This window comes from Lactuca saligna, chromosome 5, assembly GCF_052625555.1.
Source record: "Lactuca saligna cultivar CGN05327 chromosome 5, ASM5262555v1, whole genome shotgun sequence".
Classification (NCBI taxonomy): domain Eukaryota; kingdom Viridiplantae; phylum Streptophyta; class Magnoliopsida; order Asterales; family Asteraceae; genus Lactuca; species Lactuca saligna.
Window position 1 is genome coordinate 282,595,692 of NC_136421.1, and position 72,089 is coordinate 282,667,780.

At 34.3% G+C, this 72,089-nt stretch overlaps 1 protein-coding gene, 1 long non-coding RNA gene and 1 pseudogene across 4 annotated transcripts; 2 read left to right on the forward strand and 1 right to left on the reverse strand.

Moving 5' to 3' along the window:
* Positions 1 to 17,525: 17,525 nt before the first annotated feature.
* On the forward strand, positions 17,526 to 17,939 carry LOC145046785 (uncharacterized). The gene has a single exon (XM_078995049.1). The coding sequence runs from the start codon at positions 17,526 to 17,528 to the stop codon at positions 17,937 to 17,939; it is 414 nt and encodes a 137-aa protein (XP_078851175.1).
* A 13,114-nt stretch (positions 17,940 to 31,053) lies between these two features.
* Positions 31,054 to 32,634, forward strand: LOC145048028 (uncharacterized). Of its 2 annotated transcripts, XR_013682687.1 has the most exons (3): positions 31,072 to 31,244; positions 32,037 to 32,232; positions 32,314 to 32,634. It is a non-coding gene; the product is annotated as an uncharacterized LOC145048028 (long non-coding RNA). The 2 variants fall into 2 exon arrangements; XR_013682688.1 differs by lacking the exon at positions 32,037 to 32,232 and having other exon boundaries at positions 31,054 to 31,244.
* A 971-nt stretch (positions 32,635 to 33,605) lies between these two features.
* Positions 33,606 to 36,066, reverse strand: LOC145046786 (protein FAR1-RELATED SEQUENCE 5-like; annotated as a pseudogene). The gene is made up of 2 exons (XR_013682065.1): positions 33,802 to 36,066; positions 33,606 to 33,717 (listed from the first exon to the last, which is right to left on the reverse strand). The product of XR_013682065.1 is annotated as a protein FAR1-RELATED SEQUENCE 5-like (transcript).
* Between the last annotated feature and the right edge of the window lie 36,023 nt (positions 36,067 to 72,089).

Sequence of the window (72,089 nt, forward strand, 5' to 3'; positions counted from 1 at the left end):
AATAGTTAAATATATCATAACTTACTTATTTGAAACATGCATTGCTGTATGAGCTCGACCCCCTTTGTTTACAACTTGTTGTTTTGCACATACTTCTTTATTTGATGCCGAATGCCTTAAAAATTTGGGCGTTTGAAATGTTCGATTGCCTTCGCCCAATTTTCAAGTGACATACCCTTGGGGGGGTTGTTTAATGCCATTGGGATATCTGAAGACCCTCCGTTTTCCTAAAAATAAGAATGAGCTTTACTTTTTCGGCCTCTATAAACTTTTGCAAGACTCAAATCAATGCTCTACAACAATTGTGCATGCTCTGGATCCAAGTTAACCTTATCCAAATCAAACTTATTCTACAAATACAGAAAAGTTAGTTAATTAAATAACAATCACAACTAAACTTAAAATATTATCCAAGTTAACTTTAGATGCACGACTGTTGCATTCCTTAAAGCGGGGAAAACATTGTCTCAACCATATACGCTGAAAGGGATGTTGTTCCACAAATACCTCCCAATTTCATGTGTAAACCAATTAGCAAGCTTCCCGACATGGGAACATGTGATCTCCCTTTCGAAATCCAAATCCATGAGTTTCCCTTGTTTGCCCGTAGCCACTTTCCTAACTCGATGTTTTTTGATAAGCCCCTTCTTTTTTTGGACGCTCGGCTGAAAAAATACAATTAAAAATATTAGTCACGATAACTTATAATAAATTAATAAAAATAGCTAATAAATATATCATAGTAAAACTTACAATCCTGTTCGTGCTGATCGCGACCAAAGCCTACTAGAGGTGGTGGATCCCCGACTCCATCACCTCCATGTCCAAGGCCCATAACATAGGCCATCATGAAAAAGAGTATCACCCAAGTAAAGCTCATTTGTAGCCCTTAAATTACAAGATATACAATATGGAAATAAAATATGAATAAAAGTTAGTTACCCTGCAAAATTATAAGATATACAATATAGACAAACAACATAAATAAAAGTTATAAAAATAATAATAAAAGTTAGCCTTCAAATAATGTTTCTATTACAAAAAAAAAACATTTGATTTTTTTAATCAGAATCTGCATCATATACTTCAATGTCTTCTTCATTAGTCTCATAATCAGAATCGTCATCATCATAATCAGTTTCTTCCTTAGAAACATTATCGACTCTACCAGTTGGCAAAGGTACTTCAGTATCATCCTTATCATCATAATCAACATCGTTTTGAAAGTATTGTGAAAAGTCGATAAAAAGTCTAGCTCCAGATGAAGAGTTGTTTTGAACTACATGAACATTTTCGGCCTCCACATTGTTGACATTTTGGGCAGAGGCACTGTAAGCATTTTGGAACAAGCATTGTCGGATGATAGATCCCAAATACTTCGATGATTAACATGCTCGACGACACAAAGAGCGTTGTTATTTTGGTTTCTTCGATGATTAACAGGCTTGCGAATGTACAACACTTGTTTAGCTTGCAAACCATATATGATTTGATCATCTTGGTACACTTCTTTTTCTGTGTTGATACTGATGAAATTATCATCAGGAATATCTCCTGTATCAAACCACTTGCACCGAAATATTACAGTCGAATAATCATATGGATATTGCACCTCCATAATTTCTTCTAACTGGCCATAGTATTTCTCTCCATTCTCACCCACCACTAGAACCCTAGAGTTTTGCTTTTTGTGTTGTGCATCACGACTAAGTACCATAAACCTAACACATTTGACTATGCATGTGGTGTAAGTATAAACATCCATTTGTGAACCCATTAAAAAAAAAAAAACTCTTTGTGGAATTTTGGAGAGTTTTCTTTTTCCATCTGAAAAACCTATTGACCATATGTTGATGTGTTATGTATTCTTGATTCGTTATATTGATAAAACATATTTTTTGTTAATTATTATTACCTTTTTAGGAAATCAGTTAGGAAATTTGGTCTTTTCGTCACTTTCAGAATAAAAGACAAATAAAAAACAAATTTATAAAAGACAAGTTTCTTTTCCATGTTGGATTAGTGCCTAAGTCCATAACTATAATTGGTATGTACTTGACCCGATTTGGCATGGTCCATTTGGGTTGCACTTTACCGGAACAATTTATATGGATATTCTTTTGAGAATATTATGTTTATGATTTATCGAAATATATTATAAGTTCTAATATATTAATATGGAATCATATAATTTAATTAGTATTGACCAAGAATTAATTTAGAAATAAATTTGTGATCAAAAGGAACTAATTAAATATGGACTCTTATATATAGTATGGGCCAAGTTCATTTAGGTTGGGCTAAGCTTGCATGGATAGTCCATGGAGTTTTTAACCTATGGATCCTATGGAAATGAAAGGTCATGGGTATTAGGGTTTACATGGATGAAAACCTAATCCTCCATACTATATAAAGAGGTCTTTGGCACATAAAATGACACTAGTGTGAGAAAAACATGAGTGAGCCAATTTCTAATGTGCTTACTATTCTCTCAAGCTTTCCATTGTGTTTTTGGTGTTTTGTGATTCCACTTGAGGCTTCCACACTATTGGGGCTAAGCTCTTAAAGTTCAAGACTTCAAGCTTCAACAAAGGTATGTCATCTAACTAACCTTTTGTAGTATAGTTGCTTAATATTATGCTAGTTAAGATTAAACCTTGGAATATCAAATATTTGCATGTACAATAGAGAAAACATAGATCCAAGGTTTATAGGGTTGTATGTACACTATAGGAGTGTTAGAATGCTCAAAACCCATCAGTGGTATCAGAGCCTAGGCTTGTTTTCAATTATACTTGATGCTAGTTGCAAGAAAAATCGTTTTTTTGGAATCTGCCAGTTTACCACGAGGTGATGACTGTTTAGTGAAAAAAAAATAGTTTTTAGCCTGTTTTGGATTAGAATCATTACCACAAAGTGTTTTTGTTCATAAAACTTGATTTTGATGTTATGGTAATGTTTATTCTCATCCAAATAAATGATAAATGTCAAAGTTTCAAGACTTGTTTTAGTTTATGTGATTAGCTAAGTTTGATCGTGTTCATAGAAAAATTACTTGATTATTGTGTTAGTTGGTAATTTGATCATAATGGTTTTTATGAACTCCATAATTTATACTCAAGTTATGGAAAATGAAGAGTTTTTTTTAAAGTGTCATTAAAAGTCATAGGTTATGAAAATGGAAGAGTCTCTAATTTTAATGTCATCATAAAATGTTTTTTATGTCTTCCATAACTTGTCATCAGGTTATGGAACTTGAAAAGTTTTTCATAAAAAACCATATTAAACTCATAAAATATGAAAATCCAAAAGTTTTTGAATAGTTCAAAACTCGCCCTCAAGTTTTGGAATTTGTAAAGTCTCACACACACTTTAATTCCAAATCCTAGAGTTTTAAAAGTTAAAATTCAACCCTTATACTTTATAGTATTATAAGTTAATAATATATATATATATATATATATATATATATATACACACACACACACACACACACACACACACACACATACACATATATATATATATATGAATAAAATCAAGTCAGTCTTACCGTTAGTAGGCCTCATTCGCGAAGCCGGTCTATAAAGGGGGTATAAGGTTACTGCCAATAAAATGGCAGTTTAATGGGTATCCACTCTCACTCATCGCTTCCTTGACTGGTGGAGGGTCGTTAGCCGAACGAGTAGGACAAGGACTATAATCTTCGTGATAAGTATAATGATAAATATAAAGTAACTAAATCTTTTATAAATTCCCAATCTTAGTTACTTTAGTAAAATGTGAATTTGGTGCTAACCCATGAAATTACACTTTGCACTTTGCTTAAATCGTTAGTGGAGCGTGTGTGGTTAACCGACACACTAACCTGGATTTAACAACGTAGGTAAAGGGTAACTTAATGTTTATCATAGGATCAGTGGAGCGCGTGTGGTTAACTGACACATCGGTTAAGTGATAAATATTAAGGGTACCAAGTATATTTGCATGGTTATTCACACCTTGTTTTGTGATCCTCGGCATCCCAGTCACAAAAATTGAGAAGGCACAATCGAGATTGAAACATGCCATTGAAAAGTTCAATGAATCTCAAAAGATATAGTAATTTCAAATCCAATTAAAACCTAATAAATTATTTCGCTTTTCATGGTGGAAATAGGTGAATCGTCATTCTCCTACCTTCAAATATTCTATAGCTTGAACTACGGCATCCCTCTTCCAAGTTATAAAATATTGTGTTGGGTCCTAGCCTTAATATTTCATATTGGGTGTTATATTAAGGACTTTAAATCAACTAACTTGAATTTCTCCCATTATAGATGTTGGATTTAGACAACTATAATCTTCCCAAATCTCATGGAAATCATACCTCTTTTCCTCCACCTCCTCCAATTATTCTCCCTAACCCACAAGTTCTTGAATAGTTCAAGGTCACTCAAGCCATATTGGAAAGCAAGGTCTATGTGTGCTCACATCTTGGAGATGAAGACACATATTGACAAGCCGGGAGAGTTGGGTGTCAAATTCTTCAGTAAGTTGGATGTTGACTAATCATTTCCTAAGTCACATAGTGAGTTCTTTAAAGACTACTATGTAACAGACTATGACATGACCCTTAATGATCTTATCTATTTGTTTGGTGTTGCTGAATCAACAATGATTTGGAGCACTAGTAAAGAAAATTTGATTAGAATATCAACTTCCCAAAATACCATGGACATTGACAATGGTAACATTGGATATCCAGAAAAGCTTTCTCTTCCCAATGGAAAGGGATCGGCCATAGTAAAATCGGTTGACCAAATGGTAAAGAGAAAGGCTAAGTCTGAGATAGTCCCATGTACCATTACCAAAGGGTCCATATATTTCTAGTGCCAAAGGAAGGGGAATTAGTTGCAAAGCTGCCCTGGCTACCTGAAAGATCTGAGAGAAAGGTCATGTCAAAAAGTTTGAATGTGCTTCAATTAAGTCCAGTATCTAACTTTGTTAAGTTCCTTATTGGTGATTCTTAATACAAAATGTGACTCGGTTACATTTTGATGTTTGGCAGAATCAAGCAAAGGGAAGGAAGCTTAAAGGAAGAGTATGTTGAATCTGATCGCGAAGATGGATTTCGATCGCATGGTTCGAAGATCGGAATCTTGAACTTCTACTTAGGAGTTATGATAGATTGCTAGGAAATATGTAATAACATAGTTTACATTTAAAGTTTCATTGTAAGGAAAAGTTTTCCACATTTTATAAATAAATATAATTATGTTTTACTTTATTCTATATCTCCTTGCAATGACATTTATGGAAAATTGATGTTTGTATGTTTTTAGCAATATTGGAAATATGAATTTGATTCTTTCATTTGTGGTAATGTCTAAATTTACCAAATAAGGAAAGATTCTCATCACCCAAGCTTTCAATTAGATCGAAACTTGGAATCATGCAATTTGTATAGTATGATGAATGAGAATTTTCATCTTTGGAAAATTAAGACTAATTCCTTGTTCACATGTATTTGTGAGTCAAGTGAAGGACTAAGGGATCAAGTACACATTCGTGTGCATTGGTCAAGTCCAATACAAAAGATCGATAAGACTATTCGTCATGATTTACAAAAGTTTAGTAAATATGGTTATACCTAATAGTTTAAGTATAATTCCGAAACATTGGAAAAGTTTCGATGTATGGTAGAACGAATTAGTAGAATCAAATTAGGTAGAAAGATAAAAGTTTTTCAAATCTAAAAAGATGGGAGAGTACTTTAGTACCATGTTTTGTGATCATCTTAATGATTAAGAAACCATATCACAATTGGTTCTCTAAGGACAACTTAGTGCATTCCTATGGCTAAGAAGAGGAATCATGAATTTTTGAAATGGTTAAATCAACAAGATGAGTCATACTTCGCTCCAAAAACAAGTTTTAGAGTCATGCTCCAAGATTGTAATTTGAGTGACACATCTTAAAGAAAGTTTATTAACACTTGTCAAATGTAAAGTAAAATGTGTCCTACTCTTGTACATTTGAAATTGGTAATTAAGTTGTGATGTTTTGGATAAAATAGAGACCAACTTGGGCCAATTGTGTGAAGTGTTTGTCTTAATAGGAATCCACACTATCTCTTAAATATTTGTTTGTCAAAGAATGGGTCTTGGCAAGAGAGTCTTATAATCAAGAGGACAGTGGGAGTCTAAAAGAACCTAAAAGAATTTCAAGATCTAATCAAGAATAAAACCTATAGTTTCTCACTAGCTCAGGACTTGAGGTTTATAACCTATCATGTTGACATATTCCTATTTCTATGCCCATTCCAGTTAAATTTGGCTTTGCATATGAGTTCTGAGATTTCTCAATTGGTTGCATAACAACTTGGAAGCACTGGTAGACTTTTGTGCTGCTAGGTGGCAAGAAGTTAAGACTGCATAAGTTCAATCCATATGAGTTTGGATTTGTGACTAACCTTGTCTTGTGATTATGGTTTTGACAAATTCACATGGATAGGAACACATAGTCCATAAAATCTAAGTGTCATAAGGTTTGTCTCCGATTCATGAAAATGATGGTGAGGAAGCGCTTTCTCTAAGTGATTTTAGGTAGATAGGAATTGTGATATTTGCATTCTCAAAGTCGTTAGTGGAGCGTGTGTGGTTAACCGACACACTAACATGAACTTGTGAGGAATAGCAAAGGTCTAAACAATTGAAACTATGATTATGGCATTCCTTTTCATAGTTCTGAAATTGTTTAGACACATGTGTGTGTTATCTAAGGAAAGGTGTATGATTTTGATAAAGTTTTATCAAAGCATCTCGTATCAGAAGTCTGAACTTTGGTAAGAAAGTCAATAAAGTATTGATTTCTAGAAGTCCAGCTGATTTTTGAGTACATGTCAAAGCTAGTGCGAGCATAAGTGTTATGATAATAATCTCATGTTAGTGGGAGCATGATAATTATGATAAGTGTTGCAAGTTACCAATGTTAATTATAGAAAACAAAAAGTTTCAATTGGGAAAAGTTGTTTTGCTATAATTAAGGGAGAGGAAATTATACTTCATTTCAATTCTAAAAGCTTAGATTGAGATTTTAATCATCTTTAGTCAAGGATATATATGAATTTTATGCTGGAATGGATCAACTTAAGGAAATTCTATATATATTGCGTTCTCAAAATTTGATTATGATTACGGCATCCCTCTTCATAGTCGAATTATGAAAACATGGCAAATAAAAATATTGTAGCAAAATACTGGTCTAGAATCATGTCTTTATGTGAGACATCATGAATCGTATCCTATATGCTTCGGGTTTATGATCGATTGCATGTGCTATAATTTTTATCCTTTCTAAATTTTTCTAAATGCCTAGTGGCATTAAGTGGGGAAAAGGTCTAGAATTGGATATGACTAAAATGATTAAGCAATTGTCAAGGACAATCTAAGGTTTACCAAAGATTGGTTGCTCAGGGAGAGTTGGAAGTATAGTGTTAATTTTGGAAGGACCATATTGATATATTCTGAAAGGAGGCAACTCTTGTTCAGAAGTGATAATCAAAATGGGAATGTGGAAATGTTGCCATAGGTGGATGTTATTCATTAGATTTCCGTAAGATTAGAAAACTTAATGCAAGAAGGATGTTCAAAGCCATGTAATTTGAATTTGAGACTTCGTTTCCAAGGAGTTGATCTCCATTGGAATACTCTATAATATCTGTTTACAAGTCTTTGTGACTTTGTGCATAATCATTACAGAGGATCAATGCATATAAGTTTAAAATCTAACAGATTTCGGTAAATGGCAAAAATTTGGAATTCTTGCATTTGCAGTAAGGATTTGGGATTGTGAAGTGAGAATCACTGGAATTATGTTTAATTGATCTATTTCACAAAGTAAAGATCATAGACAAACTTAGTGTGCATACTTGGTGTATGGCATAACTAATGTTTGGACAAACATAATATGAATACTTGGTGTATGGCATGACTATTGTTTGGATACACATAGTGTGCATGCTTAGAGCATGGCATGGCTAGTGTTTTGATTCAAGTATAAAGTTGATTAGTTGAAACATTATACAATGAATAATGTGTAATCAATATAGTGATAAATAAAAGGTGTTCTGTTTATACTCATAAGTTCTGAGACCATATTGGATTCGATTATTCTTGTGTTTCACTTTGCATGTTTTGACTTCCAGAAAAACTAGGTCATTCTTCCCGAATGACTAAGTTATTCAAACCATCCACAGTCAGTCATATGTTGGAAGTAGATATGAATCAAGACTTTCATGAAGTTGGCTTGTAGATGTCTAAGATGTTGGACATAGCAAGAGTTGCTACAACACTCATGAGTGCTCATAGGTTTTGAGTATTGGATTCAACCCACGCTCATTTGAATCACTTCATGGATTTTATCACGAGTGATCATGAGACGATAATATCTTATATTCTTCAAACCTAGAGATATGAGTTGTTGACTATGAGTTGGTCATACATTGATTGCACGAAAACACATTGGTAACTTGATGTTATAAAATGTGCCTTTGTGTATGATTCAACAAGTAGTAGAACAAGCATGTGAGTCGAACTTTATCTATTCCTTTTACCCTTGAAGGGATAGAAGCAATATCTGTGGGCCCTCAATGATTTATTGATGACACCCTGAAGTGCTTGGCCAAGCCTGGACTAATGTGATTTGTTCAATTAGTCGGTCGTCATAAATCAGAAATTGGGAAACAACAAATGGACAAAGAGAATGATTATAATCCATGTCTCAGTCCATATGATATCTAGAATAAAGGAATATATGATCCCTTATCTAATGGACAAGTCATTGACTAAGGTCAGAGTTCGACAACGGTTTAAGAGCTACGATTGCTAGTCGGGTTTTGGAGTCATACGCAATAATAGTTTTAGATTTATCCAAGTGGGATATTGTTGGATTAGTGTCTAAGTCCATAACTATAATTGGTATGTACTTGACCCAATTTGGCATGGTCCATTTAGGTTGCACTTCATCGGAACAATTTATATGGATAGTCTTTTGAGAATAGTATGTTTATGATTTATAGTAATATATTATAAGTTCTAATATATTAATATGGAATCATGTTATTTAATTAGTATTAATCAAGAATTAATTTATAATTAAATTTGTGATAAAAAGGAACTAATTAAATATGGACTCTTATTTATAGTATGTGCCAAGTTAATTTAGATTGGGCTAAGATTGCATGGATAGCTACTAGGAAAACAGACTTTTACAACACTCATTGCGCATCGTAAAAGGCTCAGACGACGCGCAAATGCGCGTCAAGGAAGACCCTGTCATAAAGAGAGACGACGCGCAATGCGTGTCAAGGAAGGCCCTATCATAAAGGAAGACGACACGCATTCGTGTGTCGTAACCTTATGACACGCGTGTTAATGACACGCAATGCGTATCAAGAAAGCCCCTGTCAAGAAAGGTCATGTCATAAATGAAGATGACACACATTTTTGCGTATCATAATTTTAAATGTTTAAAAAAAATATTATTTATAGATTTACTAATTTTCAAATTAAATAATACATTAAAAATCTCATAATATAAAATAAAATACCATAAATAACAAAGATAATTCATTTGACTAATATGTCAAATACAAATAATTATTCCAAAAGTGAGTAAATGTTATAAAAAAAATGAACTCATTTATATACAATTGCATCATCTAGCTTACTATGTACCAACAACTCTCTGTGTGTTTACTTTTGCTTGAGTCTCGTTTCCTCCAAAGCTTCTATCCATGCCAAAATATGATATATTGAGTCTCGTTTCAAGAATCAAAATCACCTTCAATCACCCAATTAAACTCTAATGTTGGTAGACTGAGACTTCTAGAATAAAGTTTACACCCATCACCTTCAATCACCCAATTAAAACTATAGATCTTCTGTTGTTTGAAAGAAATTGGTGTTTGTAATCTATGAACAAAAAACGAAAAGACCAAGGTTAATATTTGCTATATAGAAAGCACAACTGGACATATGAATATATAATACGCAACATAAACATTTTCATGAAAATGATATAGACAAATAAGTAAGAGTGATGATATTGATACCTTAATTACATCATTGGTGAACGAAATTTTAATTAGTTGATAGCAATACTTGACCTCTAAAAACAAATAAACAAAGGATCGCATCATAATTAGCTCAATGAAGTAATTCTTATACATTGTCTCTACCAAAAGATTCATCATGGAAACATTTTTGTTGGAAATAACTAAACAAAAACCTAAATACTAAGCAAAAAATTATAGTAATCATCATTTAGAGTAGGATGAGGAGTCTGATCAGGCCATATGAGACCATTTAAGCAGAAATTTAAGTCATTTGGTGTATCTCCAAAGTCACCTCAATATGCCCAGTATTTTCTACCATTTGCATTTTCCTTGAGTAACCCCTAAAACCAAATGCAAATATTTAGAACTACCCTTGCACCACATTTACAGTTTTATAAAATTTAAGAGATGAGTTTCAAACCTGGTCAACCTAATCCCAAATAAACCCTCTTTGCAGACCAAATGTGCTATCGATTGCTTCCCAATATACATAGTGTACAACTCTTGATGGATCATTCCCACGAATCCACCTTGAAATACATTAAATTATAAAGTGAAAGATAACTTTGATGTAAATTATAAAGTGAAAGATAAAGTTGATGCAACACAATTCGAATCGTATATATACCAGCAAGAGCAGCATGATTTGGTCCATATCTTGCTTTATTTCCTAAAGACCAAGAAATTATGCATACATGGTTTTTGTCTCTTTACGCCTCTTATTACAACTGGATGCTCATTAACAAGCAACTGTTTTGGAGCTTTTGAAATTTGTTGTATGCCTACTTGACATGATTCACTGTCGATAATGTTGTTTGATGCATCTTTCAGGGTGACAACTAATGTATACGGGTTTGGCTGCATGCAACATAATCCAATGTTATTAGATGAAGAGGTGAAAAGAAAAGTAATTTGTTTGATTAAAACTATAACTTTAAGTGATAAAGACATTTGAGTGATTATAATAAAGTTTGTTATTTATGTTCATCTTTGTGAAGATTGTGAAGAATATACAAAGAAGCAGATGACAAGAATATACAAATGGAGTAGCTTAACCAGTCCAAACTAGTTGAAATTGTCACCATTTTGCTCTTCTCAAACATCTTTACTAGAAGAATCATAACAATTACATGACCAACTTTTGTCTTCAATTCATCAAGCAAACTTATCTTCATCCATTTAGGTCGCTCCTTCAATCCAATTAAATTATATTAATTAATTATCTATCCCACATCTTTTACACAAATAAACTATTTAGGCTGTGTTTGTTACATCCGACATGACAACCTTTTGGTACATCTTTTTGTCCCATTGGCATTGGAATCAGTGTCAAACACAGTACCATGTTCTGTCTTGTCCTATTCATTAAGGTCGCAGTCGAACGTGCACCAAACACAGTAAACACAATACACTCTATTCTATCACATGGTGTCCCACTTTTTGATGAAAAAAATATTGCAATTTTTGTCTTACTGTAATCAGTTATGGTCCCATTGCAAGTCCAATACAGGTCAAACACTGTACAAAAGCATGCTATAATGTAAAGTAAAAAGTGCTAAAAAAGGATTTAGTCTCAAAGCAAACATCCCAAAATAGGGAAGAACCCTTTATAGCACGATCATCCTCTGGTGCTATACTTAGGGTTGTAAACGAACCAAACGAACACGAACAAGGTCTTGTTCATGTTCGTTCGTTTAAGTTAGCCGAACAACAAACGAACACGAACGGATAAACGAACGAGATTTTCTTGTTCATGTTCGTTCGTTTAACAAATTACTTTGTTCATGTTCGTTCATTTATGTTCGTGAACATGCTAAACGAACATAAACGAACAAACATAAATGAACAATGATAAAAAAACACAATTGAACATATATGAACATAAATGAACATATAATATAGCAATATAATAAAAAATAATTGAATATAGATGAATATAAATAAACTTAAACGAACGAACATAAACGAACGTAAATGAACATCATAAACGAACGTTCACGAACATAAATGAACGAACGAGATCATTGTTCATGTTCGTTCATTTAACTAAACGAACGATTATTTTTGTTCATGTTCGTTCATTTATTAAATAAATGAACATAAACGAACTTCCCGCCGAACAGTTCACGAACGGTTCGCCGAACGTTCAGTTCGTTTACAGCCCTAGCTATACTATCTGGTGCATTACTGATGAATAATCCGTACAAACCCACTGCAAATATCAGCATAACTATCTCAGCAAGATACACATCTGCATTCAGATTTTAAAAATTTAAGCAAAATTTTAAATACCTTTACTTGAAAATAATACAAATTAAACTTCAATAGTTACTGTTTTTTGGTATTCACATTTCTATTGGGGGGGGGGGGGGGGCAAAATCTAGAAGCTAGTAGACTCACCTATTGCTTCAACCAAACGCATCACCATTTTCCCTGAAAGAGATCCTTTCAAGCAGCTTGTCCAGTAGATTTTATATGCATCAGCAACATAAACACAACCCTAGGAACATCCAATAAAGTCAAGATCACTTTGATTCATCCAAACATAACAATAGAAACACAGAAAACAGAATTACAAATAAATTTACTAAAATAAATTAGTGTATAGAGAATTATTACATCAAGAAAGCATAGCAAGGAGCCAGCTAATGAGCCTGCAACAGCTAGAAGTGCACAAAACCGGAAGTCAAATATCACATGTTCAGTAGCAGACATGGAAAAAAATGGATGTATTACAAGACTGCAAGAGAATCCATGGTCATTGATTATAGATAATTACATTATGATTGATACTAATTTCATGGACTACCTCGTTCTGGAGGAATTTGGTGAAGAACCTCTTAGCTTCAATACTGTCACCATAGTTTTAACAGTTTCACCACTTTTTTTTCTATCTTTGGCATTTCTACAAACACGTTATGTGCATATTTCTTAAGCATGTTCTGAACCTCTACAACCCAATTGTTAGCATCATTCCAGTCAATTCCTTTCTTAGCAACCTCTCTGACTTCCTCCCTTGGGGGATCCAACATTCCAACCTTAAAGTAAAAAAAACAGGAACCCAACATTTTTTGCTTTCTGATACAAACCTGCATTGTTCCTCAAACATTAGTTTATGAACAACTGTTACAATCATACATCATACAGACTAAGCTTTTTCCAAGCAGGTCTGAACAATCATAATATAATCACAAAATATGTAAATAAAGAAACAAAGATATACAAATAGAAAAATAAAGATTATGGTACTTGTTCAGCCTTAATTACATGTCAATCGGAGTTGAGGGCTTTGAGAACTGGAATCGGGCCATATTGGAGCTGGTTAACCATATTTCTTCTGACATTTGTGTGCATAATACTCGAAATTTAGAAACCTTAGATGTATAAACCACGCTTTGTGAACCCCATAGGAAAAGATAAGGAACTCATAATTCATGTGTGTTTGCGAAGGAAGGGGGGGGAACGAAAAAGTGTTAGAATCGAAGTCTGTTTTGATAAAATACAAAGATGATGATGGCGATTTGTTGACTATAACATGTACCTATGATCTCAGATTAGTTGAATCGATTGCAGATCGCCTTGTGCTTCCAAATAAAGAACCCTATACCTAAAAAACCAACTTATTTGGGGTTTTTAAATTGCATATTGCCGAGGTTACCCCTGAGCAGGAACCACCATTGTTAGAAGAAGTAGAAGAAGACGAAGTGGAAGAAGAAAAGTCGATTGAGATCGATAGTATTGAAGTAGAAAAGAACGGGTCCCATTCCAATTTCGAAAGTGAACAAAATCGGAAAAGGAATATGAAAAAATACCCGATGATCCAGAGTTGAAATGGAAGATTGATTGTTTGGATTCGCTCAGTTATTCTGAACCCTCCCACGTACTGGGTTGAGAGAAAACGAGAGAAGCGGAAGCTTGAAAGAAAATAAAACCCTAGCACGTGCTAGAGAGAAGGGAGGTGGCGATGGCTTAGGGTTTACAGAGAGACGAGAGGTAGAGAATGAAGGGAGATCTAGAGGAGAGAGTATCAGAGAGGGGATAGTGGATTGCAAGGATGAAAGATAGATAGAAGATAGAAAAAACGAGGTGGTTTTCAAAAAATTTGGGATTTCGTGCCCTCCGTGTTTTTTTGGGATTTCGTGCCCTCCGTGTTTTTTGGGATTTCATTAAAATTATAAAGCGATGGGTACAGACGACGCGCGTTTAAGATAAAGTGCCCTCCGTGTTTTTTTTTTCTCTTGAGACACTAAATTAAGGGCACGCAATAATGCGTGACGCAAATCCTTAAATTTGTTGGAGAGATAACACTATTTTAAGGGCACATCCTTTTGCGTATCATTGATCAGTGCGTGTCGTAAAAAGCGCGTCATTAAAGGTATGTTTTCTAGTAATGGATAGTCCATGGAGTTTTTAACCCATGGATCCTATGAAAATGAAAGGTTATGGGTATTAGGGTTTACATGGATGAAACCCTAATCCTTCATACTATATAAAGAGGTCTTTGGCACATGAAATGACACTAGTGTGTGAGAAAAACAAGAGTGGGCCAATTTCTAGTGTGCTTACTATTCTCTCAAGTTTCCAAGGTGTTTTTGGTGATTTGTGATTCCACTTGAGGCTTCCATACTATTGGGGCTAATCTCTTAAAGTTCAAGACTTCAAGCTTCATCAAAAGGTATGTCATCTAACTAGGCTTTTGTAGTATAGTTGCTTCATATTATGCTAGTTAGGATTAAACCTTGGAATATCAAATATTTGCATGTATAATAGAGAAAACATAGATCCAAGGTTTATAGGGTTGCATGTATATCATAAGAGTGTTAGCATGCTCAAAACCCATCATTCCAATCTACAGATTTACCCATGTGTAAAAAATGAAAATGATCAGGGCATGCCAGCTTTGGAACAATTGTAGAAACACTAGAAATAGCATCTTATTTTTCATTTTTTATTCGAAATAGCATTATACTTAGCAAGGTACTATTACCTTTAATAAAAGGACCAACTACCATTTTTCAAGATTTCCCTTGTTCAAAATTATAGTTTAAAAAAGACGAAAGAAACTTTTCTTTTCTGTTCGTGTAAGTAGTCTAAAAGAACCAATTTAGGTGCAAAGTGAAAGTGTTAAAGCAATTAATTAATTATATGAAGTAAAAATTAAACAAATAACAATGTTTCATAATGAAATGACCAAAATGCCCTTTTCCTAGATTTCCCCTGTTCAAAATTATAATTGGCTTCCATTATGGGTTAAAAATGCTTTTTAAACATATAAGTATCAAATCGACACAATTTTAGCAACCTAATTTTCTTTATTTTAATACTTGTTTTAAAACATATAAGTAAAATGTTATAAGTGTCATAAATCTAAAAAAGTAGAAATAAATAAACAACAAATTCATAAAATACAAATAAGTTTCTTTTTTTCAAATTACCGTTGTGTAAAAAATAAAAATGTATATAGTATATATTGAAAGCATGACAAAGTATATAATGTCAACTCATAATGTATACGTGGAGTTGGATAAATGGTAGATCCCATAGTTGGGTAACAATAATTAAACAACGATTAAACTACATCTATAATCATCCTAAGAGTTATATAGTTTGATCCCATACTTAAAAAAGAATGGTTTAGTTTTGTTTCATTTTGTTTTTTTTAACACCTAAAATTTCATTTAGACCTACATAGAAAAAAAAAAAAATACAAAAATGGGTTTTGCAGCCAATGAATCTAAGTTGTGACTACCTCATTATTTCTATTAATGAACCAATTAATCGAATAATCAACAATCGTATCTTTTCTTTGCTTTTCATTTCCAAACACCATCAATTTTCTGAATTGCCAAAGCACCCATTAGATAGTCATCATAATTTCTTCCAACACCATCTTTTTCCCATGAGTCATATTGAGATTATGAATCCAATCTCACATCAAAATTCGAATTCCATAAAAAAATGTCGTGAATTCAAAATTGTACTTTATATTCAGGCTAAAAAGAAATCACAAAGAATTCAAAAAAGGCCATTAGTGATTGATGTGGAATCTGGTATATACTACTACTAACATTAACATAAACAAATACATAACATTTTCTTAATTTGATATATATTATATGACAGGCGCATGAAACAAAAAACAGATACATGAAATCAGATTTTTTTTTCAATATTTCAGATGGCTTGAGGATATCGAAAATGAACCAAAAAGCAAAGCTATATTTCAAGTCCAAATAAAGCAAATCGACAACAACCACATTTCCATCCAATCCCTTCTTCTTCCACATATCACTTCAAAATAATTCAATTTTGATAGAAAGGGTAAAATCGTAAAAAAAAAAATTGATTCGGAATATGACTAGTTTTGGGGTAAAAGAATCAATCTTATAGAACCGTTATGGTTTGTATGAAAATCAGATTAGAAAAAGCCATTTAGAAAAACTTATACATGCACCATTTTTTTGCATTTTGACAAACTTGATGTAACATGTTTGTTTAAGGGCAGGGGCAGATTTGTCATGTATTTATGCTACAATACTATTAGAAAGTTAAAATTGTCTCTAACAGGGACCAAGCAACCCAAATATAATGAAATTAAAAATTTTAAATGTAAAAGAAAATGTATTTCTTTGACACATTTAATCGAACACCATATATGCATTCCAACATCAGCAAGGATTTGAATATAATAATTACATGAGAAGTCAACCAATGAAGAAAAAATATAAGATAAATAAAAAATATGAGCACATAAACAATAATCAGATAATTTGCGAAAGAAGTTCATCATTAGATCAAAATAATTTGCTAACCTTATGTAGATGGTGGTGTATTCGACTATGATGATGCAAATTAAAGGTTTGTAGATGTTAGTCTATATTATTAGCTTGTTTGTTTATGAGCCCTTTTTTTTTATCTTTTGCCCATTAGGGTTTCTGTCTAGCTAGTATTTATATCCGCTTTATTCCTTGTAGTCTTTATGCTTTTCTCTGAGAACCCATGTAATTTCTCTTTGATATAATCATATGACAATGTTATCATGGTATCAAAGCTGTGACACGTTGTTAGAAGTCTTTGTAGCAGTCAGTTGTGGAGTGGATCGAACTCCGCGGTGAGTTCGCTTGCGGGTTACGAGGGGCAGCGCGCCACCATCGGGGGTTACTATAGCATGTCGTTTCCATTCATTATCACTGGTATTCGTCTTTTTTGATATGTTAATTCATTGCTACTATTAATTTATTGTTGTTGTCGGTTTGTTGCTACTGTCCGTTCGTTGTGACTGTTGGTTCGTTGCTGTTGTTGGTTCATAATTGCTTCGATTGCTTCAGCTGGTTTGTTACTCCTTTCATTCTCAGATTATTATATTGTTATTGTGGTTATTCTCAGATTATTATATTGTCATTGTGGTTATTCATTCACTATCAACATGAGTGGAAAGGATAATTCCCTTCGGTCAATCAGTACTCGTTTGGATGGAAAGAATTATACGTATTGGAGTTACGTTATGAAGAACTTCCTTCGTGGGAAGAATATGTGGGGCTATGTCACTGGGACTAAAGTCAAACTCTCAGTGCCTCAAACTGAGAATTTTGATATGTTGCTTGATGCTTGGGAGACTGATAACTCCAAGGTCATTACTTGGATCAATAACTCTGTTACTCAATCCATTAGTATGCAGTTGGCTAAGTATAATACAGTAAAGGAAGCTTGGAATCACTTGGAGAGACTGTATACTCAGTCCAATTTTGCTAAACAATACCAATTAGAATATGATATTCGTGCCCTTCAACAGAATGACCAAAGCATTCAAGATTTCTATGCTGCTATATCTGATCTCTAGGATCAATTGGCTCTTACTGAATCTAAAGAGTTAAAAGATTTCCAGCCTTACATTGCTAGGAGGATTACAACACTTGGTTCAGTTCTTGATGGCCTTGCGTTCTGATTTTGAAGGTCTTCGTGGCATAATTCTTCATCGCTCTCCTCTTCCTTCAGTTGATTCAGTTGTCCATGAGTTAATTGCAAAAGAGAATCGTATCAAGTCCCATGCAGATAAAGGGTTTAAAGCAACCTCTACTCCTACTCTCACTCCTACTGTGCTTGTTGTCTCCTCCAGTCAATCTCGACAACCTTAAAGAGTCGCTTATGATGAGTGTGCATTCTGCAAAAAGAAGAATCATTAGAAAGCTCAGTGTCCATTGTTAGTCAACAAGGGTAAATATGGTCAATATCATTCATGGAAACAAAATAGGTCTGATCAACAGAAGCATTAGTCACGTTCCTCTGGTACTTCTCCATAGACCCCTCGTCCTCCACAGTTTGTTGTTGCTGCTGTTCCACCAGTTGACAAAGAATCTGTTGGACATATGCCACCATCTGCATTGGATCCCAAGGTGTTTGAGAGCTTTAGACAGTATTTGCTTCTAATCCCACTACCATGCCTGCATCTATGTCTCACTCTGGTCCTTCTTCATCTGACACTTCAGGTATTCCCTCATCTTTGTGGATTTTAGATTCTGATGCAACCCATCATATGACTCCTCATTTGTCATCATTTACTTCTTTGTCGCAAGTGGTATCCATTTCTGTTAAGTATGCTAGTGATACATTTATGCTAGTTGAGGGTGTTGGGTCTGTCTCTGTTTCTCATATAACTCTTCATGATGTTTATTACATTCCCAAACTTACTTTGAACCTTGCCTCAGTCAGTTAGTTATGCAAATTTGGTAACTGGTTGTTCTTTTCTGATTCTGTCTGTGTTATACAGGATCAACACACCGAGAAGGTGATTGGGATCGACCGTAGGGTGGGGGAACTATATGTCTTGGAGGTCCTCAAAGTATCTGTTGTTGCTGCTTCCAACATTGATTTATCTTCTTTTCGTTTGAGTCCTTTTTCGTCTGAGTTTTATCTTTGGTATTCTCGTTTGGGACATGTGTCTGTATCACGGTTGAATTTCTTAGCATCTAGTGGTGCTTTGGGTCATTTAAGCTCTTGTGATATTTCTGATTGTAGTGGTTGCAAACTAGCAAAATTGTATGCTTTACCCTTCAATAAAAGTATGCCTTGTTCTACTCCTCCTTTTGATATTATTAATTCTGATGTGTGGGGTCCTACATCAGTATCCACAAAGGGTGGGTCAACCTATTATGTGTCTTTTATAGATGATTATACTCGATATACATGGGTTTATCTTATGAAACACAGATCTGGTTTCTTTGGTATTTACAGCAATTTTAGAGCTCTTATTAAAACTCAACATTCGGCTGTGATTAAGTGCTTCATGTGTGACTTAGAGGGAGAATATACCTCTAATGATTTCACTCAGTTACTTGCTTCTGATGGTACCATACACCAGTCTTCGTGTACTGACACACCTTAGCAAAACGGTGTGGCAGAACGAAAACAACATCATATTGTTGAGACTGCCCGCTCTTTGCTCCTGTCTGCGCAGGTCCCTAGTGCCTTTTGGGGAGAAGCAGTCCTAACTGTTGTGTATGTGATTAATCGTATCCCTACTTCATTGAATTCAGGAATATCTCCTTTTGAGAAGTTATATGGTCATCGACCAGACTATTCTTCCTTACGAGTTTTTGGATGTACTTGTTTTGTTCTTCGTCCTCATGTTGAAAGGAACAAGTTGGGGCCGAAAATATGCTATTTGTGTATTTTTGGGGTATGGGATTGGTCAGAAAGGATACCGTTGCTATGATCCTGTGAGTCAGAAGTTATATGTTTCTCGATACATTACATTTTTGGAACACATTCCTTTCTACTCAATTCCTGCTACAGCCCACAATGTAACAAAGTCTGATCTTCTACGTATTGATCCTTTTAATGAAGATATAGAGGCTCAAGACTCATCTATACCACATGATTCCTCCGCACATGACAAACCCACTTCTTCAAAGGGTGCCTCGACTCCACCTGTTCCTGAGCCTGATCCTCCGATTATTGAAATTGAGGATCCTCCTCCACCACCACCCCTCAGGAGATCTTCTCGTCATGTCAAGTCCACCAAGCTACCAGATTTTTCTTAATCTACATATTCTAGACCGTTTGCTTCATTTATATCAAGCATCCATCATCTGTCTGAACCTGAATCATATAGAGAAGCCGTTTCAGATCCTCTTTGGCAGAATGCTATGGCTAAAGAACTCATTGCTCTTCATCAGACTCATACATGGGATTTGGTTTCTCTTCCTCCTGGGAAACATACGATAGGTTGTCGTTGGGTGTACAAGATAAAAACAAAATATGATGGCTCTGTTGAACGATATAAGGCTAGACTTGTAGCAAAAGGGTATTCCTAACAGTATGGTTTTGACTACAATGATACATTTGCCCCAGTTGCAAAGATGACGACAGTTCGTACTATGATTGCAGTTGCATCCGTTCGACAGTGGAAGATCTTTCAAATGGATGTCAAGAATGCCTTTTTGAATGGTGACCTTCATGAAGAGGTTTATATGACCCCTCCTCCAGGAATTTAGCATCGACCAGGCGAGGTTTGTCAGCTTCGCAAAGCTTTGTATGGGCTCAAGCAAGCCCCTCGTGCTTGGTTTGAGAAATTCTCCACAATGATTACCTCTCTTGGATTTATCCATAGTAATCACGATTCTGCTCTGTTTGTTAGATGCTCGAGTGCAGGACGGATTCTTCTGTCCTTATATGTGGATAACATGATTATTACAGGTGATGACCATGGTGGTATTGAGTCTAGAAGCATTATCTAGCTCGTTGATTCGCTATGAAGGATTTGGGCTTGCTGCGTTATTTCTTGGGTATTGAGGTCGCTCAGTCTAAGAAATGGTACCTTCTTTCCTAGACTAAATATATATATCTGACTTGTTTACACGGGCAGGACTTTCTGACAATCAGACTATTGATACCCCTCTTGAAACCAATGCCCGATACTCTCCTACTGATGGTGTTCCTTTGTCTGATCCGAATCTTTATCGTACTGTGGTGGGAAATTTGGTTTATCTCACAATCACTCGTCCAGATATTGCTCATGTTGTTCATATTGTCAGTCAGTTTGTTACTGCACCTACTTTTGTTCATTGGGGACCTGTTATTCGTATTCTGAGATATCTTCATGGCACTCAGTTTCAGACTCTCTTGTTTTCCTCGACATCTTCTCTTGAGTTACGTGCCTATAGTGATGCTGATTGGGATGGTGATCGTCATGATCGTAAGTCTACCACTGGATTTTGTGTATTTCTTGGAGAGTCTCTTATTTCATGGAAGAGCAAGAAACAGGATGTTGTCTCTAGATCTTCCACAGAGGCTGAATATCGTGCTATGGCTGTAACTACATGCGAGATTATTTGGTTACGATGGCTACTTGCGAATACGGGAGTTTACATTTCTTCACCTACTCCCTTGAATTGTGATAATAAAAGTGCGATACAAATTGCGAAGAATTATGTTTTTCATGAGCGGACGAAGCACATTGAGATTGATTGTCATTTTACACGTCATCATCTGCAACTTGGGACCATTTCGCTTCCATTTGTTTCATCAACTTTGCAGCTTGCGGATATTTTTACGAAGGCTTTATCGGCTTCTCAGTTTCGGTTCTTATGTGACAAACTCTCAATACCAAAATTGTAACACCACAAAGTTTGGAAAGCCAAGAAAAGAAAGAAAAACCTCAAGTTTAAGGGGAGACTCGGCGAGTCCATGGAGGGACTCGGCGAGTCCGAGCGGGATCCGGGTTGTGGTGTAAGCGACCGACACGGCGAGTCGGCCAAGGAGACTCGACGAGTTGGGTCTGAGCGAGGAAAAACCCTAAATCCGAGATTTGGAGCCTATTTAAGCGTCTCATTCTCTTTACTAGGGTTCCTTTACTGCCTCTCTACCCCAGAACACCAAACTCTAGCCGCCATATCCGTTTTTGAGCTAGATCTTGCCTTGTAGAGTGCACTAAAGCTTGGAGAAGGAAGAAAAGCCTTGGAGGTGCAAGAAGGGACTGTAGATCCGAGATTGAGAAGACATTTCAGACGAGTTGGAGGTAATAAGCGGTTGCTTGGACTCCCTTTGCACCTAGATCTATTCTTATATGTGAGTTTTGGTCATTGTTGGTTTGATATGTAACCAATCCGAGTTGGAGGTTCAGATCTGAGGTTGCTACCTCATATCCATGTTTGTTTTGGTCTTGAATCCCCTAAAGTATCAGCCCTTGGTATGTTGAAGAAGTATGTTTGCCATAAACCCTAGTTTAGGGTGTTTTGAGCCTAGATCTCTTAATCTACACGTAAAGTTTGCCACTTTACGTGGGGGGTAGTCCCTAGAAGTATGGATCTATGAGTTGGAAACTCTGTTTGGCTCGAAAAGCCACTGCATGGATTAAGGACTGGATAGACTCGGCGAGTCCTTCGAGTGGACTCGGCGAGTAGCTTGAAGATGAGGAGGAACTCGACGAGTGGGATGAACAACTCGTCGAGTCGGATGAAGTTAGGCATGAACTCGGCGAGTTGGATGAGCAACTCGACGAGTTGGTTGAAGATTGTCTAGGACTCGGCGAGTCTGTTCTTGGACTCGGCGAGTCAGATCGCGAAACCCTAAACCCTTCGAGTTGGGACTCGAATCAGTGAGTCGGGTGGTGACTCAGCGAGTTGGACAGGACAGGACTTGGAACTTGTTGGACTCGGCGAGTCATGGGCTGACTCGGCGAGTCGAGTCGCGAATAAGAAAGACCCAGAACATATGAACTCGGCGAGTCAGTAGGTAGACTCGGCGAGTAGGGTTGACCCGGAAGGTTGACTTTGACCAGGATTTTGACCTAGTGACCTTTGGAGGTCAGTTGGACTAAGTGTTATATTGATATTGGTAGCTCGAGGAGCTAGTGGAGTAGCAGTCGAAGTCAGAGGTCAGGTAGCAGTCAAAAGGATTAGCAGCAGCAGTTCAGCAGCATCAGGTGAGTTTCCTTCCAGTAGGGACGGGTCTAAGGCCACAATGCCGGCCCGTTCAGTTAGCAGTAGTTTCCGGACTTCGATTCGATGCAGTAGTTAGTATGTTGATGCCTTCGTGGCTCAGACAGGATTTATGTGTTATGTGTTAAGTGTTATGTGTTCCGGGCTACGGCCTGATGTAGTATGCAGTATATGTGTTCATGGTAGTTGATATGTTATGCTTTGCTATGTTCAGTCAGCTTCCGGACTTCGGTCCGATGTAGGGGGCAAGGCCCCAGTTAGTCCGGACTTCGGTCCGATGCAGGGGACAAGGTCCCAGTCAGTTTCCGGACTTCGGTCCGATGTAGGGGGCAAGGCCCTAGTTAGTCCGGACTTCGGTCCGATGCAGGGGACAAGGTCCCAGTCAGTTTCCGGACTTCGGTCCGATGCAGGGGGCAAGGCCCCAGTTAGTCCGGACTTCGGTCCGATGCAGGGGACAAGGTCCTAGTCAGTTTCTGGACTTCGGTCCGATGTAGGGGGCAAGGCCCCAGTTAGTCCGGACATCCGTCCGATGCAGTGGGCAAGGCCCAGTATGTGCTTTATATGTTATTGCATGGTATGTGTTAGATTGGGGGAGCTCACTAAGCTTCGTGCTTACGGTTTTCAGTTTTGGTTTCAGGTACTCAGTTTTCAAAAGAAAAAAAAGGGAGTTCGGGAAGATTGCAGTGCACACACCATAGTCAGATAGCCTGGGAATGTTTGACTCTGATAATGATATTATGTTTGAATTAATACTCGAGAATTTATGTTATGACTTATGATACAGTTTTTCTAAATATGATTTTAGTAATGTTTTTTAAAGAAATTTTTGGGTTGTATTTTTGGGTCGTTTCAAGTTGGTATCAGAGCCTTGGTTTGAGGGATTTGGACATGCTCTCGAGCGTGTCTGGACTCAAACTGAGGGATTGGTATAAAGATTTTCAAAAAAAATGAAAAGCCGGTTTTGTAAAAAGAGAGTTTTGAGAAAGAAAACGGTTTTAGAAAAGTAAAAAGAATTCAGAAAGAAGGAACTTTGAAAAGAAAAAAAGGTGTGGTGCATGCAATCAGTAGAGCTCAAGTAAGTACTCCCAATTTACCCATACAAGTTATGTTATGATTATCATTATCAGCTTCAGTTTCAGTTCAGTTTCAGTTTCAGTTTCAGCTTCAGTAGAACAACATGCTAGAATAGGACTAAGGATCTAGGATGATGCCTTATGTGCCTGTTTTATGTGTTTCAGCTTGATAAGAATTGCATGCTAGTATTGAGTAGACAGTAGTAGGATAGCCTGTGTAGGTTATGCCTGATAGCATGAGCTTAGCATTGTATGCTAGTGCAGTTTCTTGTTATGAGAATTGTTTTGCCTGAGTATGTTTCCTTTATCCGAATGCTACTTGCTTTGTGCTTTGTGGGACTCTGAGTGATGGGAGTTAGCCATTAGGTGAATACGTCACATCACATGTGATTAGGCTTGGATAATCTCAGAGTGCTGGATTTGGCCCTACTGCGCAGCTCTCGTCTGAGTCCAACCGTTGTAGGGGCGAGACTTTTACTCGAAGGATTATCCGAGCCTCATTACATGTGATGGTATTCAGGTGGTGGCTAATTGGCATTACAAGGAGGCCTTCAGTAGCTGAGGACTGTTTGGGTAAAGTCAGAGGTTCCCTAGGGTAAACCTAGGATGAGAGTAGCAGAGATCAGTAGAAGAGTAAATGGGACTTGGTGGAGTTAAGGTAACTCTTGAGGAAAGTACGGGTAGATGTGGAAGGTAGTAGGGGCCCATACTACTGAAAGCAGAGGATCCGTACTCGATTCAAGAGGGGCCGAGGCAAAACCAAGGAACTAGTAGAGTGTGTGGAAGATCCCTCAGCGGTAGTGTGTAAATTGATCAGGAATTGTTATATTTTCAGCATGGTGACGTTGCGCGAGATATCAGTTGGCGGTTCAGGTGCAGGGGAGGGGTCTGGCTCGGGCTTTAGAGTCGGGCAGCTTGATGATCAGATGAGGGATTTCATTTCCGCATAATCACATCATTGATCAGACTCCAGTGATCTTCGGTTCAGTTAGAGAGGCCATTGTGGAGCTCATGGACAGTCATCTTGAGGCCTTTAAGGCCGGGATGGTTTCAGGACAGATTGGGGCTCGTCTAGGTCCCAAATCTTATGGAGTTCAGGGATCCATCAGGGAGGGAGATCCCATTTCTAGTTCCTGCCATCAGGGGGCAGGGGTGAGTGGGGCATTCTGTCTCCAAGAGAGACCTTTGCATGATCGGATAGTTGAGGAAGTTTCGCGAGCCATTCGTGAGGATCTGCCCGACATGGTTACGAGGACCACTGAAAGATTGATAGCGAGGCTCCAGGATCAGACATCTGCTGTTCAGTCGGCAGGCGTTGCTGTTGGGGTAACGCAGGAGCGAGAGTCGGGCAGGGGGTCGGAAAGGAAGAGGAAAATGGATGAGACTCAGGTAGCCACAGGTTCAGGTAAGAGGCCCAAGGTTTCGGATTTGAGGATGAGGAACTACCAGAGTCGCAGTCGATGCGGGAAGTGCGGAAGGACGCACATGGGTGTGTGCAGGAGTAGGAGTGGTGGCGATGCCGGATGTTTCAAGTGCGGCCAGATTGGCCATTTTAGCAGGGATTGCATTATTACCATCGCCTAGGGACTTGATCCGATATGTTTCCATTGCAGTCAGAGGGGCCACAAGAAGGCCCACTGTCCGAGTTTGTATTCAGCAGGGCAGGCGCCAGCTCCTGCCCTTGAGACTTCAAGTATCGTCAGTGGTTGTCGAGGCCGGTCAAGGGTGCCTACGGCTCGGAGCCGAGTTTCTCCGGTAGATTTCAGTAGGGATTCGAGCAACACTGAGTAATGGAGGTATGTAACTTTGTTTTTTTTTCTGTCAGCTTATGTTATGATTATATTGTTATGGTTCTGCATCAATTGTGGTATAAGTGTTGTGTTATGGAGTGGCTTGCTTGTGATTATGTTATATGCCATTTACATACCTCGGATAATTGGTTGGTAGTTAGGGGATGTGCTCTTATGGAGAAGGTTTCGGAGGATGCAGTAACTGTAGCATGGTTGGGAGAGATTTGGTTTGTTTCGCTAGTTCAGAGTGGTTAGTGTTTGGGATGGATTGGTTAAATTCCTACCTGGCGGGCTTGGGTTCCCCAGTAGAAGTTTTGGAATGGTAAGCAAGATTGAAGTGGGGGAGAACCCTCCGGGTATACATGGATAAGAGTCACGTAGACCCAGAATGAGTGTGCGGCCTCTGAGAAGAAGTGGTAGTAGCACAGTGATGGATGGATGGAGAAGTTCAGAATTGGGAGTTCGAGAACTTTTCCCAGCAGTTAGTTCATGTAATGAAGATGGTTAGAAGCTGGTTGGGAATCCAGGATTTGAGGACCACCTGTAAAGGCTCAAGTGAGTTGGAATGAGGATCCGGAGAAACGGTTAGCAGAAGATGTCTTCGTATTAGTAGCCAGTGGCAGAGCCAGCATGTAGGATTATGTGGATTAAGGAGTTGGGAATTTGGAAACTTCCCAACAATAGCTTCTTATATCTGGATTAGTAGGCGGTTGGTTCGGGAACCAAGCCGAAGAGTTCCTCGATGAAGCGCTGAGCATTCAAGGATTTAGGATGTTGAGGATGATGCAGTAATTCAAGGACTGAGAGCTGGTTTTGAGAAATCAGGATAAGGATTCACGAGCGGGACTAGGGATAGTCAGGATGTCCTCGGTATAGTAGTAGTAGTGTTGTAAGTCTGCGGGGGTAGCCGTAGCATTCACTAGCAGTCAGATAGTAGTAGTAGTGTTGTAAGTCTGCGGGGGTAGCCGTAGCGTTCATTAGTAGCCAGGTAGTATTTGAGAGTTGTGAGTCCGCGAGTGTAGCCATGGCTTTTATCATATTGGTAGCAGCATGAGCGCGTTGTTGAACGTGGGAACGTAGTAATTCCCACCCGTTTGGGTGCAGCAGTGGGAATATGGGAATCCACGGGTTAGATTCGGATTTCCCAAATGGTTCAGTTATGACTAAGCCAACAAATTTTGGCTATAGATCGTCACATCAGTTATGAGATCAGAGTAGCAGTGGACCGTTGGGGTTCGGGTATGTTAAGGGCTACCGTCAGTCTGGGAACCATCATGTTGTTAGCCATGGAATGGATGATGTCAGGATGTGATGTGTGGACCTGATCGGTTGGATCGGAAGGTTGTTAGAGCCACAGCGACAGGATAACTAGTGGAAACTAGTTCCAGAGAAAGATTTCGTTAAGAAGTCGTGGAAGCGACTAAGTGAGGAGTCCTTAATTCCGCGTTTGAGTCAGAATTTAGTGTTTCAGTCAGTTCAGTGTCTCAGGCAGTTTAGAGTTTCAGGCATGATCAGTATTAGTATAATGCAAGTGCTGGCGGTATATTTGGTTGATTTGGAAATGGCAAGTCTCTCTCAGCAGGATCAGTTGAGCCTTCGGCCAAGTATAAGTGATATGTAAGGATAACTAGGTAGGTAGCTTTTCTTCAGGATGAAAGGTTCGAGTTAGTAGGAGTTGAGTAATCAGGGAGAGATAAGCAAGCTGGTTCCAGCAGCATCGATTCAGTATGGATGGCAGAATGGATAGAACAGTTATAGACAGTCGAGGTATCTTCCGAAGTCGCTGGGAGCGGCTAGGAGATTGCGATGGAGTGTAGTGACCGGTGGGAGTTCGGTAACTCAGATATTGGCAGAATAGTTGAACAAGGGTAGTCTCAGTGCATCCAGCAGGCAGATGAGAGGCAACAGGATTTTCAGTCGGAGGAAGTAACGTTGAGGAAATTATGGAAAAGAAAAGGATTTAGTATGTACCAACGGTAGTGGTCGGCATTGTGAATGACTGGAGTGAAGGACAAAAATGGTGTTAGATTTCCCAGACAAAGAGTTGGAGGTGGTTTGCAGGCAGTTGGTCATAGCAAACTTCGAGGACGAAGTTTAGTTTAAGTGGGGTAGAGTTGTAACACCCCAAAGTTTGGAAAGCCAAGAAAAGAAAGAAAAACCTCAAGTTTAAGGGGAGACTCGGCGAGTCCATGGAGGGACTCGGAGAGTCCGAGCGGGATCCGGGTTGTGGTGTAAGCGACCGACTCGGCGAGTCGGCCAAGGAGACTCGACGAGTTGGGTCTGAGCGAGGAAAAACCCTAAATCCGAGATTTGGAGCCTATTTAAGCGTCTCATTCTCTTTACTAGGGTTCCTTTACTGCCTCTCTACCCCAGAACACCAAACTCTAGCCACCATATCCGTTTTTGAGCTAGATCTTGCCTTGTAGAGTGCACTAAAGCTTGGAGAAGGAAGAAAAGCCTTGGAGGTGCAAGAAGGGACTGTAGATCCAAGATTGAGAAGACATTTCAGACGAGTTGGAGGTAATAAGCGGTTGCTTGGACTCCCTTTGCACCTAGATCTATTCTTATATGTGAGTTTTGGTCATTGTTGGTTTGATATGTAACCAATCCGAGTTGGAGGTTCAGATCTGAGGTTGCTACCTCATATCCATGTTTGTTTTGGTCTTGAATCCCCTAAAGTATCAGCCCTTGGTATGTTGAAGAAGTATGTTTGCCATAAACCCTAGTTTAGGGTGTTTTGAGCCTAGATCTCTTAATCTACACGTAAAGTTTGCCACTTTACGTGGGGGATGGTCCCTAGAAGTATGGATCTATGAGTTGGAAACTCTGTTTGGCTCGAAAAGCCACTGCATGGATTAAGGACTGGATAGACTCGGCGAGTCCTTCGAGTGGACTCGGCGAGTAGCTTAAAGATGAGGAGGAACTCGACGAGTGGGATGAACAACTCGTCGAGTCGGATGAAGTTAGGCATGAACTCGGCGAGTTGGATGAGCAACTCGACGAGTTGGTTGAAGATTGTCTAGGACTCGGCGAGTCTGTTCTTGGACTCGGCGAGTCAGATCGCGAAACCCTAAACCCTTCGAGTTGGGACTCGAATCAGTAAGTCGGGTGGTGACTCAGCGAGTTGGACAGGACAAGACTTGGAACTTGTTGGACTCGGCGAGTCATGGGCTGACTCGGCGAGTCGAGTCGCGAATAAGAAAGACCCAGAACATATGAACTCGGCGAGTCAGTAGGTAGACTCGGCGAGTAGGTTTGACCCGGAAGGTTGACTTTGACCAGGATTTTGACCTAGTGACCTTTGGAGGCCAGTTGGACTAAGTGTTATATTGATATTGGTAGCTCGAGGAGCTAGTGGAGCAGCAGTCGGAGTCAGAGGTCAGGTAGCAGTCAAAAGGATTAGCAGCAGTAGTTCAGCAGCATCAGGTGAGTTTCCTTCCAGTAGGGACGGGTCTAAGGCCACAATGCCGGCCCGTTCAGTTAGTAGTAGTTTCCGGACTTCGATTCGATGCAGTAGTTAGTATGTTGATGCCTTCGTGGCTCAGACAGGATTTATGTGTTATGTGTTAAGTGTTATGTGTTCCGGGCTACGGCCCGATGTAGTATGCAGTATATGTGTTCATGGTAGTTGATATGTTATGCTTTGCTATGTTCAGTCAGCTTCCGGACTTCGGTCCGATGTAGGGGGCAAGGCCCCAGTTAGTCCGGACAAGGTCCCAGTCAGTTTTCGGACTTCGGTCCGATGCAGGGGGCAAGGCCCCAGTTAGTCTGGACTTCGGTCCGATGCAGGGGACAAGGTCCCAGTCAGTTTCCGGACTTCGGTCCGATGCAGGGGACAAGGCCCCAGTTAGTCCGGACTTCGATCCGATGCAGGGGACAAGGTCCTAGTCAGTTTTCGGACTTTGGTCCGATGTAGGGGGCAAGGCCCCAGTTAGTCCGGACATCGGTCCGATGCAGTGGGCAAGGCCCAGTATGTGCTTTATATGTTATTGCATGGTATGTGTTAGATTGGGGGAGCTCACTAAGCTTCGTGCTTACGGTTTTCAGTTTTGGTTTCAGGTACTCAGTTTTCAAAAAACAAAAAAAGGGAGTTCGGGAAGATTGCAGTGCACACACCATAGTCAGATAGCCTGGGAATGTTTGACTCGGATAATGATATTATGTTTGAATTAATACTCGAGAATTTATGTTATGACTTATGATACAGTTTTTCTAAATATGATTTTAGTAATGTTTTTTAAAGAAATTTTTGGGTCGTTTCAAAAATACAATGATCGATATCAATTCGTTTGATTCTAAGTACTATCCAAGATTAGTTATGAAATTGTAATAGATATAACTAATGTGAAAAAGAAGTGAAATCACAATAGATGAAAGAAAATAACGGATTTTAACAAATAATTACAATCAATACCTTACATATATAACATACTGCAGAAGTGTAAGGAGTTAGTCAACTTATTTCTCTATATTAATAAAAGAATACTTATTTTGTTATGTATAATCTTATTAAGCCTCCTAATTAATGTCATACTATTTCTCAACCTACTAATTCTCTATTTCAAATTTCAAATTTCAAATTTCAAATTTCAAATTTAAATTTTTTTCACTCTAATTACATTAAATTAATAACATTAGAATAAAATAAATAAAATAAAATAAATACAAATTATAAGGTGATATAATTTCATATATTTATTTGAATCAACAATTATAATTTTATATAACTAAAAAAATATTTCTTAATTAATAATTTATTTAAATTAATTTGTTAATAACTTTGAGTTTTTATTATAAAAGTTTAATTAACTTAATCATCATGCTTCCCACGGTTTATAAACTAGTATTTTTATAATTGAAGAAAAAAAAATACTAGAATTTGCCAAGTGGAATAAAAGGAAAATGAATAATAAATTAGTTGATGACAAAGTATCTTCATTTATTAGGAGGCATGGTTTTAAGCAAGGAGAAAAAAGGCATGTGAAGGGCTTATTTTATATATATATATATATATATATATATATATATATATATATATATATATATATATATATATATATATATATATATATATATGGGAAAAGTGAATATACCCTTAAGGGTATATAACATTAGGTACCCACATAATCAAAACTACACCGTTTTATCACTTATTTAATTCCATAATCGACTGATATCATAGAACACAAAAATTCCTTTCTAATTTCACTTCATTTCATTTGTTCCCGATGAAGAGCATCAATTTGAGTCCAAGGCCGATGCCGGAGCCTCCAAGACTTATCCTCAGCAAGCCGGCACCATTCGCAATAATGGTTATATCGTCATCAAGAATCGTGCTTGCAAGGTTAACATCTTTCTTCAATCTCAGTTTTGTTTTGGAAAATCCTTGTGTTGCGTAGTTATATATTTTATTTAATTGTGTTAATTTTTAGACAGTTTTGCGTCAATTGTTTTTCAATTATGCTGTTAGGGTTAGGGTTTTTGTTGCTTTTCGTCTGTTTCAAGTCAACATGTTTGTATGTCTTGATTTTGCTTAATACGAAATGACCCCTCTTCCTTCATCTTCCTTAAACCTAGCCGCTCATCTACCCCATCTCTTCTGTCGTTGTCGGAGATCGGAGACCGGAATTAGCTTCATTTTTCATGTTCGCATCTTCGTTTTTTCTGCCTCTCTAAATCCGGAGTCTAAAAACAACTAGATATGCTTCTTATTTTTGACATTTACTTCGTTAAAACATGAAAAAATCTAGGTAGTCGTAACAAATGTTTTCGAAATTGGGTAATCTTTATCCAACCAGGTTCGTTTTTGGTTGATAAATGTAACCTGATTTTTTAGGAAATCCTCATTTTGATATGTAATTTGACCTGATTGATTTTAGAATTCATCATTTTGATATGTAATTTGACCTGGTTGTTTAAGAAAGCCTCATTTTGATATGTAATTTGACCTGATGGTTTAAGATATCCTCATCTTGAAGTGGATGATCTGCTGAAGACAAATCTGATTGAATTCAGCTATAAGTTTCAAAAACATGGAATTGTAGGACTTTGACTTTTGTTTTTGCTTAGTTTAATGGGTCCTTTGTTGTCTTGTTTCCTCTAATATAATTTAATTGAGTTGTTTGTCTCATTACAGGAAAGTATGTATCATTACAGGAAAATAGTGAACAAGTGATCGACTTTAATTCTGTAATTGGTGGTTTTTGTTATTTTAATTAGGCTAGCCTTGTTTTTAGTGGGATTAAACCAAACTATAGTGTCACTTTGTTGCAATCGAGATTTTCAACAGGAAAAAGCTTGATGATATTGTTCCATCATCCCATAATTGTGATGTATGTAATATTACTGCTCTTTCTCATTTTAATTATTCTCTTCATTTTTCTAATCGCACTATTTTTTTTTCGCTTTTACAGGTCCACAGTGTCAATTGTACCGATTACCAGCTAATTGATATGTCTGAAGATGGATTTGTATGGTAGTCTCTACTCTGGATTTGGAGAGGGGAAGGACCTGGTTGTGACTCATATGTCAGCAACGGGAAAGGAACAAATTTGTGCTCTCAAGGACATTGGCCCAAATATACAATTCAAAAAATCCACAACCACCACACTATAATATATTATAACATTTGAAGAAAACAGAAAAACAAGTCATGTTTTTATTTTGTTTTATCATGTAACATATGTTTATGTTACTTATGAAAATTAGAAATTGAAATTCTTCGCTTTTGGTCATATTGTTTTTGTGAGTTATCAAAATTAGCAATTGAAATTCTTCGCTTTTGGTCTTATTATTTATGTGACTTGAACTTTCCTATCCTTAAGTTCTTGAGGATTATCATCATTGGCACAGGGGCAAAATCGTCCAACAATTTTAAAAACCATCAAATGTATGTGTAGATTAACACAACACTAACCAAAATGACAGCCTACTTTCATTCTTAACCTAGAATTGCAGAAAACTTTTGTTTTGTACCCAAATGACAGTTTTATTTCATTTTAACCCAAAATTGCAGAAAAATTTCGTTTTGAACCCAAAATGACAACCTACTTTCATTTTTAACCCAAAATTGTAAAAAAGTTTCGTATTTAACCTAAATGACAACCTATTTTTAATTTTAACCCAAAATTCCACAAACATTTCATTTTTAACCCAAAATAGCATTATACTTCCATTTTTTTCACAAAAAATCGTCATAATTTTGTTTTTTCACAAAATACCCTCATAATTTTGTTTTTTTCACAAAAAATCCTTGTAATTCTGTTTTTTTTTCACAAAATACCCTCATAATTTTTTTTCTCAAAATACCATCGTATATTCGTTTTTTTCACAAAATACCCTTATAATTTCATTTTTTCACAACAAATCCTCATAATTTTGTTTTTTTCACAAAATACCATCGTAATTCTGATTTTTTCACAAAATACCCTCATAATTTTGTTTGTTTTCACAAAATACCATCATATATTCGTTTTTTTCACAAAATACCCTTATAATTTTGTTTTTTCACAAAAAATCCTCATAATTTTGTTTTTTCACAAAATACCATCGTAATTCTATTTTTTCACAAAATACCCTCATAATTTTGTTTTTTTTTTACAAAATACCATCATATATTCGTTTTTTTTTTTTCACAAAATACCCTCATTCGTTTCAAATTAAAATTCTTAAGAAGCATCAATATTCATATATTGTTTGTGTCTAAAACATGAAAAACGTGCAGTTAACCAAAAAAAATGTCATGAAGCATCTACTTTTTCTTTTGCCCATAGAAACAACACATATCATCATTATGTCTCTTGCAACGATTCATCCGCCTGATACATGAAAAAAAAATAAAAAATTGTTAATATAATCATTAGAGTTCTCAATCATGAAAACTAAATTATTATTATAATTACCTTTCTTTTTGAACAACTAGTAGCATAATGACCTAATCCTTGACAATAAGAGCATGTTCATTTTTTAGGGGCTTCTACAGAAGACTTGATTCTACTTGCAAGTTTAGGACGCCCTTTTGTAGTAACTGGACCAAGAGGATCACGGATAGATAACTGTGGCATCATATCTACTTGCGAAACTCCCATACAAGAACTTTGAGATGTATTCTCCAAGGACATAGATTTTTTTCGATTTGCTTGATCATTCAAAAGACTTGTCAATATCTTATTAAGTTTTTGTATCTCTGAATGGGAGTCCCTTGCTTGTTCAATTAGTTTCGTAAAATTCGAACGAACACAAAATAATGTGTACGCACTAACTCCATTTTCATTATTTATTTCTTCGAGTCCTATACTAACACTACCCAATTTGTACCTAGCATCAAGGGTCCATCGCGGTAAAATATAGTGACTCGGTAGTTCTTGAACATGCTTCTTCTTCATCACATACAAGCTATGCTTGCATAGAATCCCATTTGTCTCATACATAGAACACGAACATGTGATGCTGACTTGATTTAAAGAACGAAAGGTAACAATACGCCAATATTTATTATCAACATCCAATTGGCCAACTCTATATGTGCTTTCTTCTGTAGTTTTTGTTATGGTCTCGTGGGTCAAATTGGTAATAGCTTCAGTCCATTCTTTTTTGAAAGTATCAAACATCTTTCTAGTATAAATTTGACCTGCTTTTGCTTCGATTGGATGCACTGAAGAAAGAACCGGTCTCGAGTTCATAGTCTTGAAGTCTTCATCTTCTTCGGCAACCCTTCGTGACTCAACTGCTTTGTCGTATTGTACAACGAATTCATTTAACATGGTCCTCGAGTTAACAAATCCATCAAAAAATGAATTAATACTCTCACTTCGTCCGGTTGTGGTCATACCAGCAAAGAAAATATCCTTCAAGAAGGGTTTAGCCCAATGTATACGTTGGTTATACATGTCACTAAGCCAACAATTGCTTTCCAGTTCATACTTAATTCACATATCTTCCCATGTTGCTTCAAATTGTTCAACGGTGTCACTATTTACCCATCGTCTGTGTGTTTCTTAAAAATCACTATAACGGGAAACATATGACCGAAGGTGCTCAGTTTCATGCTTCCTAATATGCCATGAACAAAAGCGATGTCGAGTATTTGGAAACACTTTTCTTATGGCATTGCCCATAGCTTTGTCTTGATCGGTAATAATTGCCTTCGGATACTTGTCAAATATACATTTAAGGAAATGTTCAAATAACCATTCAAATGTTTCTTCCTTTTCATTTTCAAGCAATGCTCCACCAAAAAGTATAGACTGCCCATGATGATTCACCCCGGTAAAGGGAGCAAAAGGCATCTAGAATTTGTTAGTCATATAAGTGACATAAAACACAACAACATCTCTAAATTTTGTATAGGCATCTCTTGATCTACCATCAGCCCAAAAGATGTTTCTAGGATACCCATCATCCGACAAATCCACAACAAAATACTGGTCATTGTCAACTAATGTTTTATCTTGAAAATGTTTTATAAGTCCATAAAACTCCTTATCTCTATGTTGTTTTCGATGCTCAGATAAAACATCAGCACATTGCTTTGATGTTACATCAGCTACATTTGAGGTTTTTAGTGTATTAATAGCCTTTTTAATCTGAGAAGGTTTCAACCCTGCTTGACCAAACTGCACCATAAGAGATTTACCTTCTATTGAATGGTGGAAATTGCTATGAGATCGATGCTTCATCACCTTCGTAGGTGTCATGGTCAAGTCGTGATTGTGTGTGTCATTAAACGAGTCCACCAACCATTTTCCATCCTCCTATCTTGTTATTCAAAGCTTTGCCTGACATCCGGTTCTAACATCTCTACGACGTTTTTTCTCATTTTCACTTGAATCATTTTTGTCCATCCGTTTAAAACCTTCTTTGTTGCATACATATATTTTCCGAAAAGGCTCATTTGTTTTAGGATTTTTAATTGTATCGTCTCTACGTATACCAAATCCATGCAAAAATGAATAATCATTATAAAATGTATAGGCATCATCGGGTGTATCAAAAACCTTTCCTAGTATCCTTTCATCATCAACATCATTTTCGTGAATTTCAATGTTCACACCGAAATCGTTAACTTCTTCTAATTCATATGTTGCTTCCACAAAATCGTTCGTGTCAACATTTTCATATATATACGGTTCTATAGCCTGATCAGCTGCTTCGGTTTCAAATACCATGGTCTGCACAAAACCACAAGTAAAAGACAATAAGAACTTGACTCTATTAATGTCATGCCAGAAACTTTTTAGAGATAGCCTAACTTTTTCATTATATCAAAAGCAAAAGCAACTTGAATGTGAATAAATGATTATATTAACAATTTTTACAATCCCACCCTCATCTACGAGTATCTTAGTAACAACCCTATCATGAAAAGCTCTTATCCTACATTTATGTTAGGTTAGGCAATCTTAATTGATTAACAACCAAGTTAATATGCCAAATTAAAAGTTTACCTCATACAACTTTGGTGTAGCCAGAAACATATTATTTGTACATTTGAAAAATAAAATCATCATATCAATTAAATAGGCACAAATTTGCCAACCAAATCATATAACACAAATTTACCAAGAACACTAATAATTGGATCAAGAACAATAAAATAATAATAAAGAGTTATTAATCTAACATTAATTATTCTACATTGAGAGGTCGTCCACCTTCACCGAGTTGCTGTTTAGTAGTAGATTGATTCTTTTGGAATGTCCCATGCTGAACGTAATTTCTACCAACCAATAATTGGGCTAACTACAACATAATCAACTGAATTAAGGGTGTCAATAATCGATATACCTGATGGAGGCGAGTTGCTGTTTATGGCGTTTCTCCTCTATGAAGCATCGACTAATATCCAATTTTGTAAATTTGTTTTTTTTTTTTATGATTTCAGTCAGTGAAGCAGTTAACGAAAGTATATCTTCACGTTTTTTTATGAGTTCTGTGAATTACTCATCGCTGAAAGAGAAAGCATAAAACCAAATTTTTTTTCTCCAGAAGGACGATGAAGGAATTGTTGACTACCGATCAAGGAACACAAAATCGATTGAATTGGACTGCTATATCTTCAGCGTTTTTTTTTTTTTTTTTTTTTTTTTTTTTTTTTTTTTTTTATGAGTTCTGTGAATTACTCATCGCTGAAAGAGAAAGCATAAAACCAATTTTTTTTCTCCAGAAGGACGATGAAGGAATTGCCGACTGCCGATCAAGGAACACAAAATCTATTGAATTGGACTGCCGATCAAGGAACAAAAAATCGATGGAATTGAGTATAAGGAAACACGTACTAGAAAAAGGAAATTGTTTTTTGTTTTTTATTTTCAGAAAATTAAACCATTTAACAAAACTATCGTAGTTTTGATTATGTGGGTACCTAATGTGTATATTCACTTTTCCATATATATATATATATATATATATATATATATATATATATATATATATATATATATATATATATATATATATATATATATATATATATATATATATATATATATATATATATATATATATATATATATATATATCATTTCACGTAGTAATGTAAGCAAATTACTTGTAGTTCAAACACTTGGTGGTGCGCCTTTATTTCAATCACTTTTAAACCTTCAGAGTTCGATTTCATTTCAGCACTTCCTTTAAAATTTTAATTAACTATTATGCTTTTGAATCTTTGTTCCCTCGCTTTCATTGTAATTTTTAAACTAATTAGTTTCATTATATTTAAGGGTACTTTTTCTATTCTCCGTAGAGGGCCCTCAATATCAAATAACCGGTCTTGTTTTTGAGGAAGGATGTATTGCCTATGTGCAAACACCTCTTTCTTCTGATATCGATTTTATTTCTAAATTCTCTAAATGATTACGCTGTGGAAAAGTTGATTGAAAAAACCTAAATATTTTTGTTTGTATTTTGAAAATAAAATATGTTTGGCAAAATTAATATTATGGATACTAAAAAAATAAGAACGATGAATATATTGTAACACCTTTTATTTTATTAAGTATTTATAACGTAAATGTTTAAAGCAAAATAAACACATGGTTGGCAAACCTTTTTAAACTATAACTATGAAAAAGATTACGTTTAAATTTTTTTAAAATCATAATTTATATACTAAATCTTTTTCTCTTATACAGTTAATTTGATTTTATAATTATTCAGTTAATTTTTCTCTTATACATTTAATTTGTAGGATTTTTAATTTCTATTTTAGAGAAATTAAATATCCTCTACCTTCTGTTCCTATAAATTCTCTTACCAAATTAAATGGTGATATATGTAACATTTAATGAAATTTAATGATATTTTAGTATATTAATATGCCATATATCATCATTTAAATGGGTAAAAGGATTGGTAGCAACAAAAAGTTTAAGAATATTCTTTTACTAAAAATTAGTAATATCATTTAAATATAAGTTTATTCCATTAACTTACAAGAGAGAAACTTATAAGGAATATCTCTTTTGCCAAGATTTGCTAAAGACATGATGTAGTGTAGTTATCAAGTTAGGAAGCAAGAAGGTAAAATAGGTATATATTTAATGTGAAAATAATAATTCTTACTACCGTTTAGGGATGGAAATGAGGCGGGTTTGGGACAGGATTGACCATCCTTGTCCCCATAATCGAGTTGCTAACCTCGTCTCCATCCTCATCCTTATCCCCATCCCCGACGGATGCGGGGAATCAAAACCATATGTGACGATTTATCAACATAATAAACTCAACTTACAAAACAACAACCAAGTTTAATAAGTGATCAAAACCATATGTCATAATCAGATTATGTTTACATCAATCATAAAGTTTAACAAGCATCAAAACGAAAAGTGACGATTTAGTATATAGACCATCGAAAAAAGTGACGATTGATGAACTCTTGGACTTGGGAACATAATTTGGTATATGTACTCTATCTTTGATGGTCTAATATAAATCAATTCATCTTAGTAGACTTAATTCAAATTCAATAAAAGATCGTTATACTAATATATATATATATATATATATATATATATATATATATATATATATATATATATAGTCATCAAAGCAGGGGCGGGACAGATAGGGGATTGCTATACCCGGCCCCATCCCCGGTTTTAGCATAACGAGGATCCCCAACCCCGTACCCAATACCCATTTTGGCAGGGAATACCCGTCCACGGTTTGGGTGGGTCAACCGGGTCCCCCACGGGATTGGGTGAAATTTTTATCTCTACTACCGTCAAATGTAAAAGAAAGCTATCAATGAGGCAGTCGATGTCTAACTCAGTACAATAAAATGAAAGACAAAATTGCAAATTTGGTCCCTATGGTATGTCAAAACTAGCATGTTTGGTCCAAAATGGGTTTGGCTTGCAAGGATGCTCCAATATATATATATATATATATATATATATATATATATATATATATATATATATATATATATATATATATATAGTCATCAAAGCAGGGGCGGGACAGATAGGGGATTGCTATACCCGGCCCCATCCCCGGTTTTAGCATAACGGGGATCCCCAGCCCCGTACCCAATACCCATTTTGGCAGGGAATACCCGTCCACGGTTTGGGTGGGTCAACCGGGTCCCCCACGGGATTGGGTGAAATTTTTATCCCTACTACCATCAAATGTAAAAGAAAGCTATCAATGAGGCAGTCGATGTCTAACTCAGTACAATAAAATGAAAGACAAAATTGCAAATTTGGTCCCTATGGTATGTCAAAACTAGCATGTTTGGTCCAAAATGGGTTTGGCTTGCAAGGATGCTCCAATAGTTTCTATTTGTTGCGAGTTTAGTCCAATGGCTTAACAGCCGTTACCAAGCTCCCGTTAATTTACCCATGCCCCTCTCACTTAAGGGTATTTTAGTCCGTTCATCCCTGTAACCGTTCCCGCTAAAGCTCAATAAAAGTAGTTTGTCTCCTCAATAAAGTAGATCGTCGTTGTTTAACCAAGATCAATAAAAGCCCTAGACACAAAATCAGTTTTGTTAGTTAAGCTGCGATTTGTAGAGATTATCGGTGGATGAACATACCAATGTGGCACGTAAGATTGTTAAACACACCCTTCAATCCCAAGGTTGGTTATGGTACGTAATTTGCCCTTTTTCGTCTTTTGATTTCTTGATTTTTTTTAAGTAAGTCCACCTGAGGTGTTTTTTTTTTTCTTGTTTTGAAGATGGCACCCAACATTGTTTACCATTAAGTTGTACCATGGAGGTGAGTTCACCAAGTACCCTGATGTCCGTTACATTGATGGAACTGTAAACTATGTTGACATGGTAGATCTAGATGACTTTTCAGTTCATGAGCTCGATGCAATCATGAAGGGTTTTAGATATAGGGTTCCTCCTGTTATATACTACCATTTTCTTGTGCCTGGTGGAGACTTCCACTTTGGTCTTCGCCCTTTAGGAAATGATCAAGATGTTGCAAACTTTTCTCAATATGTCAGTGAGCACAAAGTGATGAAGGTATACACAGAACACGGTGAAACAAGACTACCCACATATTTCTTGAATCCTAAGCCTGTTACCAAGGTTACCCTTGTACAGTTAGATGAACCACATGAGGATGTGCAACACATTGATGAAGCTCCTGATGACCAAACAAAGGAAACACCTGTGATGACTACACCTACTGATAATTTAGTTGATATGGTGCCCACTCAAGCAAACCAACCTGAAATCCAAGTCAATGAAATAGTTTACTAATAATTTAGTTGATGTGGTGCCCACTCAAGCAAACCAACCTGAAATCCAAGTCAATGAAATAGTTTAAGTCGTATCCTTATCACCTGGATATAATAGGAGAAGGGTTATGAGCAAAAGGATGGAGTGATGGCATCTTGCAGTAAGAAAATATACTTTGATGATATTGGTGAGACTGAGCAGATAGCTAAAGACTTTGTTGAGGCAGCTACTGATTTTGATATTGGACTCTACCAACAAATACTACAAAGCAATGTTGATGGAGTCACTGGCACTGACATGCATGATGTCAATGAACCTCAGATGGATGAAGAAAACCAAGCTCAGATGGATGAAGAAAACCAAGCTAAGATGGATGAATTAAACCAAGCTCAGATGAATGACTTTTGGGATTTTGACTATCAAACTGATGCTTTTGTCCAAGATGGAAGTGAAAACCAACCTCAGTCTAACATGGATAGTAGTGGAAAAGAAAAAAAATAATATATGATACATCATTTGTGTAACTTTCATTACATTAATAAAATAATATTTGTTAGAGTGACGTACGATTAATTGAGTGTAACAACTATGTTTAAATTTATATAAACTGAAAGTCAAAATGGTAAAAGATAAGAAAAAGGTAAATGGCATAATTTGAAACCTATATGAAGTTAATTAAGAACCATCCAAAACCATAAACTCTAAAACAAGGGCATAATTTGAAACCTATATGAAGTTAATAAAGAACAATCCAAAACCATAAACTCTAAAACAAAATTGTAAACCGTATTTGAATACAAATGTGTACATAAATAATAGGTGTATTTGAATGGTTTAACCACCCAGAAAAAACTAATTAATTCATGAATCTGCTCTAACTTTGTTTTGTGTGTGGTTACTTTGTTATATATAAATCACTAATTTTCTCCATTTTTACCGGTGGGTTTTTGGTTTAAAAAAAATGATATATAATGTTCATTATACAACTAGGCAAATGTCTGCGTTTTACGTAGAAACACCTATATAATTGAAGTCTTTATAAAGAGAAATTAAATTGCCTCCTACCTTTTATTCCTACAATTATTCCTACCCATTAAAATTATGACAAATCACCATTCAATTTAATTGTATTTGATATATTCCTAATATAGTCTTAATGATTTAGTTTAAAAAATATGGAAAGATGACACTTGTCATAATTTTATTTGGTAGGAACATTTGTAGGTATAAAAAGTAGGAATCAATTTAATTTCTCTTTTATAAATATATGTTTTTTTAATATAGCAATAACTTTGTGGTTAAATTTGATATAATAATTTGTATATTAAATTGATATAATGTATTGATTATTTTGAATTATATGATAATATATACATCTATTATAACTGCATAATCTCAATCGTTTGAATGACTTCTACCCGCGAGTTACACATTAATAAAATTAAATATAATATATGGTTAATTGTTATTTATAGTTGTTGTTATTGTTAATTAATTTTTTTTAAATTTATTTGTTTAATGTTTTAATTTTTATCATTATAATTATTTAAAACATCAAACATTTTTATTTTATTTTAAAGGTAACAATATAATTATTGGAAAACTGCAATAAAGTCCCTATATATTTTAAGTATTTTATACAAATTGTTCAAAAGTTGTAGTTTTAAAATGAGAATAGTTTACATACAATAATATATTAGACCTAATAAATTAAGTATAATATGTTAAAAGTTCAAAATATAACTTTATAAGTAGAGGAAAATATATTCTTTTAATATTGAAATTTAGTTTATATATGATTACACTTTAGGTTTAATATTTATTTAACCTTATTAATCAACTTATAATCATTATTAGAAAGAAATTGAAAAGTCATGAAAGTTTCAAATGAATGTGGTGAAAGGGAAAATGCATGGGAGTTTCAAATGAATGTGGTGAAAGGAAAAATATTTTCTTTATAAGTATATAATGAAATCCTAATTAATATATGTTTTTTTTAAATATATCGATGACGTTGTTGTTAACTCTTATATAATAAATCTTATAATAGGTTGATATAAAGATTGTTTGTTTTGGATTATATGATAATGTAAACATATTTTAAAATTCTATAATCTCAATTGTCTCAATTGCTTATATATGCAGGTTACTCATGAATAAAATTAAATATAATATATCGTTTACTGATATTTATAGTTGATGTTATGATTAGTTAATTTTAAAAAGTTTATTTGCTTACGATTTTAATTTCTATCATTGTAATTATTTAAAACATCAAACATTGTTTTTTGTTTTTAAAGGTAACAATATAACTTTTTTTTTATAATGTTACTTTTAACAATTGTTGTTGTAAGTTATTTTAAATAACGTATTTGAAAACTCTTAATTATTTTAATGTGGTTTCAGAAATTTAACTGTTTTAAAATTTATTTGATGGATATTTTTAGTTTCTTTTATTGTAATTATTTAAAACAACAAACATTATTTTTGTTTTTAAAGATAACATTATAATTTTTTTTATATAATATTACTTTTAACTATTCTTATTGTAAGTTGTATTTAAGCTAATTATTTGAAAATTTGTAATGATTATAAAAAATAGTTCCATGGTTTTTTTTTTTTTTTTTTTTTTTTTTTTTTTTTTTTTTTCTTAATTTAGGATTACAATTTAGATTTAACATTATAACTTATCACTTTTAACTATTTATAGAAATAGTATATCGATTTTTTTTTTCAGTTTAACTGAAATTTTGATTTAAGTTAACGGCTTAACATTATATTGAATTTAATAATTTAACTATATTACATAAAATCATAAATTATGCTAAAATTGTGACTTTCAAATAATAATTGTTCACTTACAACAAAATATCTAAACTAATAAGTTAACTATAATATTTTAAAAAATTATAGTCATAATTTTAAAAATAGAAGTAAAATATAATATTTAAATATTATATTTTAGTTAATTTATGATTAAAATATAGTTTTTGCATTAATTTAACATTATCGAACAATTTATAATAATTATTAGAAAGAAAATGAAAAAACAGAGAGGTTTCAAATGCATGTGGTGCAAATAAAAAAATCTCATTTATATAAATTTAAAATATATGTTGTTTAAATATAAAAGTGTCATAATTAACTTTGATATGATAATTCTTATACTAATTTAATATAAAATATTGATTATTTCGAATTATACGATCATATTAAATCTATTAAAACTATATATGCTTAATCGTCTATTCTATCAGCATGTTACTCATAAATAAATTTAAATAGAGTATATAAATTAATATTGTTTATAGTTGTTGTTATGGTTAATTAGTTAAAAAAAATAGATTTTAAAAACTACATTTGATTAACTTTTAATTTATATTATTGTAGTTATCTAAATCGTCAAACATTATTTTTGTTTTTATAGATAACAATATTACTTTTAAGTTTTAACTATTATCATTGTATGTTATTTGTAAGATACTTATTTAGAAATTATTAATGTTTATACAAATAGTTTTAGGAAATATTTTTTTTGATTTGGGATTACAATTTAGTTTTTACGTTTAACACTATAATTTATAACTTATAACTATTTACAAAATAGTCATTGGATTTTCTTTAAGTTTAATTGAAATTTCCATTTGAGTTAATACTTTAACATTGTATTTAAATTAACAATTTAAATATTTTATATAAATTATTCAAAATTTGTAACTTTAAACTGATAATTTAAAAAATAACATATCAAAACTAAGTATAAGTAAAATATGATAATTTAATATTCAAGTTTAGTTAATTTTAGGATTACAATTAGCGTTTTTCACCTATTTAACATTATTAATCAATCTATAATCATTATTAGAAAAAAATTGAAAAATAATTAAAGTTTCAAATACATGCGGTAAAAAGAAAAACATATCTTTCAAATTTACATAGAAATTTTAAAATATTCACGACTTTTAGTTATTTGTTTTTTTGAAGCGATACAAAACAAACGAAAATATTTAACATACCTAATTAAATATTATCCGCATCACAGTATATAACATATGATTGATAACATCTATATGATCTAATATATATCAACGATTAAAGCACAACATACAACAATTGTATTAAAAGAATCCAAAACCAAGAAAAATATAAAAATAATTAGTATATAACAAACTTACAAATTAAAAGCTATAATATAATAATATATCTCCAAAAGTGGTCATAAGACCTCAAACCAACACAAAAACCTTTAAGTTTGTTTTCTTTACGAAGTTTGTATGTGATTTGTATGCATATCTATCCAAAAATTGATCTTTTTATAGTAAACGTTTCATTAACTGCTTATTAAACATAATATAAGTGATAAAACATTTGAATGTTAAATCATTATTAAGAAGAATTTTTAGTTATATTAGTTAAAAGATGGGGGTTTCAAATGAATGTGTTTTGAAGAAAAATGTTTGTATATAGTCTTGGGAGTTTCAAATGCATGAGGTTCAAGGAAAAATGTTAGTTTTATAAGATATATAAATAGATAGATTTAGTATTGTCAAAGCAATCTATTTACCCAAAACGAACCGAAAAGACTATTTGTTGTTGCTGCATCGCAATGTATAAATATGTTTTTGTGTCATGCATTGTAAACACGTGTGGAAAAGTAATTAATCGCCTCCTAGAAACTAGTGGTAAGCGCGGTGCGGTTCAATGCGGTTATTAGCTAAAACCTCACCATTAACCGCAAATGCGGTTAATCCATTTTTAAAACCGCTTGGCGCGATTATTTTTGCGGTACGGTTAGACGATTATTATTGCAGTGCGGTTTTGTTTTTTCTGTGTTACGGTTATTAACCGTATAGATTTGGTGCAGTTATTTTGTGTGGTTTTTAATCACAATTTAGACGTCAACCGGTTTTAAGAGTTTAAACATATTACTTGTAATAATAAAAAAAAAACCATAATTTATAAGACAATTAACTTAAATCTCAAATAATTAATATCTTAAAAACGTCAAATCAATAGTAATTAACAATAAATTTCTTAAAATTGTATAATTTCACCATTTTTTCAAAGTTAAACATAACAAAAAACCATACTTTTATCTTCTAGTATGTTATTTATCTTTCATTCATGAAACTTGTCTTATTTTTAATATTTAATATATTAATAATTAATAAAAAAAAGTTGTATCTAATATATGCGGTGTGGTGCAGTTTTTTTGCGGTTTTTGAAAACTAATAACCACATCGCACCGTAAATTTGCGGTTTTTGAAAAACAGAAAACATCACCATCGGTTTTATTGCGGTTGTGGTTTATGCAGTTTTTGCGGTTAATTTTAGTTGCGGTATGGTTTTTGCTCACCCCCACTAGAAACTAATTGAAGATAGAGAACATACATTTTTAACTATTCTTCATATACAAAAAAAAACTAATCGCCATTTCAAAACTATTCGTCGAAAAAAACTATTTGTTGCTGCCGCCTCCTTCCGTTTGTGAGATCTCTAGAACCACCTTACACGACCTCGTTTTAATCGAGAACCACCGAGAACAAAGAAAGAAAGAAAAAAAGAATATTGTGTTTGTTTTCTCTCATCAAATAAGGATTAATTTATTTTTGGGCCAATTTATAACTGGGCTTAAATCTTTGGATTCGGTTGGGCTAAATCTTTTAATCAATAGGGCTAAAAGGATTAAATGGACAGGTTTTATTTGAGCTCACAAACTGAATATTGGGCTACACCTTTCGACTACAAGAGTACTAAATCCATCATAATTTAGTAAAACCAAAACCGAAACCGAAACCGACACCAATACCATATCCGTTTTCATCATCGTTAACTATTAGACTTGATAAATCTTTTGATATCAGTTTCTAACATTTTAATTTTCATTGTAACAGAACTGTTTATCTTTCATAACGGTGTTTAATAAAATTATCTGTAAACAATATCATTTATGATGAAAACAAGGCTCTTAAACAAAATTGCACATAAAAACTAATCGTCTCTAAAAATTAATTTATGAAAAAATATTCACAATCTTCACTTGGCACGGGTAAACGGTTAGTGTGTGTGTGTGTGTGTGTATATATATATATATATATATATGTGTGTGTGTGTGTGTGTGTGTGTTTTGACATTATCATTAATGCACACATGTACGAAATGACTGTAAGTGTGGTTATATTTTTGTTGAACCGGTAAATAGATAGAACGTAACCCGATTCAATTAATCAGGAATACCTGGCGGGCCACCAATAATATTATACGTTTTAAAAACTTGTATCTAAGCACGTCGTACATTTATAGTATGTATGGGATTATACGTCTAAAACCATAAAACCATGTATCTGAGCAAGTACGTATATGTAACGTCTGCATTTTTTGTTAGACAAATCGTCATCATTTACGTTATTGAATTAATGTCAATTGTATTATAAATAAAAAAACAAGAAATTTTCTTACATGTAATGTGTTTACCAAGTGTTCTTATATATATATATATATATATATATATATATATATATATATATATATATATATATATATATATATATATATATATATATATATATATATATTGTTAAAATATTGAAAAATATATGTTTAAAATGGTTATGTTATTGACATTAACTTTGAGATAATATTTTTATACTAATTTATATATATATATATATATATATATATATATATATATATATATATATATTATTTTGAACAATAGTATTCATTGAGATCAACACACATTCCTCATTAATATAATTAAATATAATTATCTATTTAGTATTATTTTTAACAATTATTATTATTGATTAAATATATTTTTACTTATGCGATCATTTTCTAATTTCAATAATGATGTTCATTTAAAATACAATTTATTTATAGTTAAATGTAATTTATAATTTGATGTTTTTATCATTTAAAAATGTTATTCATTAATTTTAAACAAGTTATTATTATTAATAAGTTAAAGAAGACTTTTAAGAAACAGTTAATATTATTATTAAAATGTGAAACACACACTAAATAATAAAGGGATAAGATAGACAATTTGAATTTCAAAAGAGACATGCATAGATAATATGATATATCCATGTAATTTGATTTTATTATTTATAATTATTGCTTATTAATTTTAAAACACTTATTATTATTAATAAGTGAAAGAAACTTTTATAAAACACTTATTATTATATTAAAATGCTAAACGTATACTAAAATATAAAGTGAAAAGATAGACAATTTGCATTCAAAAATGCTTACATGGATAATATAGATAATATGACATATCCATGATTTTTAATTAATTATTGTTTTGAAGTAACATAAACATACAAACATGTATACAGTAGTTAATTAAATATTATCTATATCACCTTTCATAACATATGAATGATAACATGAATCTAATCAAATTTACATTAAAATTTCAACCACAACATACAATGATATTCTTAAAAGAATACTTAAATAAAAAAAATACAAAAAAGAATTAGTATATAACACAATTACAAATTAAGAACTTCAACATAATAACATGGCTCGAAAAATTATTCAAATCCCTCAAACCAACACAAAAAATTTTAAACTTTTATTCTTTGTGAATTTGTATGTGATTTGTATTTGTGTGTCTACTAAAAAAATAACCTTTTTATAGTAGAGTTGTTGGGTTTTGGTATAATACAACATCCTATGGTGCACATACAACCCTAAATACATTGGATCTATGTTTTCACTAATTATACATGCAAATGGTTTCCAAGGCATTAAACCTAAATCTAGCATGCATTTGACATAAACCATATAATATACTAGTTAGGGAAACATACCTTTTATGTGGCTTGAAGTCTTGATGTATTTGGCCTTAAGAGCTTAGCACCAATAGTATGAAATGCCTCAAATGGAATCACAACACACCTAGGACAAAGGTGGCTCCTGAGAGAGAATTCCATGCACCAAAACACCTCCATGTTTCTCTAAGAAAAGAAGTGGTGATTTTAGCTATGGAGTAACCTATTTATATGTAGGATTCCAAAGGTCATGGGTATAACCCATAATCCATACCCATGGGTTTTATGATCCATGGTTCATGTGGCCCAACTCTTTATGTATCCATACATAAACTTGGTCCAACATAGATCATAAGCCCAACACATATAAATATAACTAATTATCATAATTAGTCCCCATAGATTTTATTAGTCTCTTTTGATCACTAAATTAATTCCAAATTAATTCTTGATCGATACTAATTAAAACATATCATTTCATATTAATATATTATAACTTATAATATATTAATAAACCATAAATAACCTTCTCTCAAAAGTCCATCCTAACAAATTGTCCTGATGATATGCATTCCAAATGGACCATGCTACTCTCGGGTCAAGTCCATACCAATAATAGTTATGGGCTTAGACATCTAATCCAACAGTCTCCCACTTGGATAAGTCTAAAACTATTATTGCAAGTACGACTTCATAACTCGACTAGCAATTGTAGCTCTTAAAGTCGTTGTCAAACTCTGAACAAATCAATGACGCATCCATTAGATAAGGGATCATATATTCCTCCATTCTAGATATCATATGGACTGAGACATGGATTATAATCATTCTCTCTGTCCATTTGTTGTTTCCCGATTTCCGATTTATGACGACTGACTAATTGAACAAATAAAATCAGTCCTGGCTCGACCGAGCACTTCCATTTGTCATCATCAAATCATCGAGGGGCCCATAGATATCGCTTTTATCCCGAAGGTAAAAGGAATGGATAAACTTCGACTCATATGGCTTGTTTTACTACTTGTTGAATCATACACAAAGGCACGTTTTATAACATCAAGTTACCAATGTGTTTTCGTGCAATCAATGTATAACCAACTCATAGTAACAACTCATATCTCTAGGTTTGAAGAATATAAGATATTATCATCTCATGATCACTCGTGATAAAATCCATGAAGTGATTCCAATGAGCGCGAGTTGAATCCAATACTCAGAACTTATGAGCACTCATGAGTGTTGTAGCACCAGCTTGTCCAACATCTTATACCTCTACAAACCCAACCCATGACAGTCTTGATTCATATCTACTTCCAGCATATGACCGATTGTGGATGGTTTGAATAACTTAGTCAATCAGAACAATGACCTAGTTATCCTGGAAGTCAAAACATGCAAAGTGAAACACAATAATAATCGAATCCAATATGGTCTCAGAACTTATGAATATAAATAAAACACCTTTTATTTATCACCATATGATTACACATTATTCATTTTATACTGTTTCAACTATCAACTTTATTCTTGAATTAAAACAATAGTTGTCTCATGCTCCAAGCATGTACACTATGTTTTTCTAAACACTAGTCATGCCACACACCAAGTATGCATACTATGTTTGTCTATGATCTTTACTTTATGAAACAGATCAATTGAACATAACTCCAATGATTCTCATTTCACAGTCCCAAATCTTACTGCAAATGCAAGAATTCCAAATTCATGCCATTTACTGAAATCTGTTAGATTCGAAACTTATATGCATTGATCCTCTTGTAATGATTATGCACAAATTCACAAAGACTTGGCAACAATCATTACAGAGTATTCCAAAGGAGATCAACTCCTTGGAAACATCCTTCTTGCATTAAGTTTCCTAATCATACAGATTGAATACTTTCTAACTTTGAAGCATTTCCATATTCCATTTTGACTATCACTTCTGAACAAGAGTTGCCTCCTTACAAATTATGTCAATATGGCCCTTCCAGAATTAATACTATACTTCCAACTGTCCTTGAGCAACCAATCTTTGGTAAACCTTAGATTATCCTCAACAATTGCTTAATCATTTTAGTCATATCAATTTCTAGACCTTTTTCCCTTCTTCATGCCCTAGGCATTTGGAAAAAATTAGAAAGAGTGAATATAGCAGATGTAATCGATCCTATATCCGAAGCATATGGGACACGATTCATGATGTCTCACATAAAGACTAAACCAGTCTTTTGCTATAATATTTCAATTTCTATTTGCCAAGTTCTTATAATTCAGATTATGAAAAGGGATGCCGTAATCATAATCGAATTTTAGAACGCAAATAATGAACCCATATATAGAATTTCCTTATGTTGAGTCATCCCAACATGAAATTCATATATATTCTTGACTAAATATGATTAAGACCTCAATCTAAGCTTTTAGATTTGAGATGAAGTATAATTTCCTCTCCCTTAATTATAGCAAAAAAACTTTTTCAACCCCTGTGTGACATCCCCAAAATCTCGGCCAGAAAAAACCGATTTTCATTTATGCTTTTAAAATAATTTCAGAGTAAATCCTTTTGATTTGAAAGAGTTGCGGAATTTGTTCCCAAAAACAAAACATGATAAAACAATGTTTACCAAATCATTTCATAAAAGAAATGTATTTTCATTATATAATCAAAACTCGGGGTGTCATGTTCCGATACAGACCAATAAGCATAAACGATAACATTACAAGTCATTCAACAAATATATACATATACAGACTTGTAAACAAAACAACTTGATGGTTCATCCATCTTACGCCGTCGCGCCACTTCCTGTAATACAAATAAAATTGAGTGGGTCAGGCTTGGGAGCCTGGTGAGCACCTAGGGTTTTCAACCCACAATAAATAATTATATTTAATTCCACCAATCAACAATAACCCAATTACCCATTCCCGTTATTCTCACTTTACGTCCCTAAAACAACTAACACAAGGGACCTAGTCTAAGAATATTTCATCGGGGTGACAACACATGCTTCGGGGGTTCCTCAGCAATATAAGTCAAATAAGGCAACCATGAGGGGGATGGAATACAGTGAATGAACACCCAAGTTCATTAACACCTACAGGTTATGAGCCTGATAGCGTTCCACTGGGCTGTCTAGAAAAGTCTGTGGTCGTCATCTAAATTCTGCTAGATGACCGGATCCAAAACAACATCGAGGCCTCTCATCTGTTTATTACACACCAACTATCTACCCATGTTCTACCCAACATATTAGTAGATAAAATATACATTTTTATACATAGTTTCAAAACCTATATAGCATGCACAATCAATACATTTTCCACATAACATATGAGGCACACACACACATAACACGTATTTCGTAGAGAAATAATCAGATCTATAAGATAGAAGAAAGTGAATATACATTCACACACATAACAAAAAAATATACACATAACACGCATTTCGTATAAAATACTTCATAATTATGCGTTAGAAGAAAGTAACTACACGTTCACTTGATCAGAAGATGATCGGACAGCACTACGGCTCGTAGAAGTAGTAATCCTCATCAGATCTGGAAGATCTCTACAAAAATCGAACTTCTCGCGGGCAGAGCTTCGGCTCGGGAACCGCACTTCTCGGGATCTTCGGGATCTCAGGACTTGCTTCGGGACTCGGTAATATTACCGGGGCTTCGGGGTACTTCTGGCACACAATTCGATGCAAAACGGGAGAGAGAAGAGAGAAAAATAGCAAAGGAACTCGACAGCCTCGCATCCTATTTATAGGAGGCTGGAGCCTCAGAGTACGCGGGGCGTACTGGTCCGAAATCGTCACTGCTTACGTATCCGAAGTCCTCGAGTGCGAGTGTCGACATACCTCGGGTACGCGGGGCGTACTTCGGATGAGTCCGGTGACTCCTCTTCGGATAATGCCGGATTTGATAATTAAATTTAATTATTAATTATTTAATAAACTTCGAAAATTCATATCTTCTTCATACGAACTCCATTTTCGACGTTCTTTATATCCAGGGGAAGGTGAGACTACACTCTACAACTTTCGTTTAGACTCCGTCGGCAAATTTTAACATTATTTTTATTATTTATTTTTAATAGGCCGGGATAGAAAATTTCGTTATAAATTCATAACTTCTTCGTTTGACGTCCATTCTCGCCTAACTTTTTATCGCTTCGATACTAACAACGAGATCTTCGATTCTCGTTTAGATCACTAAGGCTAAATATCGCTCTAACGTAAATTTCAATTTTTACGTCATTCAGTGTTGCCGGTTCTGTCGCGAAACTTCGACAGGTCATAACTTCTTCGTTATAACTCGGATTTCGGCATTCTTTATATCTTCGGAAACCTTGTTTCAACTATCACAACATTATCCAAAGATATCAAGTTTATTTTACATTTAAATTTTGATGCTTATTTTTATTCTTAATTAATCAAACCACATAATTAAGCAATTAAGCACAAAACACATAATACTCAAATAATACACTTCTATTATTTCAAAACGGGTTACAAAGGTTAACCTAGACTATTATATCATCATTAATGACAGGCCCAGAAACACAGGCGTTACACCCTGCAACCTCACGAATTGAAACTTTTGTTTTCTATAATTAACATTGCTAACTTGCAATACTTATCATAATTATCATGTTCCCACTAACATGATGATTATTAGCATAACACTTATGCTCCCACTAGCTTTAACATGTACCCAGAAATCAACTGAACTTCTAGAAATCAATACTTTATTGACTTTCTTACCAAAGTTCAGATTTCTGATACTAGATTGCCTTGATAAGACTTTATCAATATCATACACCTCTCTTAGATATCTCACATGTGCGTCTAAACAATTATGAACAGGGATGCCGTAATCATAATATTTAGACCTTTTGTCATTCCCACAATTGCTATCTACTCAAAATCTACTCAGTGAAAGAGTTTCCTTACCATCATTTTCATGAATCGAAGAGAAACCTTATGACACTTAGATTTAATGGTGTATGTGTTCTTATCCAAGTGAATTGTCAAAACCATAGTCACAAGACAAGGATAGTGACAAATCCAAACTCATATGGATTGAACTTGTGCAATTTTAACTTCTTGCCACCTGGTAGCTCAAGGGCCTGTCATTGCTTCCAAGTAGTTATGCAAACAATTGAGAACATGTAGAACTCAAATGTATAGCCAACTTAACTAGAATGGGCACAAAAATGTCAGCACGATAGGTTATAAACCTCTACTTGTGTGCTAGCGATGAAATACAGGTTTTATTCTTGATTACTTCTTGAAACCCTTTTCAGGATCTTTTAGACTCCCACTGTCTCCTTGACCTATACGGATTTCTTGCCAAATATTCAAGAGATAGTGTGGATTCTAATCAAGACAGACACTTAACACAATTAGCCTTAGTTGGTCTTTGTTTTATCCAAAACATCACAACTTACCAATTTCAAATGTACAAGAGTAGAAAACTTTTACTCTTACATTTGACAAGTGTTTTACACCTTCTTTAAGACATGTTACTCAAGTTACAATCTTAGAGTATAACTCTATGAATTGTTTTGGAATGAAGTATGAATCATCTTCTTGATGTAACCACTTCAAAAATTCATAACTCCCCTTCTTAAATATCAGAATGTACTTAGAGGATGAATTGTGATAAGGTCTCAAAATCATTAAAATGACCTTAAAACATGATACTAAAGTACTCTCCCATCTTTTCAGATTTGAGAAACTTTTATCCTTCTGCCTAATTTGATTCTTATTATTCGTTCTGTCATACATTGAAAATTTTCCAATGTTTCAGAATTATACTTAAGCTTGTAAGTATAATCATATTTACTAAACCTTAGTAAATCATGACGAATAGTCTTATCCATCTTTTGTGGTGGACATTGATAAGTACACAAGAAAGTGTACTTGATCCCTTAGTCCTTCTCTTGACTCACACATCCATGTAAACAACTAGTTAGTCTTAACTTTTTCAGTGCTCGAAAGTTCTCATTCATCATACTATACAACTTGCATGATTCCAAGTTTCGGTCCAATTGAAACTTGGATGATGAGAATCTTTCCTTATTTGGTAAATTTAGACACTACCACAAATGAACGAATCAAATTCATATTTCCAATATTGCTATAAACATACAAACATCAAGTTTTCGTGAATGCCATTGTAAGGAGATAAAATTAAAGTAAAACAAACTTTGATTTATTTTAAAATATGGAGAAAACTTTTTCCTTACAATGTAACTTGAAATGAAAACTATGTTATTACTTGTTTCCTAGCAATCTATCATAACTCCTAAGAGTAGCTCAAGAATCCAATCTTCAATCAAGCGATAGAAATCCATCTTCGCGATCAGATTCAACATACTCTTTCTTTAAGTTTCCTTAACTTTTCCTTTGATTCTTAAACATCAACATGTGACCCAGTCACATCTTGTAATAAGAATCTCATAATAGAAACTTAACCGAGTTAGATAGTGGACCTTACTAGAAATAGAGTCAAACTTATTGACTTTACTAGCCTTATGATCTTTCAGGTAAAATTGACAGCTTCGCAACCAATGCCCTTTCCTTTTGGCAATAGGACCATATGGATCCTTAGGTAATAGTACATGGGACTATCTCAGATTTAGGTTCTCTTTACCATTTGGTCAACCGAGTTGACTATGGCCGATCCCTTTCCATTGGGAAGAGAATGCTTTTCTGGATTTCCTGTGTCACTATTGTCCCTGTCCATAAAGTTTTGGGAAGTTGATCTCCTAATCAAATTTGCTTTACTAGTACACTAAATCATTTCTGATTTAGCAACACCAAGCAAATATATAAGATCATTAAGGGTCTTGTCATAGTCTATTTCATAGGAGTCCCAAGGAACTCACCTATGTAACTTAGAAAATGATTGGACCACTAAATTTCTTAAGACTTTGACACCCAACTCTCCCGGCTTGTCAGTATGTAACTTCATCTCCAAGATGTGATCACACCTAGATCTTGCATTGCCAATAGGGCTTGAGTGACCTTGAACTTGTGGGTTAGGGAGAATAATTGGAGGAGGTGGAGGAAGTGAAGTTCCAAGATATTTGGGAAGATCATAAATGTCTGAACTAGACATCTTTTGGGAGATATTCAAGATAGTTGATTTAAAGTCCTTAATATAACACCCAATATGAAATATTAAGGCTAGGACCCAACACAATACTTTTATAAATTGGAAGAGGGATGCCGTAATCCAAGCTATAAAATATTTAAAGGTAGATGAATGAAAATTCACTAATTTCCACCATGAAAAAACAAAATAATTTATTAGTTTTTAATTGGATTTGAAACTCCTAGATCTTTTGAGATTCATTGAACTTTTCAATGGCATTTTCAATCTCGAGTGTGCCCTTCTGGTTTTGTGACTGGGATGCCGAGGATCACAAAACAAGGTGTGAAGTAACCATGCAAATTACTTGGTACCCTTAAGTGTTTACCCCTCAATCGATATGCCAGTTAACCACACACGCTCCATCGATACTATGATAAACATTAAGTTACCCTTTTACTACCTTGTTAAATACGAGTTAGTGTGCCGGTTAACCACACACGCTCCACTAACCGACTTAAACAAAGTGTAAAGTGTAATTTCATGGATTAGCACCTTATTCACATTTTCCTAAGTAACTAAGATTGAGTATTTATAAAAGGTTTAGTTACTTAGTATTTATCATTAATACTTTTAATGAAGGGAGAGTTATAGTCCTTGTCCTACCCGTTCGGCTAACGACCCCCACCGGTCAAGGAAGCGGTGGGTGAGAGTGGACATCCATTAAACTGCCATTTTATAGGCAGTAACCTTATACCACCATTATAGACCGGTTTCGTGAATGAGGCATACTAATGCTAAGACTGACTTTACTCTTATACATATATATAAATATTATTAACTTATAATATTATAAAGTATAAGGGTTGAATTTTAACTTTTAAAATTCTAATGTCTAGCTTGGAATTAAAGTATACATGGGGGGTAATTTTACAAATTCCAAAACTTGAGGACAAGTTTTGAAAACTTTCAAAACTCTTGGCTTTTTCATAACTTATGAGTTTAATTAAAGTTTAATGAAAAAAAAATTCAAGTTCCATAACTTGAGGACAAGTTATAGAAGACATTAAATCATTTAATGATGACATTAAAAATAGACTCTTCTATTTTCATAACCTATGAGACTTAATGACACTTTAAAAAGAAAAACTCTTCACTTTCCATAACTTGAGGACAAGTTATGGAGTTCATAAAAACCATTAAGATCAAAAATTCCAATTAACACAATAATCAAATAATTTTTCTATGATCTAGATTAAACTCATAAGTAAAGATAATTCACATCAACAATTTCAAGAAATTAGATAATCATATAAACTAATACAAATCTTGAAACTTTGACAATTATCTTTGAAGACTCTTGGACTTCATAACCTAAAGAGTTAATAAATGAGACATTTCACATCCATAACTTATGGAAGTTTCAAAACTCTTAAGATCATAACTTAAAAAAAAAACTTTTGAGTTTCAAAATTTTATGACAAAATTTGTAACTCCTTAAAACCACTTAGATCAAACTTTTAAAACAAATAAAATAATCATATCATTCTATCTTTTAATAAATTGATCTAATTCAACTCTTGTAGTAAAGTGACTCAAATTTTACAAATAACGAATTTTTCATAAAATTAAGTAATTATCATAAAATTTGACAAACTTCATGTTTTTTTTTCTTTTTTTTTTTTCATCAAGTTGAAAAAAAAATACATTTGCATCAAATATAGTAGAAAACAACCCATGGCTCTGATACCATTGTTGGGTTTTGGTATAATACAACATCCTATGGTGCACATACAATCCTAAATACCTTGGATCTATGTTTTCACTAATTATACATGCAAATGGTTTCTAAGGCATTAAACCTATAACTAGCATGCATTTGACATAAACCATATAATATACTAGTTATGGAAACATACCTTTTATGTGGCTTGAAGTCTTGATGTATTTGGCCTTAAGAGCTTAGCACCAATAGTATGAAATGCATCAAATGGAATCACAACATACCTAGGACAAAGGTGGCTCTTGAGAGAGAATTCCATGCACCAAAACACCTCCATATTTCTCTAAGAAAAGAAGTAGTGATTTTGGCTATGGAGTAACCTATTTATATGTAGGATTCCAAGGGTCATGGGTATAACCCATAATCCATACCCATGGGTTTTATGATCCATGGTTCATGTGGCCCAACTCTTTATGTATCCATACATAAACTTGGTCCAACATGGATCATAAGCCCAACACATATAAATATAACTAGTTATCATAATTAGTCCCCATATATTTTATTAGTCTCTTTTGATCACAAATTAATTCCAAATTAATTCTTGATCGATACTAATTAAAACATATGATTTCATATTAATATATTATAACTTATAATATATTAATAAACCATAAATAACCTTCTCTCAAAAGTCCATCCTAACAAATTGTCCTGATGATATGCAACCCAAATGGACCATGCTACTCTCGGGTCAAGTACATACTAATAGTAGTTATGGGCTTAGACATCTAATCCAACAAGAGTATCCATTAATTGTTTATTAAATATATTATATAAGTTATAAAACATTTGAATTGTTAATAATTATTAAGAGACTTTTAAAATAGGAGGTTTCAAATGCATGAGGTGTTTGCAATTTTTTATGGGGGTTTCAAATGCATGAGGTTCAAGGAAAAATTTATTTATAGCTAGATGTAATTTATAATTTGATGTTTTTATCATTTAAAATTGTTATTCATTAATTTTAAACCACTTATTATTATTAATAAGTTAAAGAAGACTTTTAAGAAACACTTAGTATTATTATTAAAATGTGAAACATACACTAAATAATAAAGTGATAAGATAGACAATTTGAATTTCAAAAGAGACATGCATGGATAATATGATATATCCATGTAATTTGATTTTATTATTTATAATTATTGCTTAATAATTTTAAAACCACTTATTATTATTAATAAGTGAAAGAAACTTTTAAAAAACACTTATTATTATATTTAAAATGTTAAACATATACTAAAATATAAAGTGATACTAGGCGAAAGACCGCGCGTTGCGCAGAAACACCAATATAGTTGAAATCTTTACAAATATATGTTTTTTTTTTTTAAATATAACAATAACATTGTTGTTAAGTTTGATATAATAATTTGTATACTAAATTGATATAATATATTTATTATTTTGAATTATATAATAATATATATACATCTATTATAACTTCATAATCTCAATCGTTTGAATGACTTCTACCTGTGAGTTATATATGAATAAAATTAAATGTAATATATGGTTTAATATTATTTATAGTTGTTATTGTTAATTAATTTTTTAAAATTTATTTGCTTAATGTTTTAAATTCTATCATTATAATTATTTAGAAAAATCAAACATTACTTTTTGATTTTAAAGGTAATATCTTTGGTTTTTTAAGTGGAAATGGAATTTATATTTAAGTCGACATTATAATGTTATATTTAAGTTAAAATTTGAAGTATTTTGTCTAAACTGTTCAAAAATTGTAGCTTTAAATTGATAGTGGTTTACATATAACAACATATTAAATCTAATAAATTAATTATAATAGGTTAAACATTAAATACATAACTTTATACTTAGAAGTAAATACATTATTTTAAACTTGAAATTTAGTTTATTTATAATGACACTTTAGGTTCGATATTTCTTTTAATATTATTAACCAACTTATAATCATTATTAGAAAGACACTATAATTTATCACTTGTAACTATTTACAAAATGTTCTTTGGTTGTTTAAGTTAAACTAAAATTTGTATTTAACTTTACATTGTAATGTTATGTATATTTAAATTAATAGTTTAAGTATTTTATACAAAATTTTCAAAATTGTATCGTTAAAATGATAATGGTTTACATCCAACAATATATTAAAACTAATAAATTAAATATTAGATGTTAAAAGTTAAAAAACATAACTTTATATGCAGAAGTAAAGATATTATTTTAATATTGAAATTTATTTTATGTATGATTATACTTTAGATTTGATATTTATTTAACATAATTAACCAAATTATAATTATTATTAGAAAGAAATTGAATAGTCATAGGAGTTTCAAATAAATGTGGTGAAAGGAAAAAATATATGGGATTTTCAAATGAATGTGGTGAAAGGAAAAATGTTAGTTTTATAAGTATATAATGAAGATAGACAATTTGCATTTAAAAGAAATGCTTATATGGATAATATGGATAATATGACATATCCATGATTTTTAATTAATTATTGTTTTGAAGCAACATGAACATACAAACATGTATACAATAGTTAATTAAATATTATATATATCACCTTCCATAACATAGGAACGATAACATGAATCTAATCTAATTTACATAAAAATTTTAACCACAACATACAATGATATTCTTAAAAGAATACTTAAATGAATAAAATACAAAAAAGAATTAGTATATAACAAACTTACAAATTAAAAACTTCAACATAGTAATATGGCTCGAAAAATTGTTCAAATCCCTCAAACCAACACAAAAAACTTTAAACTTGTTTTCTTTGTAAATTTGTATGTAATTTGTATTTGTGTGTCTACTCAAAAAATTGACCTTTTTATAGTAGAGTATCCATTAATTGTTTATTAAATATATTATATAAGTTATAAAACCTTTGAATTGTTAATCATTATTAAGAGATTTTTTAGTAATATTCATTAAAATAGGAGGTTTCAAATGCATGAGGTGTTTGCTAATTTTTATGGGGGTTTCAAATGCATGAGGTTCAAGGAAAAATGCTAGCTTTATAAGTATGTATGTATATATATATATATATATATATATATATATATATATATATATATATATATATATATATATTACACAGATAAATATTATAACGATATAATATTTAAAGATACAATTAAAAACATAACGAAAAGCTAAAATAACAATTAAATATAAAAGCGTATTTTGGATAAATGATATACACAAACGTTGTAGTATTCGTCAAGAGACAATTTTTGATAAAAAAAAACCGTCTAACTTTAATTTTGTATGAGAAAATTATGATTTTTCAAAGTTTCAGGTGCGACATAGTAAAGCAATGCACGACATATTAATAGAAATAAAAACCAGTTGATTGTTAGCCGAAACAATCTAAATAAAAATTGTAGTACTCTTCAATCTGAAATCAACGATATAACGAACGTGAAAAAATGGAGCTCATAAGAAGAAGTTATGAGTTTCACAACACCATTTATACTGTAAGCCTATCGAACTGTTAAACAAAACATAAATTGCAAATTTGCCAACGAAGTCTAAATTAAAGTTGTAGTACTCATCGATAGGAACGTGTGCATATAAAATCCATCAAAAACAAAGCTCATATGTGAAAGTTATGATTTTCAAAAAAATATTAAATATGAACCAACGAGGGAGCGACATGTGGCACCGTGCGACACGTGTCGCCACCGAATGAAGACCCTTCCTCCCCATGACTTGCAGTTGTATTATGACATGTGGCAGGGGCAACGCACCCCCTGTAAAATGCTATAAATATAAGCATTTTCTAGCTCATTTGGTTGCCAATTCACTCCTAATCTCTTCCAAACTCTCTCGATTTTTCGAGGCCCAGTCTTAAGAATTATTAGGTGCTGGTAGCAAAGCTTTGGAGTACTAGAAGGCCGGGTGAAATAGAGCTTTTGGTTTCGATGTTCTGCCCGCATAGTTCCCGTTTTTTCGCTAAACTACTTGTAACTTGAGTTATGCTTACTTTATTTTGAGTATAACTTATATTTATGTTTTTAGCATTATTATGAACTTATAAATAAGATTTATCAATAATAATAGTCGTTATATTGATCGATATACTTACGAGAATGATGAGCCAGATCCATGAGGTATTTAAAGTGGATTTTCCAAACATTATATCTTTATATGCCAAACAGATCTTACCTCTGATACGATCTTACCTGGTTGTTTCTAATCAGTATTTCGTTTGAGAGTATTGATAAATCTAAGAAACTATAACTATAATCGCGAATAATATAAACGATGATTGAATGTAGTGATATTTATATTTAGGTCCTTTTTAAAAGAAAAGGTTGATGTGTTATTTGGAGCGCATACTTAACTAAAAGTTTTTCGCCTTTAACCAAGTGAGTGTGTAGTAACTTTCACGTGCATAGTTATAATAAAAGTATTTATTACTCAAAGGACTAATTATATATTAGTTGTTTATTATTGAGAAAGAAAAGATATGCACGTACAAGGTTTGAGAACTCAAACCTTGAGTTAACTTAAGATCAATGTCTGCTTGTAATAGAGATCCAGTCAAGTCCGTGTAATGCCTGTTTTTTTGGATGAATCGAATTAGGGTTTCAAGGAGTCAAAAGGTTGCATTTTGGAAAAAAAAAAAAAGGAGCCTCACGATGTGAGACATATGGGCCCACGACGTGAGATGATCTAATATGAAAACTTTTTTTAGGATTGGTCTCACGACGTGAGAGATGATGCAACCCAAGCCCATGATCTTTTATGGTTTCCTTCATATTTAAGCGCCTCTAAACCCATTTTAGGGTTCATTATCAAATTCCAAACCCTCTTTCACCTCATAAAACCCTATCCTTCATTCCTTGCTTGATTCTTGGCTATTTTAGAGCAAATCTTGGTTTGGAGAAGAAGATAAAAAGAAGATGAAGGTGATCTTTTGAAGAGGCTTGCAAGGAATCATCATCATTATCACCTAACATTGTTTCTGGACCCTTGTAAGTGTCAAAGCTTCCTCCTTTATTTTTATTTGAGGTTAGATCTAAGTTTTGTCCCACTTTCCTCCTTGGTTAATCAAGTTTGACTTAATGGAAACCATAAAGTTGGCAAATTTATGGGTTATAAGGGCCTTAAGAGTGTTATGGACTTCAAATCTAGTGAATGGTTGGGTTTTGCAACCTTGCATGAAATTTGGATGTCCTTTTCTTCAAATTTTTACCCAAATGAGATCTAGACATGTATTGGACATATATTGTAACGTCCGCAGATTCGGGCTAGACAATTTAAAGACAATTTAAAGTTTTTCGCCTTTAACCAAGTGAGTGTGTAGTAACTTTCAAGTGCATAGTTATAATAAAATTATTTATTACTCAAAGGATTAATTATATATTAGTTGTTTATTATTGAGAAAGCAAAGATCTGCACGTACAAGGTTTGAGAACTCAAACCTTGAGTTAACTTAAGATCAATGTCTGCTTGTAATAGAGATCCAGTCAAGTCCGTGTAATGCCCGTTTTTCTGGATGAATCGAATTAGGGTTTCAAGGAATCAAAAGGTTGTATTTTGGAAAAAAGAAAAAAAAAAAAAAAGAAAAGGAGCCTCACGATGTGAGACATATGGACCCACGACGTGAGATGAGCTAATATGAAAACTTTTTTCAGGATTGGTCTCACGACGTGAGAGCTGATGCAACCTAAGCCCATGATCTTTTATGGTTTCCTTCATATTTAAGCACCTCTAAACCCATTTTAGGGTTCATTATCAAATTCCAAACCCTCTTTCACCTCATAAAACCCTATCCTTCATTCCTTGCTTGATTCTTGGCTATTTTAGAGCAAATCTTGGTTTGGAGAAGAAGATAAAAAGAAGATGAAGGTGATCTTTTGAAGAGGCTTGCAAGGAATCATCATCATTATCACCTAACATTGTTTCTGGACCCTTGTAAGTGTCAAAGCTTCCTCCTTTATTTTTATTTGAGGTTAGATCTAAGTTTTGTCCCACTTCCTCCTTGGTTAATCAAGTTTGAATTAATGGAAACCATAAAGTTGGCAAATTTATGGGTTATAAGGGCCTTAAGAGTGCTATGGAGTTCAAATCTAGTGAATGGTTGGGTTTTGCAACCTTGCATGAAAGTTGGATGTCCTTTTCTTCAAATTTTTACCCAAATGAGATCTAGACATGTATTGGACATATATTGTAACGTCCGCAGATTCGGGCTAGTCAATTTAAAGACAATTTAAAGTTTTTCGCCTTTAACCAAGTGAGCGTGTAGTAAATTTCAAGTGCATAGTTATAATAAAAGTATTTATTACTCAAAGGATTAATTGTATATTAGTTGTTTATTATTGAGAAAGCAAAGATCTGCACGTACAAGGTTTGAGAACTCAAAACTTGAGTTAACTTAAGATCAATGTCTGCTTGTAATAGAGATCCAGTCAAGTCCGTGTAATGCCCGTTTTCTGGATGAATCGAATTAGGGTTTCAAGGAGTCAAAAGGTTGTATTTTGGGAAGAAAAAAAAAGGAGCCTCACGATGTGAGACATATGGGCCTACGACGTGAGATGAGCTAATATGAAAACTTTTTTCAGGATTGGTCTCACGACGTGAGAGCTGATGCAACCTAAGCCCATGATCTTTTATGGTTTCCTTCATATTTAAGCACCTCTAAACCTATTTTAGGGTTCATTATCAAATTCCAAACCCTCTTTCACCTCATAAAACCCTATCCTTCATTCCTTTCTTGATTCTTGGCTATTTTAGAGCAAATCTTGGTTTGGAGAAGAAGATAAAAAGAAGATGAAAGTGATATTTTGAAGAGGCTTGCAAGGAATCATCATCATTATCACCTAACATTGTTTCTGGACCCTTGTAACTGTCAAAGCTTCCTCCTTTATTTTTATTTGAGGTTAGATCTAAGTTTTGTCCCACTTTCCTCCTTGGTTGATCAAGTTTGAATTAATGGAAACCATAAAGTTAGCAAATTTATGGGTTATAAGGGCCTTAAGAGTGTTATGAAGTTCAAATCTAGTGAATGGTTGGGTTTTGCAACCTTGCATGAAAGTTGGATGTCCTTTTCTTCAAATTTTTACCCAAATGAGATCTAGACATGTATTGGATATATATTGTAACGTCCGCAGATTCGGGCTAGACAATTTAAAGACAATTTAAAGTTTTTCACCTTTAACCAAGTGAGTGTGTAGTAACTTTCAAGTGCATAGTTATAATAAAATTATTTATTATTCAAAGGATTAATTATATATTAGTTGTTTATTATTGAGAAAGCAAAGATCTGCACGTACAAGGTTTGAGAACTCAAACCTTGAGTTAACTTAAGATCAATGTCTGCTTGTAATAGAGATCCAGTCAAGTCCGTGTAATGCCCGTTTTCTGGATGAATCGAATTAGGGTTTCAAGGAGTCAAAAGGTTGTATTTTGGGAAGAAAAAAAAAGGAGCCTCACGATGTGAGACATATGGGCCTATGACGTGAGATGAGCTAATATGAAAACTTTTTTCAGGATTGGTCTCACGACGTGAGAGCTGATGCAACCTAAGCCCATGATCTTTTATGGTTTCCTTCATATTTAAGCACCTCTAAACCTATTTTAGGGTTCATTATCAAATTCCAAACCCTCTTTCACCTCATAAAACCCTATCCTTCATTCCTTGCTTGATTCTTGGCTATTTTAGAGCAAATCTTGGTTTGGAGAAGAAGATAAAAAGAAGATGAAGGTGATCTTTTGAAGAGGCTTGCAAGGAATCATCATCATTATCACCTAACATTGTTTCTGGACCCTTGTAAGTGTCAAAGCTTCCTCCTTTATTTTTATTTGAGGTTAGATCTAAGTTTTGTCCCACTTTCCTCCTTGGTTAATCAAGTTTGAATTAATGGAAACCATAAAGTTGGCAAATTTATGGGTTATAAGGGCCTTAAGAGTGTTATGGAGTTCAAATCTAGTGAATGGTTGGGTTTTGCAACCTTGCATGAAAGTTGGATGTCCTTTTCTTCAAATTTTTACCCAAATGAGATCTAGACATGTATTGGACATATATTGTAACGTCCGCAGATTCGGGCTAGTCAATTTAAAGACAATTTAAAGTTTTTCGCCTTTAACCAAGTGAGCGTGTAGTAAATTTCAAGTGCATAGTTATAATAAAAGTATTTATTACTCAAAGGATTAATTGTATATTAGTTGTTTATTATTGAGAAAGCAAAGATCTGCACGTACAAGGTTTGAGAACTCAAAACTTGAGTTAACTTAAGATCAATGTCTGCTTGTAATAGAGATCCAATCAAGTCCGTGTAATGCCCGTTTTTCTGGATGAATCGAATTAGGGTTTCAAGGAGTCAAAAGGTTGTATTTTGGAAAAAAAAAAAGGAGCCTCACAATGTGAGACATTTTGGCCCACGACGTGAGATGAGCTAATATGAATTTTTTTTTTCAGGATTGGTCTCACGACGTGAGAGCTGATGCAACCCAAGCCCATGATCTTTTATGGTTTCCTTCATATTTAAGCACCTCTAAACCCATTTTAGGGTTCATTATCAAATTCCAAACCCTCTTTCACCTCATAAAACCCTATCCTTCATTCCTTGCTTGATTCTTGGCTATTTTAGAGCAAATCTTTGTTTGGAGAAGAAGCTAAAAAAAGATGAAGGTGGTCTTTTGAAGAGGCTTGCAAGGAATCATCATCATTATCACCTAACATTGTTTCTGGACCCTTGTAAGTGTCAAAGCTTCCTCCTTTATTTTTATTTGAGGTTAGATCTAAGTTTTGTCCCACTTTCCTCCTTGGCTGATCAAGTTTGAATTAATGGAAACCATAAAGTTGGCAAATTTATGGGTTATAAGGGCCTTAAGAGTGTTATGGAGTTCAAATCTAGTGAATAGTTGGATTTTGCAACCTTGCATGAAAGTTGGATGACTTTTTCTTCAAGTTTTTTACCCAAATGAGATCTAGACATGTATTGGACATATATTGTAACGTCTGCAGATTCGGGCTACTCAATTTAAAGACAATGAGCGTAAAAAATGACATTTTTGATATAAGATTATTTTAAATAAATAATCTTGACCAAGTTATAGTATATGGCACAAGGGTTTCGTACATATAAAAACGTTGAAATCCGAGTTATAACAAAGAAGTTATGACCCGTCGAAGTTTTAAGGCTGAACCGTCACGACATCGAGAATCGTAAAAAGTGAATTTACGATAAACTAGTTTTTATCCTTAGCAATCTAAATGAAAGTCGTAGTATATGTTAAATCGAGAGTGTGCATAAAAAGAACGTTCAAATCTGACTTCGTATGAGGAAGTTATGATTTTTCTAAGATTTAGCATAGCAGTGCACAACCCGAAATTTGAATTTTAGATCGGTCGGTTTTTAGCCAAAATAATCTAAACAAGAAATGAAGATATCATTAATTGGAGTTAAACGATAAAAAGACAGTCGAAAACAGAGCTCGTATGCGAAAGATATGGACGAAGCTTAGTTCCTACTCTTCGAGCACGACGAATTTGATACAGTTTTGTAAATCTTAGATAGAGTGAGAATTAGCGGACGGGATCTAAATGAAAGTTGTAGTACTCGTAAATACCAAAACGTGGATATAAATAACGTTGATAATAGAGCTCGTATGCGAATGATATGGACGAAACTTAGTCCCTACTCTTCGAGCGCGATAAATTCGATACAGTTTTGCAAATCGGAGATAGAATGAGAATTAGCCGACGACGTCTAAATGAAAGTTGTAGTACTCGTAAATACCAACACGTGGATATAAAGAACATACAAAACAGAGCTCGCACGCGAAAGATACGGACGAAGCTTAAGAGCTACTCTACGATAAAATCCCTATTAATAAAGGATGAATGCTTCATAATTTCTTCACACCATAACCTTTCTTTCTCTCTCTAACTTCTATTTAGCCTCCTTAAACCCCTACCAAGTTTAGGGAACCTCCCTAGCACGAGAAGGAAGCCCCAGAGCACCCGATGGCTCCGAGAAGAAAAGCTTTCGGCTCGGAAACACTACTCCAGCGAAGGGTTTTTTTTTTTTTTTTTGTTTTTTGTTTTTTTTTTGAAAAACCAGCTGTAAGTGAGCTACGCCTACACTATTTTTAATATAGTTTCTAATTAATTATAGTAACATTATTAGGACCTTAAAATAATTATTTGGGATATTATTATGAGTTATATAAGAGTGTTGTTTAATGCTTATATAATAGTAATAATAGCTAGACTATTAATTAGTCGCGGTTAACGTTAGACTAAACCCTAGCGATATTGATACTAGGTTTTGTTGAAGGAAATTGTTTTAAGAGTAACGAAGTGTTGTATGAGTTCGGAATCACCACCTTACCAAGTGAGTGCATAGTTACTTTCATCTTACACATATATATGAAGTATTTTATATAAATTACGTGCTATATGTGTATATTATCTGAATACTTGTTGTCTATGCTGGATGAAATGTTTTATACATGTTTTAAATGATCTGAACTGTATATGTATTTTATATATACAAAATGTGTTGGGTAAAACATGGGTAGATTAGAGGTGAGATAAATGATGAGCGATGAAAGATGAGATATATGATGAGCGATGAAAGATGAGATTAATGATGAGCGATGATATATGAGTGATAAAATATGGTGTGAAGCGATGACCTAAGCGATGAGCCAAAACGATGAGCCAAAGCGATGAACCAAAACGATAAGCCAAAACGATGAGCCAAACGATGAGCCAAATGATGACCCAAGCGATGGCCCCGTCACCTAGCAGAGTATGGATGACAACCACAAACTATTCCAGACAGTCTAGTGCAACACTAGCAGGCTCGCAACCTGTAGGTGTTGTGAACGATGCGTTCACCTGGTATACTCTAAAAACCCATTGACAGGTATTACGAGTGGACTCTCGAAAATGATACCGTCAATAAACGAGATAAACCCTGGCGACTATGCAAACTTAGTGTCGATTCCTTAGGATAATCCTTAGAAATGAATGAACGAGGAATAGTTGAATCTTAGTGTTGATCCTTAAGAGTAAAGAAGATAATGAGGATGGGTAATTGGGTTGATTGCTTGATGTTTAACATAATAATTATATTATTGTGGGTTGAAAACCCTATGTACTCACCAGGTTTCCCAACCTGCCCACTCAGTTTATTTATATCACATGTGTTGATATGAAGTCACATTACATTGAGAGATTAAGAAGATATAAATCACTAGTGATAATGAATGTAAGTTATGTTTATGCTTATGTTATTGTATTGAAGATGACATCCCAAATGTTTTAAAATGAATAAAAATACTTTTCTTCGGAAATGCTTTGATAACGTATTTATCATGTTTTACTGGGAACAAATTCCGCAACATTTTTATTAAAAGAGGTACTTTGATTTTTATAAGGCATAAACAAAATCGGTCTTTTTTAGCCGTGAATATGGGGATGTCACATATATGTCTTAAAAGCATCGACTTTCAAGCGTATTATGGAGTCATAAGACCTTTTGGAAAGTAAGAGTTCAAGGCTTAATGGATTAAGGACTTAAAAGTAGAATTTTTGGCTTCAAACTGTTCTCACGACGTAAGATATAGGGTCTCACGATCTGAGGAGTGGATGATCCTATTTCTGATGAGCTTCTTGGGGCTCACGATGTGAGGAAAGGCTTCTCACGTCGTGAGGTCATCTCAGGCGACTTTCCTTGACTAAGTTGGCTAGGTTGAGTTGAGATGAGTTGGAATCAAACCGAATGAGTTGTGATGATGTGACCAAGGGCTGGTCACGACGTGGAATGCATAGTTAACATTATGGGATGTTGAATTTTATAGCATCCCGACAATGAGGTTGTAACGCCCGTAGATCCGGGCTAGTCAATATAGAGGCAATAGGAGTCGAAAATGAATTTTTGACAAAAGATTATTTAGAATAAATAATCTTAACCAAGTTTTAAAATATGTCACAAGGTTTCCGTACATATAAATAACGCAGAAATCCGAGTTATAACAAAGAAGTTATGGCATGTCGAAGTTTCGCAACAGAACCAGCACGATACCGGGAAGCGTAAATAGTGAATTTACGATACAACGAGTTTTAGCCTTAGTGACCTAAACAAAAGTCGTAGAATATGTTAAACCGAGAGCATCCATAAAAAGAACGCCCAAATCTGACTTCATATGAGGAAGTTATGATTTTTCGAAGTTTCAGCTTAGTAGTGTACAACCTGAAATTCGAAAATTAGACCGAGCGGTTTTTAGCCGACACAACCTAAATGAGAATCGAATATCTTGTTAATATTAGTGTAACGATAAAAAGACAGACGAAAACGGACGTCGGATTAAGAAGTTATGAATTTTTAACGGACCAACCTTGTCCCGACCTGTTAATAATATAACTTTGTAAATAATGTCAAAATTAGCCGACGGAGTCTAAACGAAAGTTGTAGAGTACGTTCCCTCCTACGCGTGGATATAAAGAACATCGAGAACGGAGATCGTATGCAAAAGTTATGAATTTTAGAAATCGAACGTGTAATTTGCGAAGCTGGTGCGAAGGGCTACACCCTGCATAGTGCGAGAATGCCTCGCGTCCGAGTACGCCTAGCGTACGAAGTCTCTACGCCCAGCGGACTAACCTTCTGCGGTTCCGGAGCTCGCCACGATGACCCATCCGAAGAGCGACGCGTGTTGTACGACCAAGCACAACGCGCAACGTACTCCGAAGAGTACGCCCGACGTACTCCGTAGATCAGGCCTATAAAAGGCATGCGAGGGCCAACCGATTTCACACACAATTCTCATGCCTTCTCTCTCTACTTTCTCTCTCTATCCCCTTTTGAGTACCTTAAAGTCTAGGAGAATCCCTAGCACCCGAAGGAAGCCCCGAGGCTCCCAGAGTACTCAGAAAAATGGTCTTTCGGTTTCGGAAACACTGCTCCGAGCAAAGCCCGTTTTTTTTTTTTTTTTTTTTTTTTTTTTTTTTTTTTTTTTAAATTCGTTGTAAGTAAGCTACGCTTACGCAATTGTTAATATAGCTTTCATATAATTATAGTAATATTACTAGGTCCTTAATGTAATTATTTGGGCTATTATTATGAGTTATATAAGTATCGTTTAATGCTTATATAATAGTAATAATAGTCAGACTATTAATTTGTCGCGGTTATCGTTAGACTAAACCCTAGTGATATTGATACTAGGTTTTATCGAAGGAAAATTGTTTTGAGATTATCGAAGCGCTGTCCGAGTGCTGAGTCACTGTAACATCCAAAAAATTTCAACCAATTTAAACTTTTCAAAAACAACCCATATTCATTAAGTTATTACAAAAAGGTTTTCAATTCATTTATTATCAGAGTATCTTAGAAACATCAACATAAAACTGAGGAGCGGTACGATCATGCCTTCGCCTCACCACGGTCTCCTGAAGTACCTGAAACAATACACTGAAACTGTAAGCTCGAAAGCTTAATGAGTTACTCCTGAAATACCAACCACAATACCACACACATATCATAACATAAAAAAACAACCATGCATATCGAGTCTACAGTGTGACTGGTCCGCCTGCACTAGGCCTTCAGTCCACCCGGTCTACTCTCCGAGTCTACAGTATGTCTGGTCCACCCGCACCGGGCCTTCAGTCTGTCTGGTCCACTCTCCAAGCCTCGGCACGTCTGGTCCGCCCTCTTGGGGCCTTCAACCTATCTGGACCGCTCGTCGGGCCTTCAGTCTAACTGGTCCGCCCTAGGTCTGTTGGCCTACAGCACAAAGCAGGACCCGCCTCAACCCCACCCCAGTCCAACAACCGTGTGCACATAAACATATAATCATATAGCAATTCACAACTAATCAACCGATCTAGCAAATCACATAACATAACAACATCCTAACCAGGATACCGACCTAACCGGTCACTAACATAGCATCATCCTATATGCTAGGATATTGACCTTAACCAGGTCTCTAACATATATTATCCTAACTAACAGGATACCGACCTTAACCAGGTCCTTAACATATACCATCCTAACTACCAGGATGCAGACATAGCAAAGCAATAACATAACAAACAACTACTCGGATTCCTATCCGATAAAAGGGTCGGCCTTGGTGCCTTAGACCCTGTCGATATAGTGAGGATAACTCACCTGCAACTGCCAACTTGAAGAAATAAGATCACGCTGCTCCGACCACCAGCACAAACTCCACTACTGAACATTACCAATTAACCAAATTCAGTAAACACCAATAATTACCAAAATACCATTGGAAGTCAAACTGGTCAACCCTTCGTCCAAGTCAAGGTCCTCAGTCAAAGTCAACCTTCCTGGTTGACCCTACTCGCCGAGTCACTCCGTTGACTCGTCGAGTTCCTATTCTCAGAATCTCCCATGCCACGACTCAACTCGTCGATTTTCCCCAAGACTCGTCGAGTCCAACAAGCTCTAAGTCCCTTCCTGCTCAACTCACAGAGTCATCCCTCGACTCACTGATTCACAACTCAACTAGAAAAGGTTAGGGTTCCACGACCAGACTCGCCGAGCCCAAGAACAGACTCGCCGAGTTGTTCTTCTAACTCGCCGAGTCCATGCACATATTCATACAACTCGTCGAGTGCACCCATATGACTCGCCGTGTCTCTTCAGTTCTCATTCCAAACAGAGGCTTTTCAAGCCATGCGGGGACTCCAATCCATAGATCCATTCCTCTCCAGCCTAACCCTCACATAAAGTTGCAAACTTTACGTAAAAGAAAGAAGATATAAGCCCAAAACACTTCTAGGGCTAGGGTTCAAGAGAAAGGGCTTCACCAA

What these genes read in the sequence shown, in the direction of transcription:
- LOC145046785 (XM_078995049.1), top strand. Translation starts at nt 17,526, where the DNA reads ATGAGTGGAAAGGATAATTCCCTTCGGTCAATCAGTACTCGTTTGGAT.